We start from the raw sequence: 72,089 nt of genomic DNA on the forward strand, positions 1-72,089 counted from the left end.
TGGGAACATGGGGGGTTGGATATTGGGTCTGATAAAAGAAGGGTTACGCTTACTGCTAATAATTGTCCTAATTATAGTAGCGGCGCGAGTAGTATTTAGTTGCCTAATAAAAAGGCTCGAGCAGTTAACTAGTAGGGTTTTTCTAGCAACAGTAATAGCATGTGTAAGGTACAGTGCAGGCCACAGTTTGCTTTCACTTGGAGGGGAGTCCAATATACTTGGAATCGGCTGCCCCAGGGGTGGAAACACAGCCCTACCATTTGCCATGGACTGATCCAGTCTGCGCTGGAGCAGGGGGAAGCTCCTGAACACCTGCAGTACATCGATGACATCATTGTGTGGGGTGACAAAAAAAAAAAAAAAAAAAAAAAAAAAAAAAAAAAAAGGGGTCAATGCCACACGTGCTCCTTATTGCAATGCATCTCTTTGCTGTCATTATACAAACTATAATAGCATCCTTCCTTGCGCCAGGAGCCGCTCTGCTCGGCTGTGGGATCGACTGTGGAACGGACGCCCCTAGGTGCACCCCGAGCATTTTTTCCTCGGAGGGGTCTCCACTCTCAGCCGCTCACCACGGGAGCAGACAAGGACCTCCTGAAGCTGCACACAAATTATTTTAAGTGATATTGTCTTGTGGTATGAATGAGAAGTGCAAGAGGCCTCTCTGCATGATTGTGTGATTGTGTGATTGTGCTGTGCGAGTAAGAAGCAGTATCGCTGCGAAGCAACATTCCTAGCGCTTAGTGGCTTGTTGACTGATGTAGATTCTAGTAGGCACACTACTTTACAATCGTAGTTCTGCATGAGATTTTTTGACCCTGTTGCTTATTGTACCTTGCTTATTGCAGTGTGTGCGGTGATTGATAGAAAAATCTATAGAAAGCTTTTGGTTCAAAATAAAAACGGGGGAATTGTTGGGGACTGGCTCGCTGCGCGTAATCACATTGATATCATGCAGCTGCAAGATAAGGAAATGGCGGATTACCGCACCCAGCTGGTCTAGAGAAACAAGAGCAAAGACACGTACGCAAGGCTTGTCTGGGAACTCTTGTGAGAAATCCCAGGCAATTAGAAACAATGATAGTAGAGGGCATACTGCCCTGGGAGTTATAGTTAGATTAGAAATGGGAACTAGCTGATAGAAGAATGCGGAACTAACAGATAGGGCAGTAGATGACGCTTACCAATAAGGAGCTTGGCTTTTGCAATATGTATGAGCTAATTATTCTGTACACGATAAAAGACAATTGAGCTATCCATTAAAGCTGAAGCATACTTAACACTCATATTGAGCGTTTGTGTCTTCCCTCCGTCGACAACAGTTTTTTAGTCAGAGCTGCTTAATACTTTACGTCCTATTTTCTGAGTTATTTAAATATAACAAAAAGGCTATATATCCTCTCCTATAACTTTATCCAAATCACATTCAACCAACCCAGGTATGGTTTTGGACATTTCCAAAACCTTTATGAGACAAAGACTGGTCCATATATTGTTTTTGCTTGCTTCAAGAGAATCACAGTAGAACGATCTGAAGTATAACTAGCTCAGTTTCAAGTAATAATAAGAAGAAAGAAGTGAATACTGAGGATTTTCTTGGAAGTTTCTGACTGCTAGCGTTTACTTCAGCAACTCATAGAACTGATCATACAAGTTCTATTTTCATTCTTTATTTTTAATGCAAAAAGAGGAACAAAGATAAACACATGGAACCCCAAAGATTAGAACTTTAATAGGTTGTAAACATCACTGTGAACTTTGCCTAAAAACCTTTTGGTATCTAGTGTGACTTGCAGAACAGCTTGTATAATCCAGTATTTGATAACAATCTTACATGATTTGAAGTAGCTTTCGTCTTTGGAATATGCAACAAATGATAGAACCTTTAAGTGTCAAAGGGCTGCTTCAAAAGGATAAACCCATATTTTGATTAATTTACTCTGACATAGTCAAAAAAGAAGGAACAGGTATATATCTTTAGATCCATATTAATCTCCTTAATAGCAACCACGTGCTCAGTTTCACATGTTGTATAAGACAGTAAAAGTTAAAACAACCTGATTAAAAATCAAAAAGGCCAAGGGGAAGGGAGAAGTTTATGTTGATGCCATTTTACACAGCTGGGAAAAGCAACATTCTCCATGTTAAGGGAAGTTTCATTTTCTTATCCCCATATCTTTCCCTTTATTCCACAAATCCCACTGAAAGTGAATGTATTTAAAACTATTTTTACCACTTGCATTGGCTTGCTGGTATTAAACTTTCTCAGTAAATTTCCCCAGTAATTTTTCCCAGTTTTCATAGTACTTAATTTCATTAAGACCAGCCATAACCTTGCCTGGTCTTTATCTGCATGAAAGTTCTCTAAAAATGATAAACAATAAACCCAAAGGCCACCAAATGCAAAAATACGGGCAGCCAACGCTAAGCAATCCTTCTACTGCCATACAAAACTGTCCAGATTCAAAAGGAGATTATGGTTAATGTTACTAACAGCAGCTACAAATCTAAGAGAATTAATATAGAGACGTCTACATCCATCATGAGTATAAAGAAAGCGTGAAGAAATGTTTGAGCTAATTCCAGTTGAAATGGTTTTGGTTACTTATTTGGCCGTATTATCCTTTCAATATTCAAAGCTGAAGCAAAGGCACAGGAATTGTTGCTTCTAGAAACAGCCCAGCTCTCTGTGCTGTGCTTTGCACACTGCTGAGCTGAGCCAGGTAAACAAAACCAACACAGCTGCTGCTCATCCTGCTTGATTTCTACCTTTTTTGCTTTGCCCCGCCCCTTTCCCAGGTAATTGGTTGGGTGCCAGGTGGGCCTAATGGTATATAAGCTGCAGGTGTCCTGTGGGAGAGCTCCTTCTGTTAGAGCTGCTTTTTGGGGGGTGAGGGCTTTGTTTTTTCTTCAGCCACTTGCAGGGTTCTTTAGGTGGGTCAGAGTGTGGGGGCTGATGTGTTTCTAAGTTGAGAGAGGTAAGCATGTCTTTTTGAGGTAAAAACTAGTAGGATCTTTTAGAGTAAAGCAAGCTGTGTAGTAGTAGGTGCCTTGACTGCATGCAGCTCTTCTTCAGGTGAGTAATTTTTAGAGTATGCTTATGGATAGGGAGATGATGTTACTTAGCATGTTTGCTTTGTGGTTCTAGGTCTCTTATGATTTTTCTGGAATTATGGGGCTTACTGTGAATGTGACCTTATGCCTTCACCTGTGTGTCAAATGCTGTCAAAGTTACAACCTTGGTGTTAAAGTGATGGAGCAGGGTTTAGGGGAAATGTATCATCCGAGTTCCCTGTGCCAGTGAGTATTTGAAAACAGCAGAAGTAGGCATGTAGGTGTAGTCTTTCTCAGGACTAGGGACAATTTCTTATATTTCTGGAGCTTTTTTTTCTGCTGTTTTTCTGGCTGTAGAGTCTTTAGACCTTGTAGCCTTCTAGATTTTAAGTGCTTGGAATTCCCTTAATAGAGGGATATTTAGCAGAGGTTGCTTGTCAACTTGCTTTTGGGGTGTGGTGGGTTACATTTTAATCTCCAGATATATCAAGCCATTTGTGTAACTCTCCAGAGGAGTCATGAAGAGCTTCAGTATGTATTGCAAGGGGCTTGACCATATAGGTGCAGTATTACCAAGAGACTGAGCAGGGTCACCTTTTTCATCTGTAAAGGATAAGTCTGTGATTACCCCTGTTGGGGCTGCTGTGCACTCATGTCCTGTTGGTATTTGAGGGTTTTTTTCTGGCTCTGGTCTCTGTGCTTGAGTCCTCTGCAAGGAGCTGTACTGTTTGTGTGTCCCTCATGGATATGACCTTCTCTTTTTTGTTTCCTGTAGAAAGAAAATAAAACTATTTTTATCCCAAGCACTGCTACAGGCTGGGAGATGAGTGGTTAGAAAGCTGACTGGCAGAGAAGGACCTGGGAGTATTGGTGGATAGTCGGCTGAATATGAGCCAGCAGTGTGCTCAGGTGGCCAAGAAGGCCAACAGCATCCTGGGGTCATATAAATAGAAATAGTGGGGTCAACAGGACTAAGGAAGTGGTTGTCCCTCTATACTTAACTCTGGTGAAGCCTCACCTCAAATACAGTGTTAAATTTTGGGCTACTTACTACAAGAAGGACATCAAGGTGCTGTAGCATGTCCAGAGAAAGGCAACAAAGCTCGTGAGGGGTCTGGAGAACAAGTCTTATGAAGAGCGGCTGAGGGAGCTGGGGTTGTTTAGTGTGGAGAAAAGGAGGCTCGGGGGAAACCTTATCACACTCTACAATTACCATAATGGAGATTGTAGCAAGGTGGGGATCAGGCTCTTCTCCCAAGTGCTAAGACAAAGGAAAGTGGCCTCAAGCTGCACCAGGGGAGGTTTAGGTTGGAAATTAGGAGAAATTTATTTACTGAAAGGGTTGCGTGACATTGGAATAGGATGCCCAGGGAAGTGGTTGAGTTGCTGTCCCTTGAGGTCTTTAAGAGATGTTTAGATGTAGAACATAGTAGCATGGTATAGTGGTGGACTTGTCAGTACTATATTAAAAGTTGGACTAGATGATCTTAGAGGTCTTTTCCAACCTGAATGTTCTATGATTCTATGAGTTTATAAGAAATAGGCAGAAACAAGTGTTTATGCAAGAGTGTTATCCACTGTGGTGAAGAACTTCTGTGCTAAAGCAAGACAGTTCTGTGTACTACACATGATACAAAATGAAAGAATTTAAGTGGTTTATGGAAATAGGTTAGTTCTTTCAGCAAGCACATCTGGAAAATCAGAAGTTCATGTGATTGTTTATAAAGGATAAGGCCAATGATTGAAATTATATCCCTCAGCATGGACAGATAAGAGGAAAAGTGTTATGTAGGCAAGAGTTGCTGAAAAGATTATGCTTAATCTGTGTACATAAATGAGTGCATTTAGGGAGAAAAAAAATCTAATGATTGTCTTCTAATAAAATAAATGACCACTTAACAGAAGAAATTGAACTACCGAAACTGAGAATTCTAGTGCATGATAAAACAGCAGCCAAGAGTGAAACAGATATTCAGGTATTCACAAAAGACTCATAGATAATATTCATAAAGGAAAAGAAGCTGCATAACAAAGTAAACTTAATAATGGGAAAAACTAATGAGATAAGGAGTAATAACATATTTGTATTAAAATACTGTTTCAGAAAATTTTAATAAAGTTAGTGGTGGTTTGTTGCTAAGAATGTGTTGAAGACTCATGATTAGATTTAAACAGTCACAGATGCCTCTACAGAACTTTCAGAAAAATATCATACCAATACATAAATTGTAGTTCTGTGGATGCGTAGCTCTGATTTCTCATAAGACACAGTAAATACATACTGCTAACAGCAGAGTGTATATTCTTGGAACAGTGACAGATGTGTCAGTTTTCATTTGTCACATGTATCGTCAAAGAATCACCTCATCTACAAGAGATCATTTTTTAATCCTGTTTTTGGTGGTAAAGTGATAGAAATTAACATTGGATTGACAGATATCAAGCTTATTGTGTTCAAATTATGTTACACAAGTTTACAGACCGTAACAGAGATTACTGATTTTCAAGTTCTACTTTTAAAAACAGTGACATTTAATTGTTATGTGGAATGGAACTGAAAGATGCAAACTAAATATTGAATTTGTAAGACAATTAAGAATTATTTAGGTCAAAGCTGCAAAGTCTAACTTCAACGTATTTTGCAGGACAGATGAACTTTACAGCAAAACTTTTTGCAACTTTGTGTGAATAATAATCAGAAAACATAATGGAAATAAAATGATAGCTTCAAAAAAATGGAACAATGAACTGATCAACAAAGAAATTGAAATTTAAAAGATCCTTTACTGACACAGGTAAAAAGAACACCATAAATGGGGTAAGTTGGAAGTAATTTAGGTGCAATTCCCAAACATTAAATGAAAATTTGGTCTCATTACATTTTACATATATATAAACAATCAGTACAAGATACCTTGCTCTCTGTTCATCTTTACCAAAAATAATATGGTCACTCATTATATCCTTATAAAGTGTGGGTAAATCCACAGCTACTTTCTTCAAGCATAGGTTTCCTATACTGACATACTGGATCTAATAGTGCATTATACAGGAAATCAGGAAAGGAAACAACATTGGTAAAAGAGCTTTTTACAAAGCAGCAGAAGTCAGTGACAACAGGTATTTGAGGGCTCACAAGGGCAACTTAACAAATGGTGTGATATTATAAGATCATACAGCATTTTTGTTTTATTGCTTATCAGGGAAAGTAAAATGTACAAAATTATATTTTCTAGAGGAATTTTGAAGAGTAATAAAATTAATGATAATATCAGAATTAGTTATAAATCAATTAAGGCAAATGAAAGAAAAGGAGGTTTGTGCATAGTCCAAAAAGTATAGAACAGATGGAAAATGAAATAATAAAATTTAGACTGTTTGCTCACTTTTCTTTTAACTCTTTACTGGCCTTAATAGGACTTGGAAGAATCACATAGGAAAACTATATTGGAAAATAACGGGGGGAGGAACAAAAAAGTTCAACCTCAATTAAAGGGTATGATTCCTGAATAAATGTGAAGGACTTAGATAAGAGCAACTGGAGAGTCGTAAAAATTTATGAAAGGAGATGTGAATAATAAATGAGTGATTAACATAAGGAAATAAGAACACAATACTCAGGATTATATCAGTGCGTAGCATAAGTATTTGATAAAAGGTTTTAATAAAGTCTCTGCAGATGAATAAGAATAGAGGGAAGGTTTTGTCTCTCCGGTGCCTTCTTTACAATGCTGGGTGTAAGTGAGTACTTAGACAAGAGTAAAAAAACTGCAAACATACTTCAGCTTAATGTTCTATTTTTCAGTTCAGTGACTTGGTAATCTTGACAGGGTTTCCATATATTTAGCAACATAAATCCATCCATGCAACTTCTTACTTCCACTGTATCCCTTAACAAAGAATTCCATCTTTTGGAAGAACAATATTTTCTTTGTTTTGAGCTGGCTTCATTTATTGTTCTCTAGTTTCTTTCTAGCAAGAAATACTGAAACCTCAAGCCCCATCCACTCATGTCTATGACACTCATACAACTGTCATATCCACCCTCTCTTTCCCAGTTGTTTAAATTCAGTTGTTCTTTGAACTGGAGCTAGTTCATACTTTTTATCAACCCCTGTGCTCCTACAAACAGTTTCCAGTTCCACATTATACTTGCAGAGTTTGAGGAAACCACAACTGTAGACAGTATTTGAGGTACAGATTAATAGTCGTATAATAAAGTTTTCTTATTCCTTTTCTAATAATTTTTAATATTTCTGATTGCTTCTGCGAAATAAGTTGACAGTTTATGGAGTCATCTATAGGGAAAAAAAGATCTATTCCTCAATGATATCGGTGATCTCAGTCTGCAATTTTGTGTGTAAATTTTCCAGCTGCATATTTTCTCATTTATCTAAACAGAATTTTATCTGCCATTTAACTTCCCAGTTATTCAGTCTCATAACTCTTCACATCTTCAGTTGACTCTTCTTATTACTCTAAATAATCTGGTATCTTCAGCAAACTTCCATGCTTCTCTACTCTCTGCTTTACATCATTTATGAATATTTTGAACAACATGGATTGCAGCACATGTCCCTGATGAGTTCCACTGCTGACTCTGCTTTGCTGAAATAATTTACTTCTGTTGTGTTTCCTGTTTAACCAGTTACTGGATTTATGAGAACCTTCCTCTTGTGTCCTAGCAGCTTAAATTCTTTTGCTGAGAGAATTTGCCAACAGCTTTTTTGGAAACCCAAATAGATTAATAACATCCAAGTTAACAGTGACCCAGTCTTGCAGAATCTGTCACTTGTGCTGTTTAGGAAGGTTTGAGCAGAAACACACACATACACACTACTCTTTAAAATGATAAATAATACATAAAAAGTTACATTACATATGATGATTGCTAAGTTGCAGAAAGAAAACATGGAGAATGGCAATACTCCCTTCTTTATCAACTGTATTGCAGTCTTTTGTAGATTAAAGGCATGTGGTGGTTTTACCCTGATGGACAGTTAAACTCCACCACAACAACCCTCTCACTCTCTGAGAGTGAGAGAGGGGGAAGAAAGTATGATGGAAAGGAAAAGGCTTATGGGTTGAGATAAGGATTATTTAATTAAGGGGAAAAGAAAGAGGGAAGAAAAAATAAATAAAATAGAAAAAGCAAAGGCCAAATGGAAGCAAAGAAAAAGAATTATCTACTTCCCATCAATGAGTGATATTCAGCCACATCCTTGGAAGCAGGGCCTCAATAAGCATGGCAGTAGCTCAGGAGGACAGAGGCCTTCATAACAAACCCCACCACTACACAGACACTTCTCATTCCTCTTCCCCAGCTAATATTGCTGAGTGTGACATCATATGGTGTGAAATATCCCTTTGATTAGCTTACATCAGCTGCCCTGGTGATGTCCCATCCCCAGCCTAGTGGTTGGGTGGGTGGAGGGCTGGAGAAAGTCTTGGTTCTATGCCAGCACTGTACAGCAATAAAAAAAAGTGTGATACCAATGTTCTAGTTACATGAGCAGAGCACAGCACTGTATGGGCTGCTGAAAGGAAAGTTAACTCCATCCCAGCCAGACCCAATACAAGGAAATTTACAGGCATAGCATCCTTAACCAGAAAAAGCACTACTGGACTAATTTTCCTCTCTGCTCTTTATTTTTTCCTCTTTTCATAGGAGATTTGATATCATCTTGTGCTTGTACTCGCTGCTGAAGATTGTATCAAATGAGTTTTCCTTATCAAAATGATTACAGACCAACTTGGAAGGTTTGTGAGTCAGGACTTCCCCTTTACAGAGGCCATTCTATAAAGGATTAGCAAGGAGAATCTATGATTCAGTTGTGAGAAGCAACGCTCAGCACCAGTCTCACAAAGGTAAACTCATAATGGTAAGGCAATTTGGTGGTTAAAATCATACAAACTGGTGTTCCTTTTATCCTTGATAATCAGTCAGAAAGGCATGTCTAGGGAAACAATATACATAACAGGAAAGGTATCTGTAGTTTGCATCTGTTAATACCTAGTGACAGTCTTGTTCCAATTCATTGAACCAGTTCTGAAGAATCCAATTATTTCTAATTTCTGGCCCCCATTTAACTTGTATATATGTGTGTGTATATATATAAAACTTTGTGTGTATATATAAAGTATTTCCTTTTGCCTTGATAATTTTGTTTCCACTGCGTCTTGTGTTCATTCTTCCCTATTCATTTCTTCCCTGTCATTTAGAGTTTAATAGATCTGAGAACTAGTTGAAAACTCACTTGCACTGCCTTGAGCTTTCTATTCAGCTGTATTTCTGTAATTGAAATTACATGGGTGTGACAAGGATCCTGACTGCAATTCTCAAAATATGATATACTTACTATATTTGTAGCAACTATTTTCACTACTGAGCCTTTGTTTGGCTAAATATATCTCAATGTTGATATTGGTTCATTGGTTTTAATAAGCCTGTTGCTGATATAGATTTCTCTCATCAGAAACTGCAGACTCAACTAACAAATCAATATCTCATTCTTTTTAAGTTATCCATATTTGCTTATATTTTATATGCATTAATCAAATCTTTCTTTTTAACATTATATATTATGTGGAATAGTGATGACTTCAGCAGATTTTTTAGGCAAAAATTAATATGAATTTAGGAGAAGCTATATATTTCAGCATAGCTCATTGTACAGGAAAAAAAAATCTAGCCACACTACAGATATGATTCTCTTTTCTTGGATTGTTTACTCTTTTCAGACTTGACATGAATGTGAGTTAAGTATTAATAGTCTACTGGGAGGTGTTTGGGGGGGGGCGGGAAGGGAGGCTAAAATTGGTTCCTGTTAACTTAGGGCTTAGTTCTGGAACTGAGATTTAGCCCTAACTGACAGCAGTTAGACTCTGAAACAGCATGCATTTAAAGTTCTGAAAAAATTATACAGGATGCCCATGCTGCACAGCACTCTTCTTACTCATGACCATTCTGTTGTGGATATTCCTTCCATGAATGTCATGCCCTGGGTAGGCATATGGTTTTTGGACAGAACAGGTATGCTCCATAAACTTTGCTGCCTGCCCCCCACACACACTCTGCCACAACAGTGGCACAACAGGATCAGTCCTCTCAGCTCTAACATGAGACTCTTGAGTGCATTCTGCTCCTACTGCACTGTTCTCATTTCCCAGCAACCTGACAGAGCTTTCCTGCTTCACTGTAAAGTTCGTGTGAGGACTGTTCTAAGCTGACTGCATATTACTGCATATTCTCTACAAAAAATTCAGGAATTCCATTTTATATTAAATGGTCTGTTCGTAAAGACAGTCTAACTGAAGACTGTATGCAGTTCCACAACTCTTGGAGAGGGAGACAGAGTTGGAGTCAATTCCTAGATTTCAGCACAAAAGACCTTTTTTATGTCTGAGAATTTGACATATTTACAAATCATCAAAAGAGAGAAAGATGAAAACACCCTGGGGGAAAAAAAAAGGCAACTAGGAACATATGAATCAGTTTGATCTATTGTTTGCTTTTGTTTCACCAGTAATGCAAGTAGTAATAAAACAGGATTAAAAAGTAAAAAGGGTAATTTATTATGCTTTTGTTCTAGGAAAAAACATTGTCGATAATTGTCTGTGAATATGTATTTTAATGCTAGCAAAAGCATGTAGACCGCAGCCAGCAAAACATTAGTAATAAAGGCCTGATTGAGTTATCCTCTGGGTTTTTTACGAGGATTGAGTCAATGAGAAAGTACTACAATATTTTCTGAGTCATATCACACAGAATAACATAGATCCATGGTACAGCTGACCACGGACCAATCTAGAAGACCATTAGCTTATGCTCATAGATAAAGACTATATGAAAGAGAAATGAACTTTTATTCTAGAGATATCCATTAAGTCTGACATAAGTAGAAATTTTAAAGAAATGAAATTGAACTTCAGAATGAGCTTTGTGAATAAGGCTATTTTTATAACCTAGATCTTAAATAATTCACAGAATACTGTCTCTGGGAAAGTTGTTAAAATGTACAATGTACATCTTTTGGTGAATTTAAGATTATTGGAAGGACTTGTAAGGGGTACAAGGCTTTTTTGGAGGAAGGGGGTACGTTGCATATTGGCACTGCAAATGCTTGGCAAATACTGCTCTAAAGGATTAATTGTAGTGTGCACTAACCAAAACACTAAGCAAGGCATAAACAGGAAAGAGGAAGACAAGAATCTGTTTGGAGAGGTTTTGCACAAAGTTCCTGTTGCTAGGGAAACCACTTCCTTTATCTGTACTTCTTCCAAATGCATGTACCTCTGGGTCCCTCAGATAGTGCAGATCACAATTCAGTATCTAATGAAATGAGAAGGAAAAAAACTACGTGTATATATATGTTATAGAATGTTTTTTTAATAATCTATAGAAATTGTAGGAAATTCTGCAACATAGCTCACAAAGAAACACAAACACAGCAGCCATTGCATTTTCATTTTGTAGAACTTTTCAATTTTACTTTATCTAACTGCTGCAGATTTCTTGACTGTTTGTTTTGTACCTAGCATCCACTGTGTCATTGTAACACCCACACTCCCAAGTTTTAAATAATAAATGCATAACATATCCTACTTTCAGCAGTCACTCACTGAATTCTTCAGCTTGCTACATATTATTTTTCAAAGAAGGAATAAATCTTCCTATATATATAGCTGTCTGGCTTGACCTCAGAATTTGACCCAGAGATGCAATAGACTTAACCATAGTTGTGTCCACAGGCAAAACCAACAACACCAAGCCTCAACAAGCACCTCCTGTCATCGCTATGCCTCATTTAATCTCCTGGTTCAGTGGAGCAGAGAAGTGAAATTCACATAACTAAGAATCATTTCTGCTTGAGAAATGGTGTTTTCTAGTTTGTCATCCCCTACACCAGGCTGAAGTTTCTCCATGTGCTTTCTTCCTCCACCCCATTCTGCCCTACCTTTGACTTAAGAAAAACTATTGTATGCCAGTACTGGTAGGGTGGATCAAGGAAAGACTGCCAGAATGATTTAAAATGGATGGCAAAAAATACATTTTTTTTCTTTAAGGCTCAAACCCACCACCTCCACAATGTGAGTGTAGCTCTGTCCTTCAGAAGTGAGAACTAAAATGCATAAATGTATGAGGAGACAAGTAAGCTCACTCTATGCTTAAAATAATGTCTGGTGTCTCCTAAGAGAAAGGAAGAAGGGTTTTCCAAGTTGAGCTCTGGTTTCAGCTTGAAAACATAGGTTGGAAGTTGAGAAGCACTTATTTTAAGGTTTTGCTAGTTTGATAAAATCAATACAGGACATAAACGTAGGGTCTAATCTGGTTTTAATGTGCAATATAAATGTATGATTACTGTATTTTTTGTGATTCTCTAAAATGTGTCAAAATTTGGGGTTCTGCCATTGTTCCATTTTTGTAGCATATCTACTAGTCAAATAGGACACAATGACTTTTTTAGTACAATGCTTATGCGTATTCTTCAAACAAAACCTTAGTCTTCTCCTGTCCTTAAAGATAAGCATGAAATGTTTTGTCAAACAAAAATCAGAGAAACAGGAATTTTAAAAATAATGATCTAAGAAAATCTAAGGAAGAAACATTTTGTCAAAGATGAAAAACAGAATGATTCAGGACCTATTCCTGGTTCAAAATTAACTTTGAAATGTACGTTGTTTTTGATTGCCACTGATATGTTAATTGTACATGAATAAAGGAAGTCACAGTCACTGTTCAAGGATTTCGATGCTAGCATCAGGAAAACATGTTTCTTTTTATACAAAATGTTATAGTTAGAAAACAAACTTACTTGAAATTTGTTTTGGAAAACAAACAAAAATACATATTGGTTCTTGGTGGAGAGTCAGTAACATGAATGGTAGGTGTTTGGATAGTAAAAGGCACTAAGATGTTTGTAATGAAAAGGAGTTGAAAGAAAGCTTTTTTTTTTCCAACATCTGCTTACCTTCATAGCTTGTAGCCCTTGATCAGGTATATTCCCATTACTCACCCCACAATGTTGATTTCCCATTATTAAAGCAAACACATACAAAACGTTTAGGGATGCCCAGTGCCTGAGATTATGAAAGAAAGCATAACTTGCATATGGCTTTCATGGCAAAATTTCTTCTGGTATTTTATAAAAATGAGTTTACTAGACAGACTCATAGCAGGTGCTAAACTGACGACCACAAACAGAGCAGTCACAACTGCAACTAATTCTCATGGTTATCTAAAATAATCTATCTCCTGAAGTTCTCTATATAGCACTAATTATCACAGTACCTAGAAGCTTACTATGCAGTTTTAAACTTGCCTACCTTGGCCACAAATAGGAATTCAGGCAGCCAGGCAACAGGTGGAAGGGAGACAAAATTGTCAGCCTGACTGCAGGGGGAGGACTGCTCCACACAAACTTTTTTCCAATTAAGAAAACTTAGAGATAACTTTCTGCAGCTGGAGTTAGTGTACTGAATGCAGGCTGGGCAGGTATCTTTAATCAAACTCACTGTGTAGTCAACTCTGAATTTGAAATTCATGTTGCATATTTTTTTCAGCAAAATGATAGAAGCTGAGATGATGAACTAGCTATATTTTGTCACTATTGGTAGTTCAATCAACAATACAGTTACTGCAATTTCTAAATGACGCAAAATGTCATCTCAAGAAGATACCATGAAGAAAGTCTTCCTTAACTTGACCAATGGCTGTTTTGAGGTGGGTTCTGACACACAAATCAACATACGACATTACATTTTTTAAGCATCAACACTAGTAACACAATTGTGTGTTTTCATACATCTGAAGTAGAATTTTTGTCACACTGTTTAGTAGCTTACTTGTTTCAGCATTTAGTAGGGTTTGCTGCTGCTTCTTAATCTTTATTTTTATTTGTCAATTTCATATCTCTTTTGTAAAGTAATAACTTGATTTCTGTGCAGCAGGCAAAGCCATGCTCCAGAGAAATCTCAAAGCCCAAATAATCTCTTCTGAAAAGAAGAAAGGATGATGGCTCTGTTGTATGGCTCTGTGATTTATCTATAAAACTTAAATAATGGAATAAATTAATTTACAGGCTGCCAATTTCCAGATGTCCTTGAGTGGAAGAAAGAACCTTCATAACCATAAAATAAATAAAGGAGCAATCATTCAGTCCTTCAGTCCTAAAAACACCTGTGGAAACACTGGTGATACAATAACCCCACAACTCTGCCCTTCTCTGTTCCTTTGAAGCTCCAACATTATTACAAGGCTGTCTTATTGAGGTCCAGAACCAACCACATGACACGGATCATTCTCAAGAGAGATCAACCGAAGATCATTGCCAGCATGACAAACAGCATGTCTGCACAATGCCAAATGGCTATACTACAGTAATATACATATAGTGCACTTATATGGGGAGAAAAATGCTGGGGAGTAAAGTCCAATAAGTCAAAGATCTGGCTGGATCCCCAGAGCAGTTCTGCTGCACCACACTATACTGCTGAACCAGTAACTGTTCCTATCCTTGTACCCATAAATCAGTGATATCAATGTCTATCTGGAGAAAAATGTGATCTCAAAACTCAGAGGAGCTGATTTTAGCAAACTCCAGAAAGCTGTCAGAGGTAAGTCAGTATGGCATTTGTCACAGGGACAGCTGGCTCTGTGGAGACTGTTATGACACTGCTCTCTCATGGCAGCAAGTTCACATCTCTTTTTGGAGTCTTGGGTTTTCCTGAAGACACCTTAAGGGCATAAAGTAGTCTTTTGCATGAGTTCTCAAGAGTGAACTCGAAGTGGAGTCAGATCTCTATATTAGAGTGATATATATATCGGTTATAATACAAAATTATTATAGATAAATTAGGATAACAAAATTGCAGCGTTTTCCTCATTCAGTTAATTATCTCCATATTACCAACCCAAAACTTTCATAAGTCATGAACCTGGCTTTCCAATGATTGTCTTAAAGTTGATGAGATTTTTAAAAATTACTGAGGTTTGGTTTTTAGCTGGTCAGTACATATTAATATTATATTGTCAGGAAACATGTCTAGAAGGAAACTAACTTTAAAAAATAAAAAAGCACAAAATGGCACCACATCTTAGAAAAAATATTTGTTATTGCTTCACTATACACTTCCATAAAAACATAAGGTGTAATAAAAAGTATGTGAAAGTTGACATACATATTCCTATAATACCATCTGTATTTAATTAAATACAAAAATGATGTGCACTTTAAAAGCTATACTTCTTTTACCCCACGAATTGCCATGCAACATTTCATTTTGATTGCTGCAGATTTTGTCTGAGTTCAGGGTAAACATTTTTTTTTTTTAAGTAGTACCACCTTTCTGTCTACTTTTTGTGGACCTACACTTTCTAACGATCCTTTGTGATGACTGAAAAGGATAACTGATGTGTTGTTGTTGTGTTTTTTTTCCCAAGATACTTTTAATTGAATGTTTGACAGTTTTATATTCCTCTGAACACTTCACATTCACTATTTCTGTGCTTAGTCTCTTTCTTCATTTTATCTGTCTTGTCAGTCAAGGTTGCGGGGAAGAAATAGGTATTTTATAATTTCTTCTTTTAAAAGAGGGAAAGGTGCAAATACTGCTTTACTGTTGCTTTCTAAATAGATTCCATTGGGTAAAAAGCATAACAAAATTATTCATATATTAAATATTAGCTTTATGTAAGACTGATTTCTATTCATGTAAATAATAAATTTAAAATTCTGAGTTTGTCAGACATATACCTCACGTACAATCCTTATTCATAAGTCTTTGCAGTGTTAAGCAATGTTAAGACAAGCATGTCCTGGACCAAAAACTGTTGCAGTAAGATGTTGGTTTACATTTTTCTCCCCAAGCAAATCTGTATGTATATTCACAGCATTACAATTTAACTACTGCAAATAGCCAAACTGAAAGTACTGCTTCAGCATAAAACCATGAGTAGGTTACAACTTAGCTTCTGAATGATAAATTTCTTTAAAAATTCTTTCAGATGTTTTAAAACTAAGGAGTTTCTCATTGCTGCACAGAAATGTATATCAATTCTACTTTCTCTTGAGTTCTAAAGTTAAAGTGGAAAATGAAAAGCCCTAGACTTCTTATTTTGAAAGTATGTTTGAAATACTGTTCTTGGATCCTGAAATTTTACAGAAAATATTTGGGGCTAAGAGTATTGTTGTGTTTTTTGGATGGTGCATGAGAAAATATTTTAACAAGGGAAGGGAAAAGAAGGAAAGACAAGGCAAGGAAAAAGATTAAGGTCTTTTGTTATTGTTGTTTTTTTATTCTCTTTAGTAGTCATCAGAACTTTAAAAGAACATCAGTCCTGGATATAATGACTAGAGAAGAAATTCTTCTCTCAGTTAACTGATGCAAGCCCCATTGACTTCAAAGACATTGACTTCAGACAAAACTAAGGACAGAATTGACCTCGGGACTTAACTCAAGGTCTAGTTGCATACAGGTATAATTCAGGTCATGAAAATTCTGAGCTTCTGCCATGTTATCAGTCAGGTATTTTTCAATAGTTTTATAATCACCCCTTCTACATATACACTTAAAATAACAATGTACTACACACTGGTTACATGCTAGGACCAGCAACTCCCATGCAAACTTCTCCAGCTGTCTTTCCACCATAGCAGTTTCCCACAGATTACTCATGATGAGATGAGCAAATACATAATTTGACAAAGTTTTCCAGCATAGAACAATCATAACTATGCTACGTGATATGTGAACACCTACTGCATTGGGTAGTGTTAACTGGAGAGAGGAGGAGACAATAAATCTCAGCCTGTAAGTCCTCTTGTCATTGCCTGTGAAACACTCTGAAGATGCTCTATGCAGTAAGCAGTAAATTCTACAAATCTGTCAAATCACTGCCATCAGAAAGGAAGTTTAAAATTAGAAGTTCTCCTTTATCCAAAAGAACTGGAAAACATAGCACAAAAAAATTCTCTTCACAGGAATTAATTTGATAAACTTTGCAAAATCTATGTATTTATAAAATGTGAAGTATTATAGAGTAGGAAGACAGAAGTATTTTGTTTAGTTACTTATGTCTTCTTTCTCTGATTCATAATTTGTAGTACTTACTGAGTAAATGAGGACAAATTCTTTCTTCTTCGTGACATAATATCCATCAAAGATTCCTAAGATTTAAATCCAAAAAATACATAATGATCATATATCCTGACCTGAAAAATTATAAGCCAGGCAGCTTTCGTCAGAAATGCCTGCCTCACAACTTTTTTTTTTTTTTTTTTTTGCCTGCTTTACACAGTTAGATTCATCTCCTATACACCTGCATTATATTAAGTGCCTGCATTCATAGAATCATAGAATGAATTGGGTTGGAAGGGACCTCAAAGATAATCTAGTTCCAATCCCCCTTCCATAGACAGGGACACCACTCATTATAAACATTATAAGCATTATAAACACCTACATCTAAGCTAATTGTTAGTCTTATTTTGTAAATAGAAAGAAACAAGTACTTTTAGAGTGTGGCTTACTTGACCTATTTTGAGTGTCAACATTAGGATGAAATAAACTGTGTCCTAGAAATGCCAGGTGTATAAGCAATGCAGGCATACATCTTTCCTCAGAATTACATATACATATATATATATAAAAGACTATGTAAGTTGTTCAGAAAGAAATTTATTGTCTTTATATTGGGTACTTGAATTCTTCAGCATCAACTTAAGTCACTGATTATTGTTATAATCCTAGTTCAGAGAGATGCCAGCAACCTGCTAATCCTGTTTCAGAAGCTTTTCTCCAGAAGTCAATTTTCAGAAGGGTACAAGGCTTTGGGAGAGTTTTATTTTATTTGTCTGTATGTTTGTTGTTTTTTTTTTCCACATAATGCTTTTTTTTTTTTTTTATCCTACTTTTATATTTTATTTCAAAAGATCTAAACGTGGGACAGATTGTTTTCTTGTTCCCACTATTGTAAATATGGACTAACACTAGCAAAATAATGGAATCAAATCACATTAGAGTTAAAATGAAGTCAGAGACCCTTTACTGGTAACTAAAACGGTTTCAGCTTTCTACTTATTGAGTTACCTTGAGCATTTCCTCCAGCTCACACACTTAGACATCACTCTTAAGCAGAATCGATCCTGAAAAAATGACCAGATGACCACTAAATTTATTCTTTCTATTACTCTTTAAACATCACAAGTGATTTATGACGGACATCTCTGGTAGCCAAAGTTCTGTCAGAGCTTCCGTCTGCAGGGATTTATGTTGCTGTTAAAAACTGGTGGCAACTCTTCCAGTTCACAGCTACCATACCTCCGTTAACTCATACATGCTAATATGCATCTAAGTCAGAAGAGAAACATTTTAATTTAATTTCCTTTTATGTAAATTGGTGTGGATACTTTCGATTTAAGGATATTTACATCATATTACCAGGCATGTCAAACACTTTGACAGAAGTGGACAGTTTTAATCTCTACCTCACTGGGGCTCATAGATAATTTCCCGTAGGAGAATACAATGAATCCCTTGATCTCAGCTAGCTTAGCCAAACTTCTGAGGTGGAGAATACTGTAACTCACATCACTGAAATCCCTCCAGGTAGATTATATAGGCTTCCCCAGCAGCAGTATTAAATAGTATAAAATTAATCTAGCTAGAAACATACTGTTTCAGAAAGCAGCAATATATTAATTTATAATTGTATCCTTATTCTTTTATTTTCTGAAATATGTGCAGCAGAGATATGAAAGAAGATATACAAAAAGTATAGCACTGTAGATTATAGAAACACATAAATACATAAGAGCTATCAAAGACAGAAAAAGTCATGCAAGGATTTAAAGACACATCCAAAATGGTAATTGATTTTAATGAAAAAATAAACTGTGATAAAAGATGTATTTATGTAATGTGACAAATTTTTTTGTTTTCTCAAGGGGTCCTTGCCAGCCCCCAGTAACATTTTAATTAATCTGTTCTGCAATCATATGCAAGAATTCATCATATTTACTTTTAAAAAATATTTTTTCTCGTGTAAAAATATATAAATTTTAAAGACAAATAGAAACTGGATTACTTATTACTTTTATTACTAAAAATAAAATAAAATAAAAATGTGTATGTATTATTAAACTTAAGTCTGACACAAGCTAGTCAAGCAAGAAAATTTGAAATCCAGTATTAAAGCACTGAAGCCTGCTGATCAACAAATATTATGAAAGAGATGTGGTAAAGCTATATATCAACAGTTTGCATCTGTACAGAGATTTTTACCTAACAAAGTTTTTGACATTGTTATCTTAGCCATTATTTTAGCCCTTTGTTAAAGAGAAGCAAACAGTTATGACCAAGAAAAATCTATAGCAAATGGGGGAAAAGAGAAGTGGGAAAATATCAGTGTAAGTCAGATCATATTTACAGATCTGTACAGAGATACTGTACAGAGTACAGAATACTGTATACAGATCTTTACAGATCAGAATACAGATCTGCACATATACTGTATGGACTACAGAAAACTACTAAGAACAATAAAGTCGGCATAAGAAAAACTGTAGTCAGCAGAAAAAGCAGAATATGAAAAAAGAAAGAAAGAAATATGAAGAAAGAAAACTAGTTATTTAATAAGTAATTTATTTAAATAAATAAATGACTAAATGAACCTTGGAAATGGCATAAGCCCATTACTAAATGAAGAAGATGATACTATTAACAGTGTACAGAAGTGACAACTTTGTTCAAACATACAAATTATTTTTCTTTAATTTCCAAAGGATGATTTTGTATATATAGCACGAAGAACGCAAGTACCAGAAAAAAAAAAAAAAAGTCTTCTAAATGTTCATTAAGGAATAAGTGATGATGGTAGAAAAAGTGTAGTCAGAACGATTTTGAAAGTAGAAAGTTTTTTCTAACAGCGCATGGTACATGACTAGCATTCATTTGTCTTTGTTTAACTTGTTAAATTATGTGAAATTAAGGTCCTTAGGGCTTTTTTTTTTTTTTTTTTTCCAGTTCAGGTTTCTTCAGTAATTGATTAGTTAAGCTTTTTCACTGATTTCATCTAATTGAAGAAAATAATTATGTATTAGCTTCTGAAAAAAAAGCAGAACCACATGTATTAACCTCCCAAGTGCCCAAATAATCTTTTTGTCCTTGTCTTCATTCTGTTCTTTTACTATTCTCATGCTATTATATTCAGTGAGTAGAACAAAAGTGTGGAAAAGAGATTACATGGTCACTTAGGGCCCTACTGTCTTCAATGAACTTTATATCAGGTCCATATTTTGTGGGACTAACCCTTGAAAATGTACATGGTACCTTAGAAAAGGATCTAATAAATGCAAGGGAGATAGCTGAATGTACAATTTAGAGAAAGCACTGACAGAATATGCTTCATATCTTAGAAAATAAAGCAAATAAATAAATAAATAAAGTCCTTATATCAATCACAGAATTATGGATTTGTTGAGGCTGAAAGGAACCTCTGGAGGTCACCTGGTCCAATCCCACTGCTCAAGCAGAAAAAGCTAGAGCAGGCTGCCCAGGACAACATCCTGATGTTTTTCAAAGATCTCCAAGAATGGAGACCCCACAACCTCTCATTAATCTGTTCCATTTCTCAGCAGCCCTTACAGTAACAAAATGTTTCCTAATGTTCGGATTGAACCTACTATTCAGTTTGTGTGTGCCCATTGCTTCTTGTTCTTTCACTGACACCACTGAAAATAGCCTGACCCCATATTCTTTTCATCTTCCCATTAAGTACTTACGTGAATTGATAACATTCCCCCTGAGTGTTCACTTCTTTAGTCTGAACAGTCCCAGACCTCTCAGCCTTTCTTCATACATGGAATACTCCACCCCCTTAATCATCTTCTTGGCCCTTTATTGGACTCTGTCATTATATAATGAGACATCATTGTATCTTTTACTCTGGGGAGCCCAGAACTGGACACAGTACCCTAGGTGTGTCTTCACCAGTGCTGATTAGAAAGGAAGAGACACCTTTCTCAGCCTTCTGGCAATACTTTGCCTAATGTGGTGCAGGATATCCATCAGCCTACTTTGCCACAAGGGCCCATTGCTGGCTCATGTTCAATTTGGTGTCCACCAGAACCCCCGGGTTTTTCCTGCAACGATGTTTCCTAACTAGGTGGTCCCCAGCCTGTTCTCATGCCTGGGGTTATTCATGCCCAGGTGCAGGACTTTGCACTTCTCCTTGCTCAACTTCATAAGTTTCCTACTGGCCCATTTCTCCAGCCTGTTCAGGTCCCGCTGTGTGGCAACACAAACCTCTGGTGTATCAGCCACTTTTCCCAGTTTTGTATCATTAGCAATCTTGCTCAGGGTGCACCCTATCCCATCACACATATCATTATAAAGGTATTGAACAGGATTGCACCCAATATTGATTCCTAGCACACACTGCTGATCTTCAACTAGGCTTCATCCCACTTATCACCACCCTTTGGACCTGTTTATCCATTTTTCAGCCTATCATCAGTGATGTCTGCTTATCCAGTCCTTCATCAGCTTCATTATGAGGATCTTATAGCAGACAGTGTCAAAAGCTTTAATGTTTAAAAACAATTATAGATGCCCCATATTGATTATATCCAACAAACCACCTAATACTACATGAAATAATTAGCTATTGTAGACTGGAACACCTATGTACAATAGCTTTAAATTACAAAATGCAACCTTCCTGTTCCTGCCACATTGGGATTCCAGATAAAAATAATTCATTTTGTATTTACTAAATGAATGGCTAACTTCATCATTTATGATGATCTCATTTTTCTTTTCTCTTACTTCATTAATTTGAATACACAGACAGTTCATGATCTGAATCGTGCATCTGCTCTTACTAAAACTGGATGTTCAAAAATAACATGTTGGACTTCAATCTAAAGATTATTTTTAAATAAATTTTTACTCCTGATCTACAACTAGACTTTCAGGATGTTTTACCTTTCTATTTTTTTAGGTATCTATTACTGGAATTCTATTCTATTCCTACAGGTATTCCATTGTTCTAGGTATCACCTACAGGTACCTTCTTACAATACATATGTTGTATATTACATGGTTTGGGAAAGGTTAAGACTTGGATGAAGACCAGCAAGCTGAGACTTTACCTACCCTGATGTACAATGGGCTGCCTAGGAAAAACACTTTCAAAGGCAAGGGATACCTGGAACAGAAACAGAACGGATTGTCCATAGTTTATTTTAAGGAGTTTGAAATATACACATAGTCCAGATGACTTCAGCTGTTTCTAGGTGATCATATAAATGGTACAGACAGGATGAAAAAATAAATAAGTTATGGACTTCTTGAATTCTGGGCTAGTTTCTTTTAGATGGCAGCCCTGCAGTTTCATCCGTACAATTGGCATTTCAAGAGTAAAGTGATATTACTGCAGTGAAAGAGTGCTACACCTTTTGGTACTAGATATGATGCACTGTAGTGCGTAATTTGCTAAATAGTGTTTTTGTTTGTTTGTTTTCCCTTTATGAGCATATCACATTTGTAGACTATAATTTGTATTAGCTGTTGTCAGAGCTGCCAAGCTGATGTTACAATTTGGGTTTAGATATACAATGGCTGGAGATCCACACATATAAGAGACTTACCCTTCCTTCACCCTCTGCTGCACCTCTATGATTCTAAGATGAAACAAAGCTGACCTGAACTTTAGTATGTACAAGAGAAAGTGACTGGCCTCTTTTTATTGCCATTTCACTATCTCTGCCACTGTTTCCTGTCTTGGTTCATAACATCTGGAATCTGGTGGATTTTTCTTGTTTGATTGTTTTTCAGAGCATGCTATAAAATGAATCATATCTTTCTGTGCTCACAAAAACACATCATTTTATTAAGGTTTGACAGGGATACTCTACAATGTGGGAAGAATAATTTTTATTATTTTTAATTTGCTTTTAGGATCTTTGATGTGAATGAGGCTGAACTGTATTAATTTGCTTTTTACATGATTGTACCCAGAATGCTAGATGCATTCTTTTCATTGCAGGACTGAAAAAATCAGATAAACAAACAAACAGATACGGAAATCAGCATCCAGATATTTTCCATAGACTGTGAAAAATAGTAAAGTACTAATCTAACATTTATAGAGCAATCTGGTTCTTTATTTCTGGCTTCATAATGACTAATTGCTTTATTCAATCATTTTTATTGCTCCAGTAATTTCCCTGATTTTATTGTATACCCAACATTAACATACCATATCTATAATAAGTTTATAGATTTATTTAATGTCTTCTAAATTTGCCATATCCAATGTATTGGCTAGAATGAATGGATTGTCATTCGCATTACTTTTTTTTTTTTTGGTGAAGCACTTTACAAAATCAAAATATGCATTTTTTTACTACAAAGCCTAGTTTGACTATTTAAATCATCAACTGTGAAATTGGTGGTTTTTATTAATCTACTATCTTGATTAACTTTTCTTTGGAGAGGCAATAAAACCCCACTTAAAGGAACTCATTTAAATAATATATCAAAATATGTTTCTGTAATTAAAGTGAAGGAAAAAAAATCCTCGTACATACTTTCAGTTTACTTAAACTTGGGTCAAATGAAAATTTTTTGGTGAGAATAAGATGAAGCTTAATTACATAATAGATATCTTCTCAGTATTATGAAATGTTTCCATTATGGTAATATCCTGGATCTTTAGGCAGAATCACAGTGCTGTTAAATACTGTAAAAAATATTATTATTAACAAAAATGGTTCTGAAAGCTTTTGTATTTAGAAATTAAACAAATATATGAGATTAATAATTTCATAGTGTAACACTTTAGTTCTTGCCTTAGCTGTTGCAGTCTGTAAAAATACAAAACTACTATCATTTTCAAATAGGAACTTTGCTCAGTTAAAGCCATAATCATTTTAATCCTTCAGGCTGAATCAACTTGTCACTTTTTACATCTAAAGAATAGTCAGACTCAAAAAGAATTTTCTTGAAAAAAAATCATTAGACTTTAAGTACATTATGATTTTATGGTATACAGAAGAATATCAGGAAGAGTTGAGTACCTTGATTGATTTGTCTGTGGGTCATCAGAGGTCTACTAAATATGGGAAGTTTCATTCTATTTCTATGTCTCACAACACAGAGATACACTTTAAACTTACAATTGGTGATTGTCCAGTTGAGGAATTCGTAGTAAGAAGAGATGCTAAAGGAACTACAGGTTTTAATTAATACAGTGAATCAAGAAGCTTTGAATTTTTTCAAAGAATGACTTGAACAGAAATATTTTTCTTGAGAGTTAAGGTCACAGCAGATCTTCACCATTATGTTACACCAAACAATTGCAAGGAAGTAAAGTCTGGCAAAGAGTTTAACTAAGACAATGACTGATATTTTTCAGGGAGAAGTGTGAGGTAAAGAAAACCTATAAATTAAAATTTCAGGGATATATTTGAAAAGACACTAGTCAAATTCTGACCCAAGCACAGTCAATGTTGTTTTTTGTTTGGTTGTTTTTTGTTTTTTGGTTTTTTTTGGATGTTTTGGTGAGCTTTTTGTTTGCTCAGGGTTTTTGAGAATAATTTTAACACAGTGATGGCCCCTTTTAGAGGAATTTATGGAAAGATTAAACAATCAAGTTCATAATGAGAAGCTAAACTTTATCCTTAACAGTGGAGATACACCCTTCATAAAACGTGTCACCCGATGTCTCCTGCTTGAGTGTTGACTACATAAATTAAGTGATACCACAGAAGAAAGATCTACACATCCAACTCTCCCTCCATTGTTTGTACACTTTGCATTCTTTGGTCATAGCAAAAAGATCAATATGTATTTCTCATTTTAGTTTCTGCCAGAAGTTAACACACATGTTCTCCAGGGTCCTATATTCCAGCATTGTTTTGCTGAATTTATAACATTGTCCTTGTTTTCTATTACAACACAATAATAGAAATGCATAACATTGGGTATACATAAAGAGCACAACCACTGCATAGAAACACGTGTTGTGGTTGTGGTTTTTTGTTTGTTTGTTTGTTTGTTTTCCTCATAAAAAGAGATAGGTGATGGAATATGTGATCCATAAACACTTACAAAACAGTGAATAAATAGAAATTGCCTTTAAGGTTCAATGCTGGATATTGATAGTCAGACTGCTTCTTAGTGAGTGAAATCACCAAGTGAATGACTTTCAGTTCCTGATGTTTGCTGCTGCTATCAAATGGAAAGCATGAGCCCAGTAGAGATCTGATCGTGTCTGGGGACATAGAGTGGTCCCCAGTGATACTATAAGAATTCTATATACTACCATGGTTTAACGTGGCAGGCAGCTAAGCACCACACAGCCATTCTCTCACCCCTCTCCCACCCCCACCCTCCACTCCCACCCCCAGTGGGATGGGGAAGAGAATCAGGGAGAAAAAAAAGGTAAAACTCATAAGTTAAGATAAAGAACATTTTATAGGACAGAAGAGGAAGGGAAAATAATAATAAAAAATATTATGATAAAGAAATATGCAAAAGAAGTGATGCATAATGTAATCAATTACCAACTGCTGACCAATGCTCAGCAGTAGGACTGAGGAAACGTCAGTCCCTGGAAGCTCTGCTCAGTAAGACAGAGGTCACTGAAGATCCTGCCACAGAGGGCAAACCCCATCCAGGTGGACGTAGGAGAGTTTGAGGAACCCACAGAGGATATAGAGGAGATCATCACAGAAAACCCCTGCCAAAGCCACCATTGCAAGCACAGCATGGTGTGAAAGCTAGATGACAACAACTCAGCCATGTGCATGTACAAGGACCCCTTCAGCTTCTTGGCTACTGCTGGCATCTTCGAGAAGGTCTGTGGTACCAACAACAAGACCTATGATTCCTCCTGCAATTTCTTTGACACTAAGTATACATTGGAGGGAACCAAAAAGGCACACAAGCTGCACCTGGACTACATTGGGCCTTGCAAATTCATCCCTGCCTGCCCAGACACAGAGCTAACCAACTTCCCCCTTCACATGCAGGACTGGCTTAAGAATGTGCTGATTATTATATGAGTGCAATGAGGACAACAACCTGCTGAATGAGAAGCAGAAGTTCAAGGTGATCAATGAGAATGAGAAGCATCTGGAGGCCCTATCTTTTAAAAGTAAGGTAAAGCCACACAAATCTGGGGTCATTGCTGTGCAGAACACTCCTGATTTTGAAATTCAGTGGCTCCCTAGAAATAGCTGTGCATCACCTAAGAAGAGTTCCATATAAGGTAACTTAATAGGTTTACATCCTGGTTTAGAAAACATTGTGGACATTGTTTCCCCTCTCTGGAATGCTCAGATTTTTGTGTGCCTTATTGTTGTTACTTTTATGCCAGTTCTTGATAAAATTCAAAGCACTAGAATGACCTGTGCAAAAGCCCTACTTTGAAAACGGGGATGCTGAATTGTCCATTCTAGATGGAAATCTTCCAGAAATGGTAACAGAATGATTTTATGTTTATATGGAAAGGTGCAGAGGTAAAGTTGAATGCACTATACTAGCAGGCAAAAAAAAAGTATAGAAAATCGTTAGGAGATGAAAATGAACATGCACTGAAGACTCCTGAAACATAATCTTTCTCGGTTGACATTTCTGTGTCTGACAATGAGATGTTTTGCTAAAGAATATAACTCATGAAGAGTTTAAGATAAATGCTTGAAATACAGGATGAGGAAGAACTGAGGAGGGAAATGCAAAGACTAAACCTAAATTTGAGGATATCTAAGAAATGATCTGTTTTAATTTGTTATACTGCTTCCAATTTTTTTTTTTTTTTTTTTTTTGTATATATATTATTCTCTTCTTGTCTTTATAATTTAAAGCATACTTGATAGGATAGCCTTTTTTAGTCTATTTCATTTTACAAGTCCCACCAGCTTCAACACATTTTCTGCCAAACTAAATCTGTCTGACACATTACTTGTTGTAATTTTGCCTGTCAGAACTAAAAAAGATTTGTGGAGCCTTTAGCATTTACCCTGTATCTTTATGAAACTTATTTCCTAACAATGATGGGAATTAATCTTCCATGATTAAGAAAATACAAGTTTTTACATTGATATGAATAAAAGATCGATATTTCTGTTGACTACATTCTAATATTAAGTCTTTCAAAAATACCAACCACTTGTATTATGGTCCACTTGTATTGTGTAGTCCATTTGTGTTATGAACTTCTTACATACACAGGCTATCAAGGCATTTTTAGCCTCACAGGATCACAAAACTTTAGTCCAATGTCCTGCTTAAAGAAGGGTCATCCATGGGTCAGACCAGGATACTCAAGGCTTTAGCCAGTTTGGCCTTGACAATCTCAAATTATGGAGACTGTCTTTCTCAGCACCAAAGGAAATTGAAAGCCTGGACAGTAAGCCATCCAACAGCAGTCTAGGCTGTGTTTGGAGCTAAAGGAGAAAGAAGAATCCCTGGAGGACAATTTGTTTTATCTGTTTTTAGTATCTACTGGGAGATGTGCTGAATTATCTATTAGATGTCTTTCTCCACCACCTCTCCATGGAAATGGCTTAACCACCGCGTAAGACCATGTGTCCCACATTTAGATAGTACAGGCAGTGAAATCAATCTCAGTGACTGATCATTTTGCTCCAGTGTATAGACGTACAGCATTCACTAATACTATGAAGTAACAAGTCACTGACATAGCTTTTAATTTTCACATCAATAAGAACTTAGCTCCAAAGCAGAGTCATATAAAATATTAAATTAAAATGGCTTGTTGTGATTTGTATGCTTAATTAAAGACTTATAAGTATTCAGGAATGTTAGAGGAGTTATTTTCTCAAAAAAAAAAAAAAATCAGCCACATTTTGATCAATTCAAAAGACAAACCCAAAGTTGTAGCCTGTACACCAATTCACAATTTCTTGCAGTTTTTGAACACATGAAGAAGGTAGCTATCATTCCTTGGAAATAAATGCTTTTATTATTATTAATTAGTTTATTTATTATTAAATAAATCAAAATGTATAGTGCATAAGTCTTATGTTTCCAACCAAAGTAAATTTCAAAATTGGTCATGAAATATTCTTGACCTCAGTGGCTTTGTTACACAAATTATTTGAATTGTCTAAAGACTGTTATATCTGTTATTTATACATTATGTCCTATGAAATATTTATTATCAAATAAAGACAGTGACTTCTCTTAATGTACTTATCAGCAAATCCCTGTGTTTACAGAGCTTCTTCCCTGTGGTTGCTTAACAGAAGTAACAAAGGTATGTGTACCATTTCTTGAAATCTTTGGTAAAAAGGACAAGAAAAGCAGAAGTTTTCCACTGAAATGTAGGTTAATGCTAATTTTATCTGAATTACAATTTGTTGGTGGTTTAATTTCTCTTTTCTTTTCTTTTCTTTTCTTTTCTTTTCTTTTCTTTTCTTTTCTTTTCTTTTCTTTTCTTTTCTTTTCTTTTCTTTTCTTTTCTTTTCTTTTCTTTTCTTTTCTTTTCTTTTCTTTTCTTTTCTTTTCTTTTCTTTTCTTTTCTTTTCTTTTCTTTTCTTTTCTTTTCTTTTCTTTTCTTTCTTTTCTTTTCTTTTCTTTTCTTTTCTTTTCTTTTCTTTTCTTTTCTTTTCTTTTCTTTTCTTTTCTACTATTATCAGAGAACAGTGATATCAGTGATTGTCTCATGAGAGAGAGGTTCCACAGCCTGAAGAAAGTACATGATTTCTTGCCCACTTAGAGGTTTTTCTACTTAATGCCAACATAGGGGCACTGTCCCTCTCATTTCTTTCTTCCCCTACTGCTATTTTCATGGGCTTTGGATCATTTCCAGTGTTGTTAGTATTAATGATAGAAACATAAGGGTACAGGTCATAAACCTGGAAAAGTTTCAGAAATCTAAGTAATAGATCTTATTTGGATCATTAGAAATAGAATGCTTCAGGTTTTTGTTTGTTTGTTTCTGTCAGCAATATGCAAACATAACAATAAAATATATATATGGTTCTAAATATCCAGCTCTACAAAAATGGGAGACTAAACCCATTGAGAAGCATTATGAGTATTCAAAACAGGGCCAAAGAAGGGACAAGAAGAACCATACAGGCTTGGCTTGCCAAGCATCTTAAATGACTTCATACTAAGAGAAGTTGTTTAGAAGTAAACAGAGGACCCTGACATCTTTCTCTGTACTCAGAGTAAGGATCTACTACTTAAAAATCTGGTTATGGAAAGTGCTGAAACATTACTGGGAAATTACTAGAAAAACATACGACATGCTAAAAATGGACAAACAAATGGAATATTGTAAAATATATAAAATACATATATTACAATATATTAAAAATATAAAGCAATGTTTCCTTATATATTATAGATCACTCTGAGGATCAGAATACAAAAACAGGTACAACTCTGAAATATTCTTTGGTGGTGGTTACAAATACAATAGTTTAGCTTCTGTCTAGCAAGGAAGTCTGCTATAGGTTAAATTTATATTAAACCCAGAAAATCAGAGTGAGGCTTTTTGTAATAAATAGGCAGAGTTGACCTAGTATCCCATAATCCCATATAGCCTGACATCCTGTTGGTAAATAATAATAATAATAATAATAATAATAATAATAAAAAGGCAAGATGATACCCAACAAGTTGTTTGTTGGTGGAGATAATAATCAAAGGGGAAGATCTTCCAGGCTTCCTTTCCCTTTCATACTAAAGAGTGTTGAAATGGAAGGAATATCATGAGGCAGATTTTGTAGGATAGAAGTGGAATAGAAGTGCAAAATAAAAACAATGGATTTCAGGAAAGAAGACTTGAATAACATCAAAGAATTGGTGGACTGCATATCCTGAGAGGTTAGTCTGAGTAGAAATGATATTTTAAAACTCTGGCAGTTCTTTAAAGAAACACTTAAAAGGCTCAAGCACAAACTATTTCCCTGCAGAGGAAAGACACAAAATATCGTACGGGACCTACTTGTCTAAATGAACAACACTTCATGGATTTTAGAAAGAAATGAGCAAAAAGGAAGTGGAAACTAGGCCAGGCTAATAAGGATGAAGATGAAAGTATTGCATGAGCATATAGGGACAGAATGAGAACCACAGAGGCAGAAAATGAGAGTCATAATTAGCAAAGGACAAGGAGAATTTCAAGTGCATTTGTGAGAGGGAAAAAAAAAAAAAGAAAGGAAAGGGCCAGTCTGCTATTTAGCAGAGTGTTAAAGCTACCTTAGGAAATGACAAGAAGACTAATTAATATATTTACCACTGTTCTGCACAATTTTCAAAACATAGTTCTACTTCAGTTAGGAACTTTAACAACTATTAATAGCAAATATAAATAAAGACTTATTGACAGCAAATAAGGATCTATTACAAATAGACTGTGTTAATCAAAACATAATTTCTCTCTGGAAGAGAGTAGAAAACTTTGTCAAAAGAGAAGAAAAAACAGATTATATATAACCTAACCTTAGTAAGGCTTTGACAGACCTTCTTAAAAGCAGCCTTGTGAGACATAATCTAGATGAAAATAATATGAAGTAGAGACAATATTAATGTTTCTCTGTCAAAATGAAGGTTGTATCAAGTACGGATTTCCAGGGTTCTGCCCTAGGTCTAGTATTATTCAATATTTTCATATGTTTCTTAAATTTGTTGTCCAATGGGGACAAATAAAGGATACTAATATTAGTTAGGCAAGAATACATTGCTACAAAAATACGAGTCACAGTTATGACTCCAAAAGAATAAGTATTACTCAAGGCCACAAGCTGGACACAGAATTGTGTGCTATTGTGAAAGGAAAAAGCATTGTATTTTCATGAGCAAATGGGACTATAAGAAGAAAAAAAAAAAAAAAGGACATGAAAGCCTGATTCTCTGCTATATACTTATAACACCTCAGCTGAAGTGGTCCACTGCTTTGGGCAGTATATTTCTAGAGATATGTGTGACTTAACATAATAGTTGCCAGGTGCAGAACAGGATTCTGTAAAGAAGGGAGCTATCCTTTCTCAGTGACCCTAACAAGGAAAGGAAAGGAATACTGAGAACAATTATTTTGAAAAGATTTTCTAATGGCAAAAATTGAAGCTGAAGTTGGCAAAAGTTGGCTAAAGTTGTCTGTAAAGACTGAATTATCTTAATCACTAGAGCTCTTATAAGCATAGACTCAAATAAACATACAAGTATATATATCTTCCTGCCTAGAAGCAAGAAGGACCTCTGACATGATTCTGCAGTTATATTGGTGGAAGTTTTGTCACTCAGCTCAAGATTAGAATCATAGAGTCATAGAATATCCTGTCACTCAGCTCAAGATTAGAATCATAGAGTCATAGAATATCCTGAGTTGGAAGGGACCCAGAAGGATCATCTAGTCCAACTCCTGGCACCGCACAGGTCTGCCCAAAGCTTAGACCATGTGACTAAGTGCACAGTCCAATCGCTTCTTAAATTCAGACAGGCTTGGTGCAGTGACTACGTCCCTGGGGAACCTGTTCCAGTGTGCAACCACCCTCTCGGTGAAGAACCTCTTCCTGATGTCCAGCCTAAACTTCCCCCGCCTCAGCTTAACACTGTTCCCGCGGGTCCTATCACTGGTGTTTACAGTGAATAGGTCACCTGCCTCTCCACTCCCCTTTGCGAGGAAGTTGTAGACCGCGATGAGGTCCCCCCTCAGCCTCCTCTTCTCCAGGCTGAACAGGCCCTGTGACCTCAGCCACTCCTCATACGTCTTCCCCTCTAGGCCCTTCACCATCTTCATTGCCCTCCTCTGGACACTCTCCAACAGTTTAATGTCCTTCTTGTACTGTGGTGCCCAGAACTGCACACAGTACTCGAGGTGAGGCCGCACCAGCACAGAGTAGTGTGGGACAGTCACCTCCCTCGACTGACTAGCAATGCCGTGCTTGATGCATCCCAGGATACAGTTGGCCTTCCTGGCTGCCAGGGCACACTGCTGGCTCATATTCAATTTGCTGTCAACCACAGCCCCCAGATCCCTCTCTGCGGGGCTGCTCTCCAGCATCTCATCGCCCAGTCTGTACGTATAGCCAGGGTTGCCCTGTCCCAGGTGCAGGACCCGGCACTTGCCTTTGTTAAACTTCATGTGGTTGGTGATCGCCCAGCTCTCCAATCTGTCCAGATCTCTCTGCAAGGCCTTTCCACCCTCATCCAAGTCCACAACTCCTCCAAGTTTGGTGTCGTTGGCAAATTTGCTCAAAACACCTTCTAGTCCTACATCCAAATCATTTATAAAGACATTGAAAAGGATTGGCCCTAAAATGGAGCCTTGAGGGACCCCACTAGTGGCCATCCGCCAGCCAGATGTGGCCCCATTAACCACAACCCTTTGAGCCCTGCCCATCAGCCAATTGCTCACCCATCATATGATGGTTTTGTTAAGTTGTATGCTGGACATTTTGTCCAGTAGGATCCTATGGGAAACCGTGTCAAAAGCCTTGCTGAAGTCCAAAAAGATCACATCAGCTGGTTTCCCTTGATCGACTAGATGGGTGATCTTATCATAAAAGGAAATCAAATTTGTTAGGCAGGACCTACCCCTCATGAACCCATGTTGGCTGGGACCAATGACTGCATTGTCCCCCAGGTGCGCCTCAATAACTTCAAGAATCATCTTCTCCATAATTTTACCAGGCACTGACGTGAGACTGACAGGCCTGTAATTGCTAGGGTCCTCTTTCTTACCCTTCTTGAAAATTGGCACAACTTTTGCCAGCTTCCAGTCCAATGGGACCTCTCCAGATTCCCAAGATCATTGAAAAATAATTGAGAGAGGTCCCGTGACGACGTCAGCCAGCTCTTTAAGCACCCTGGGATGGATCCCATCCGGACCCATGGACTTGTATGGATCCAGGTGGAGCAGCAAATCCCGCACACATTCAGGGTCGGTAGGGAGTTTGTCATTCCCACCATCATGGTCCTCCAGCTCAGGGCACCCTGGGTCCCGAAGCCCATCATCAGCACTGAAGACAGAGGTGAAGAAGGCATTAAACGTCTCTGCTTTGCCTATGTCATTGTCTGTGAGGAGACCTTCCCTGTCAAGTAGCGGACCTATGTTTACTTTGGTTCTCCTTTTTCTGTTAAAATATCAAAAAAAACTTTTTTATTGTCTCTCACAGACATGGCCAGCTTCAACTCTAGTTAGGCTTTGGCCCCGCGAATTTTCTCCCTACAAACACGAACAGCATCCCTGTATTCCTTCCTCATCACCTGACCCTCCTTCCAGCAGCCGTACACTTTCTTTTTCCGCCTAAGCTCCAGCAGAAGATCCCTAGTCAGCCAGGCCGGCCTTCTGCCCCACCTGCCTGCCTTCCGATATTTTGGAATAGCCTGATCTTGTGCTTTTAGGAGGCAGTGCTTAAAGATTGACCAGCACTGATGGACGCCTATGCCTTCAAAAGCAGTTTCCCAGTGGACCTTGCTGACTAGTTCCCTGAGCAGCCTGAAGTCTGCTTTCCCCATATCCAGGGCTGAAGTTTTGGTGGCAGTTTTCCTTCTGTCACCATAAATTCTAAACTCAACCACTTCATGGTCACTATGACCGAGACGGCCGCCAATTGCCATGTCCCCCACAAGACCCTCTCTGTTCTCCAGCAACAGATCAAGGAGGGCACCTTTCCTAGTTGGCTCCCTTAGCACCTGCACCAAGAAGTTATCATCTAGGTGCTTTATGAACCACCTGGACTTGCTCGTGTCAGCCGTGTGTTGATCCCAGTTGACGTCTAGCAAGTTGAAATCCCCCATAAGGACAAGGGGAGTTGATCTCAAGGCATCTCTTAGTTCTGCAAAGAATAATTCATCGGCGTTGTCGTTCTGGCCAGGTGGTCTGTAAGAGACTCCCACAATGACATCCCCTTTATTTGTTCATCCCTTAATCCTTACCCAGAGGCTCTCAACTTTGCCATCACCAACTTGAAGTTCCACGCCATCCAGCCCATGCTTCACATACATCGCCACCCCTGCCTGTCCCTCCTGAAGAGCCTGTAACCATCTATTGCAGCTCACCAGCCACAGGACTCATCCCACCAGGTTTCGCTTATGCCAATGATGTCATAGCTGTGGGACTGTGCCAAGACTTCTAGCTCGTCCATTTTATTCCTCATACTGCATGCGTTTGTGTAGAAGCACTTCAAATGCGCTTCCCTACACGCAGCACCTTGTGGAGCTGACCGAAGGACCTCACTGGCACACAGTCCCTCTGATTCTAGCACACCATCCCTTAGCTCGTCACCGGCGTGCCTGGTTTTATCCCCTTCCCGCTTCAGCTCTAGTTTAAAGCCCTATCTATCAGCTCTGCCAATTCCTGAGCCAAAATCCTTACCCCTCTCTGAGAGAGGCGCATCCCATCTGGTGACAGCAGGCCTGGCGTCACGTAGACCTTCCCATGATCAAAAAACCCGAAGTTCTGTCGGCTGCACTGACATAAACATAAACATAAACATAAACTCACATAAACATACGAGTGTGTATATCTTCCTGCCTAGAAGCAAGAAGGACCTCTGACGTGATTCTGCAGTTATATTGGTGGAAGTTTTGTCACTCAGCTCAAAATTAAGACCCCCTAGGATAATTCATTGCTGGTTAGAAATAGATTGAAAACCTAGTAAGCAGCCTGAAGTCATGGTGAAAAAAAAGATATATATATTATTATTATTCATTTGATTATTGCCAAGAATCTCTTAAGACCTTTTTTCTCTTGCTTGGATAGCTACCATGCTCATTTTAAAATAAAATCTTTTAGACTATATGATGTGAAAGTTTGTAAAAATCATGAATAATTGGGTTTTATAGAACTGGAGATTTCTGCAAGTATTTTCAACCAAATTAGTAATTAAGTATCCATAGCTAGCTACATTTCTGCTTTTTCATGAAACACATCCTCCTTTTTCGAACCCTTCATGTATACATGTGATTATTCAAATTATAAATTAAAGTATTGAGTTTATAAAAAAAAAAATATGAGTGAACCATATTATGAATGTCATATATTAAAAGAACATTGTTTGACAAATAAATATAGAAAGCTAAGTGAGTAAAAAGGATAAAGTAATCAAGATAGTCTAAAACACTCCAAACTAATTTGTAAAATAATATCTATTTTCTTAATTTGAATCTGTAGTAGAAGACATAAAAATATGCAAAAATACAAATAGAAATGTAGGTAGATAGACCAAAGCCAAGCCACAAATGAAATAGCTGTTGAGGACAAACTTCGAAAAATAACATCAAATACTTCAGTCAAAATCCTGAAATCCTATAATTATAGTCAAATGTTGTTGAAAAGTATTGTTAACTTATATAGATAGAAAATTCTGCAAAGTTTGTTTGATGGCATTTTAACCTCCTTGATTCTCTTTACAAAACATTTTTATCAGGCAATATTTGTTCTAAAAATGTCATAGAAAGAGAAGGTAATATGAATATTCATGGCAGTGCAGTTTGTATTAGTGCAAATGTCTAAAATAGATTTTTTTTCTTTTTAAATGTTCTATTAGCTTGAAAAACGTCCAGCCATACAATAAAAACAGTCTTGTGTCTCAACATTAGCAGCAAATTTGGAATGCAAAATATGTAAAATGGTTACTGAAAATTGTTCCCAAGTACTCTATAGGCTGAAAGAGATTTGTATTTCAGTAATTATTCAAGTTGTCACTGAGTAATTTCAATTGCTGAAATTGTTCATGAAAACAACTGGACTTGAATACACAGCCATTTTGCAAATACGGTGGTTTAAGAATTCAGATTTACTTTTTTGCTTGTTGCTATCCATATAGGTTACTGCTCACCACAGCTGAAGACAGTGAATGAGAATGTGAGTGCATATCCTGGCATCACAGATGAAGATAATTTGATTCAATATGGTTGATCTAAATTCTGTCAAAGTCTAACTCTGCCAATGTAAATAAAGAAAAAAGAAAGAAAAAGAAAGGTACAATAAATTCTAAAACAATTAGTAGATATGTATGTGTTTATTTATTTATTTATTAGATCCTTCATAGTGCATAAAGTGCTTTTCATTAAAAGCCAATAATATATTCTTTTAAAAATAATATTTGGAAGAGAGATCTTAAATCAATCTTAAGTCTGACTTTTCTGGAAGGACAGAGAAAACAAGCAAATAATTCAGAAGGAAGGATTTTCAGTGAGTGGTATTTACATACCTAAGTTACATGACATGCTACAAAAGTATCTTTTCCTATTGTTGATATACCTTTAAGAGCAATATATCTGTCCTGAAGAACTTGCAGTGCTAACAGGGAGGAATTTCATAAACTAAAGTGTTGTTAGTGGGGATACTGACTTCTAAAAACTAGTCAGGAATGATGTCATAAGTCAATGAAACAAATAAAAAGTATCACACGCCAAAATGTCAACTTCATCAAAAAGCAGGAAAGTCAATAACGGACATCTTTCTACGAAAACATAACCAAATATTGCTGTAAAATCAATATGTAATATAAAAATAATGACAATCATTACAAATCAGATAAATGACAACTTCATTAGTCATATTTAACAGATTTTTTTAAAATCCTTTTAATCTGATTTACATCAGAAATATTTAAAAGCCTAAATGTTTTCTACCACTTTAATGGGCCAAAATAAAGATATGTTTGACTTCTTGCTTGATGTACAAATTACCACTAAAGCAAGTATTAATCTCACATCATATCAGCTTTCTAAAAATGAGTCATGCAGATTTAAATTAAACTCTTAAAGTACCTGTCATTGCTAAAAAGAGGGAGGATCATCCTGAAAGATATTGAACCTGCCTTTCTTAGATATCTGTCTCCAGGTAAGATGAGTATCACATAAAACTTCCTATGCTGTTCACCATGACTTTATAACTCTGTGTATTTCAGGTTTTCTGTTAGTTTGTAAGAACTTCAAGTTCTTGCCATTCCTGGTCAATATTCAGAAGTGTGCTTCAACTTAGGAATGTTAAATGAGTTTTTACTTAGTACTACTGGACTACAACTACTGGAAAATATGAATTGAGTAAATCCAGAAAAATAGCATAAATATATAGAGGTTGTTTATTTAAAAATGTGCCCTAACTCTCTGAAGATTTGTATTATTCATATTCTATTGTAAATTGTTTATTATTCACAAATCCCTTTATGTATTCATGAAACTTGACTGTATCATAAAGCATATCTACAAAATGGGTGGCACACTCAGATACCAATACAATGCTAATATTTTGTAGTTTGCATATGACACAGACTGACAGAAAGTGCACATGTACATGTGGATATGCCAATATTTATCCACACAAACATGCACCTTGATTTTTGCTGATCTGAGTAGAGCAACCAGGACTGAAGAGGCATACAAAAAGTTCAGGACCTTGTAGGCTAAGAACCACAAGTGAACTGCAGCAATAAAGGTAAGGTGTGTAGTGTTGCTTTATGATTCAACTTAAAAGTCTAGGCACAAAATATTATTTGACTTTTTTTGCAAGTCAAGAAGCGAACCCTTAAGTCTTTCAACAGATCCATGATCTTTAGAATGATCTTCTTAAGTAGTTATTTTAAATAAAAGACTTTTAACTGCCTGACAGTTGAAGATAGGAAACTGATTTATAAATATACCCTCTAAAGAGCATCTTCATGCTATCCTGTAATACCTACTCATCTCTGAAAGTTGCCGAGTTTCACCTTTATCAATCAAAAATACTTTGAGATGAATATTTTTAAGTATTTAAACACAGAATCTTTATTCCACTTTAGGTGTCCACATGCCAACAGAAAGAATGCCTTTCAGATTTCTGCAAAATATGGAGAACTGTGGCAGCTGAAATCCAGATGGTACAACAAGTAATTTAACTAAAAATTTGTAAGTTCTTACTATATTTGCCTTTGGGCTTACTTTAACACTGTATATTGTAATAGGGGGACACTCATCCACTGTTTTGACAGGTGCAAACTTTTGTCCAGGCAGATTTTCATGGCAGGTGTTGCAGTTTTGCTTGATTCAGATGAGCACACAGCAAGATAACCACTAACTGGAGACTTCATTTGAAACATACTTTTCACTGTCATTTTCAGCAGATGTGGTATAATGTTTCTGCAGTTGAGACACTATTTCTAAACTGAAGTTTTCATAGACTTTCTGTAGTGTATTTATAGCAGCACTGAGATGATACAAACTAAATTTTCTGCATTTAAATAACATGGATGTAGAGAAATAATAAAGAAAATACTAAATTTATTACTTTGTATTAGTTAGGATAGCTACTGGAACAATATTCCTTCCACATCAGTGTAATTCATGTGTTCCATAACCTACAAAAATCTGTTGGCTATTATCATTGCTGCTAAAGGACACAGATAAAAGAACAATATACCAGCTGTACAAAATTCAGACAAATGCAAGAGCAGTAATGTTTCATTAACATTTCCTGTCACAAATATTAGGAATTAATAAGAAATAACTGTAATAGCCTATAAAGCATATTTTGTTGTGCTTTATTGTAGGACACTATTATGCAACATGTATTAAGCAACATAATATGACATGACAGCTAGAATATGAAGCATTGATTTTGTCTTTTAGGCTGGAGACATCAGCCAAAAGCTACATAATCAAGCAGAGATAATATTCAGATGTCTAACTTGTACATTATTGTGGTCATCTCAGATCAGTGACTTTCTGCATTGCATTTATATATTCTGATACTTCACTGAATAAAACCCAGCAGTCTGAGATTAAACAATGGAAATACCACATAGTTCTAATACCCTTGATACCTCTACTTTCCATGACAAAAACAGAAAATGGAGAGAAAAAGAATTCAAATAAATTAAGGAGAAGAGCTTTAGAGTAAAGTAAGCACAGTTGCATATTATGCAGTGGAGACCAAGGTCTAAATATTGGCCCTTATTTACACACAATAAGTGTCTCATCCATGCTATTTTAGTGATGCTAACTATTAATACCTGTCTTAAATCTACAACAATGAGTAGCAAGCAAGCTGTGAACTGGTGTAAGCAGTTTAATAATCCCCTGCTTGACACCCCTACACAGTATTCACCAGTTAACGAGTACCTTTCTTTTTCAGTTAATGTTCTGAAGGCTGTGTTAGCCAGCAGCTTCTGAGGTGACCTCATCACTGCCTTTCAGCACTTAAAGGGGACTTATAAAAAGATGGAGAGCGACTCTTTGCTCAATCAAGTAATGACAAAACAAGAAGGAATGGTTTTAAACTAAAAGAGTGGAGATTTAGATTAGAGGTTAGGAGGAAATTCTTCACTCAGTGGGTGCTGAGGCACTGGAACAGGTTGCCCAAAGATGTGGATGCCCTGTCCCTGGGGGTGCTCAAGGCCAGGTTGGATGAGGCCCTGAGCAACCTGATCTGGTGGGTGGCATCACTGCCTATAGCAGGGGGGTTGGAACTAGGTGATCTTTAAGGTCCCTTCCAACCAGAGCCATTCTATGATTCTATGAATATGCACGCCACACTAAAAACCATTTGATAGGATTTCTCAGAGTGTGCTTTTGTTTTCTTAATAAACTAGGTTAACACTTCCTTCAACACTAGAAAGGTGTTGAAGGCAGCCATGCACAAAGCATGAGAATACATCTAGCTTGTTAGAATAGCTTGCTCAGGCTAGGAAAGCACTGGATGGAAGCACCACTGTAAGCAAAAGAAGCATGCTTCTCGATATCGGTGGTAATATCCCAATGTAGCTGTTAAGCAGTTGTAATGACAGGTTCTCCGTAGCATGGAAAGGAAAGCAATAAGATTAGGCCTTTCCTGCAGGAGTTAAAAGTAGGTGCTTTCCTGGCAAGATTGTCAGCCCAGTTAAAAAAATAAATAACATATAAAGAGTATCATCATGGAGAAGGGGGAAGAGAAGGCAGGCAGGAAGGGAGGGAGGAAGAAAAAAGGAAGCAAACAATTAAAACTACACCATAAGCAAAATAAATGGAGAAATCCCACTTCAGAATCTTCCATGCTATTTTCCTCATCTCCATGAATTGTTTAAAACCTCATTGCAATAGTTTCCTACCCTCTTCCCCCATGCCACTCATTTCCTCCATGACTTTCCACTTCACATAAGACAGCAGGATTCTTTTGTAATTTTTTACTATCCTACAGCAATAGCTTGTGACCTCTGTTCTTCTTCCCCATATGCTCAGTGGGTGAGTTTAACCCAATTTCCTCATTGAGACTGAGGCACCTTCTGAAAAATCCTGCTGTTTTAGTGTGTGTGAGAGCATGCATTGGAAAGGCAGCAAGTTGAAGTCTGGGAATTCAGACAGTTCCTGCCAAGAAAGGGAGGTTGAGAATTTGCAGGGTGCTAGTATATTGCAGTTGCCAGCTTTATACCCATTTTCATGTCAACTGCAAAGAAGTTTTCCCTTTTTCATGCTGAGAGTCAAACTTCATATGCCATGACTCAGCTTATTTTAGACATGCACTTTAACATGAGATAAACTGCCTTCCTAAGTTGTCTATTACTCTTTATTGACAGTAATGGGAGCCTCAGGAAGAATCATTGTGGATAAGATATAATCACTGTAGTTCAGTTAAATGAATCCTACTTGACATAAGCCCAAACCCTTTTCATCGTGAAGATACCTCAGTTTCATATCCATACCCAAGGACAAAAATAGCCAATTTCATTCCTATGTTGTGTTCAGTACATCATTCATTCAACAGTACTATTGTTTGTTGTTGTTTGTTTGTTTTTCTTTCTCTTTTTCCCTTCCCCCTCACTGCCCCCCCCCCCCCCCCCCCCGTAGATTACTGAAATTACATGTACTTAATTAAATTATGTCATACCCAGGGAAACTTGGTCCTTTGATCCAAGGCAGTTCAAAATACTTTATGTTTCAGACTCCTGGAGGGAAAGACAAAGCATACAGCAATCTGTCTATAACAATACAGTAACATGTCCATTTGTTTATTCGAGGTAAAAGCTTAGCTGTGAAAGATCTCTCAAAGCACATAATTTCAGAGCAGACCCTTTTCCACCTAACTGCTACTCACTGTTGCTCCTCCTACATCCCGCAAGATAGACAGAGCCTGAGTTATTGTTGTTAGCTCAGCAGAATTTACAGTCCATATTGGGTCATCCATTTTTGCTGCTTCTTGACAGGTGACAGGGGTGTGCGCACCTAGTAGAGGGAATTTAAACTATATTTTCCATATGTTTCTTATTTGCACTTCACTGATGGAGTTATAAGTCAAGTAGATGTCTGTCATTATAATTTGTAGTATTCTTAATTAAAAGTGTAAAGCAGAATTTACATTTAATTCATATTATATTTGCCTTGTTGAAGATAATATTATTTTCAGCTGATTACTGCATTGGAAAACAAACATTTATGCATAACATTTAAGAATTAAACATATCAACGTACAGCAGGGTTTGTTGCCTTTCATTCTTAAAATGTAAAAGTGCTCACATGCAAGGCAGGCCTGCTGTTTAGGATATTGGACTGTTATTTGGGATATTCTGTTCACCATGCCCTATGAACTTCAGCAAGCCCTACAGATGGAAATGTAGGAAAAGCATCCTCACTTCTGAGATGGTCAGAGGAAAGCCTGGGTCTTTTCTGAAACCATGTCTGTAGCCCAAGAAATAGGATATTTTCTCATTGCTAGTAAAAGGCCACAGTCTGTATTGACCTGGCAGAGTATGGTCTCAGGATTTGTTTAGGCTTGTCTTGACATATGTAAATTTGACCTTGTTTTACCTGTGATAACAATTACCTAAGCAGACATGTTTGGTCTAAGTTACATACAGCATATGGTATGGATAGTTTTTGTTTTATGTAGACTGTGTGATTTAGTAGAAGTGTAAAGACAGAATTGTACAAGAGATTCCAGACTGTAATCACAAATCTCAGTGGCCGATCAGTGATCACTGTAGGAATAATATCCTGTTAAAGCAGTTTAGGTAGAACAGCAAGAACAGAAAAGTGAGTAATTGCGAACCAAGGGAGAGGAAGATCACATATAGAGACTGTGTTTAAAAAAAAAAAAAAAAAAGGTATGAAAGTGAACTGTTCAATATTTTAATCAACTGTTCAACATTTTTATCAATGATCTGGATGCAGGACTGGAATTCATCCTCAGCAAGTTTGCTGATGATACTAAATAAGGAGGTGCTGTTGACTCCCCAGAGGGACAAATGGTCTTGCAGAGGGATCTAGACAGATGGGAGCACTGGGCAATTAGCAACAACATGAAGATCAACAAAAGAAGATGCTAAGATCTGTACCTGGTATGGAGTATTACTCGACACAGGTACAGACTGGGAGATAAGTGGCTGGAGAGCAGGTCAGCAGAAAGGGTTCTGGGAGTGCTGTTTGACAGCAGGCTCAACAAGAATCAGCAGTGTGCCCTGGCAGCCAAGAGGGCAAACTGCATTTTGAGGTGCATTAAACACAGCATAGCCAGTCAGTCAAAAGAGGCGATTCTCCTGATACATAAATATAGCATTGGTGCAGCCTCACCTTGAGTACTGCATGCAGTTCTGGGCTCCACAATGTGAAAAGGATATTAAGGTCCTTGAAAGCATCCAGAGGAGGGCAACAAAGCTGTTAAAAGGTCTGGAAGGCATGTCCTATGAGGAAAGGCTGAGGACACTTGGTTTGTCCGGTCTGGAGAAGAGAAGGCTGAGAGGTGACCTCACTTCTCTCTAGAACTTCCTTAGGGAAGAAGCAGAGAGGGAGGTGCCAGTCTGTTCTCTCTGGTAACCGATGTCAGAATGAGAGAGAATGGCATAAAACTGTGTCTGGGAAGGCTCAGATTGGACATTAGGAAAAATTTATTTACTGTGAGGGTGATCAAACACTCAAGGGCCTGTCCCCTTGGGAGGAGTATAGGAGTGTTGTCAGGGCCTGCAGCGATGTGATGAGGAAGGCTAAAGCCCACCTGGAGATGAAGCTGGCAAACGAGATAAAGGATAATAAGAAGGTTTATTTTAAGTATGTAAACAGTAAAAGGAAGACATACTGTGGGTCCCCTCCTGAACGAGGCGGGTGTCCTGTTAATGGGGGATGCTGAGAAGGTGGAGATACTAAATGTCTTCTTTGCTTTGGTCTTTGCTTCAAAGACTACCCCCCAAGACTCCTGGACCCTGGAGGGAGGATAAAGAGTCTGGGAAATGGAGAGCTCCCCCCTGGTTGACGAGGGAGTGGTTTGGGAGCATCTGAGTGGGATCAACGCACACAAATCCATGGGCCCTGATGGGATGCATCCATGTGTGCTGAGGGAGCTGGCAGAGGTGATTGCCAAACCGCTCTCTATAATCTTTGACAGGTCTTGGAGAACAGGAGAGGTGCCTGAAGACTGGAGGATAGCCAGTGTCACTCTGGTCTTCAAGAAGGGCAAGGAGAATCTGGGAAACTACAGGCCATTCTCACATCTGTCCCTGGAAAGGTGTTGGAACAACTTGTTCTGGATGCCATCTCCAAGCAATTGGAAGAGAAGAAGGTTATGAGGAGTAGTCAGCATGGATTCAGCAAGGGGAAATCATGCTCGACCAACCTTGTAGCCTTCTATGATGGCATCACCAGCTGGATAGATGGGGGGAGAGCAGCGGATGTAATCTACCTTGACTTTAGTCAGGCTTTTGATACTGTCTCCCACGATACCCTGCTAACAAAGCTGAGAAAGTGTGGGATGGATGAGTGGACAGTAAGGTGGGTTGAGAACTGGCTGACTGGCCGAGCTCAGAGGGTGGTAATCAGCAGCGCAGAATCCGGCTGGAGACCTGTGACTAGCGGTGTTCCCCAGGGGTCAGTGCTGGGTCCGGTCTTGTTCAACATCTTCATTGACAACCTTTGAGGGAATAGTTTCCACTCTCAGCAAGTACGCTGATGATACAAAGCTGGGAGGAGTGGCTGATGTGCCAGAAGGCTGTGCTGCCATTTAGTGAGACCTGGACAGGCTGGAGAGCTGGGCAGGAAGAAACCAAATGAGGTTTAACAAGAACAAGTGTAGAGTCTTGCACCTGGGAAGGAACAACCACATGTATCAGTGCAGGCTGGGGGATGACCTGCTGGAGAGGAGCTCTGCAGAGAAGGATCTGGGGGTCCTGGTGAATGACAGGTTGGCCATGAGCCAGCAGTGTGCCCTGGTGGCCAGGAAGGCCAATGGGATCCTGGCATGCATTAAAAGGAACGTGGCCAGCAGGTCAAGGGAGGTGATCCTCCCCCTCTACTCTGCCCTGGTCAGGCCTCTTTATAGATTGAGGCTTTAGAGTCTGATAACGAAATAAAGAAAAATAACTTTAAACATCATTTTGTTCTAGATACTGTGGCAATTTTAATTGTAGGAAAACCTATGATTGATCATAGATAGCTGGGTCTGTAATATAATTTTCTTTCTGCTTTTTTCTATTTCTTAAAACTTTCCAGAATGGACTCCTCTGCCATTTCTATTAGAAATATTCACCATTCTGCTACAGGATACAGTTTTCATTAGTGATAGGTAAACACAACTGTTTCCTAAATGTGTCACTGGAAAAACATTTTTTCCTGTTAGAAAATTGACCAGATAGTCTTTTTTTATTCACCTTCTAATTTCTGTTGTGATGTTATATGCAAATGGAAGTTTGGCCAAAATAGCAAGTGCCTTAGGTAATCATAATACTTCCATCATAATTTGGAAAGTTTAATAAAGAGCATATTTATGTCATATGCATCATCCACCTGAGGTGTCCACTAGCACCTGGAAACTCAAGAAGATGATTCATCTCACCTGTTTCAAATACTTGTTAAAGAATAACATGAATGATCCCCTCCTAGCTCCTTTCTCTTATGTCTATATAGATGAAAGAATTTAATTAGATATGTAAGATCAGAGGAACTCCACCTTCAAGATCAAAGGGTAAATGTTATTTGATTGGCCAATAGACATGTTGAAACTTCCAAGTGCAATTTGATAAGAACTTTTGGGTTTTCATATGTAGATACTATGTAAATACATGGCTAAGGCATTACTCTAGGCCCAATAGGACACATCAGGATCTGATTTATAGATGAAGAAAGGATTTCACCTCTTTGTTATACACAAAAGAGTACAATGTATCGCTGTCAAAATTGCACCTTTCTGCTTCTGGACTTCCATGCAGTTCATAAGAAATTGCAGTTTTCTCAATTGTTCCATTTAAAATTAATTAGAAATATTGGAAGGGTCAAATATTTCCATGCAAATAGTATAGTCCTTACAATGTGTTCTTTCTTATTAATTATTTCAATAATAAGGTACATTCAAATTAGTTCACCCATATAATTATCTTATTCACAGGTTTTATGTGAGAAAAAAATGTAAGTAAATACAGTGGTTATTACTGATTAAATTTAATGCTTAGATATGGTAAAGAAAAGCTCATCTCAGCACTTCAGTAACTCTTATGTAAGTAAGCAAAGAAACCTAAATAAGCCAATCACAAACATTTTTCTATATTTGAAAACAACTGTATAATTCTGAAGCTTTTGTGATGCCTTGGTGCAGAGGACAACTATAATTTTAAATTAATAAAGTACAATTCAAAAGTATGGCTATTATATGAGGTCATTACAAGTAGAGTTTACACTGTTTGGTCATCTTAAATCTGCATTATCATATCTTATTATATTTTGATGTCTTTGTGAAACAGTAAAATCACTTTTCCTGACTTTGTGTCTCATTATAATGCTGCCATGATCAAATGAGGATGTGTTTACTCAATTCTGTTTTAGCAGAGGTTTCTAAGTCTGTTTTCTCTGGAGATACACAATCTCTATTTGTATTCTTGTCAGCAGCTGTGGAGAGAGAATATAATAGGGACATAAGCAAAGTCAAAGCAAATCATTTTATGAAAAAAATCTGACAATATTTTCAGTGTTACTCCAGTTCCACTTTTGAGTTTGATTAGCAGTGATGACAATAGCTTTATTCTGAGCTGACCCTTTACTAATATAAGATGACATTTCTAATATCATGCTTTGTATGGCCACACTGTTGTCAGACAAAAGCCTGTCTGAACTGAGTCCTCAGACGTAAAACATTCCCAGGTATCATTTTCTAAATTACAGTATGAGAGATGCATCAAGCAGGGTAGAAAGGAACCAATGTCTGCATTGAAGGGCACATCCAGCAGCAGAGCTTGCTGGCTGACTGATTTAATTTGATGTGATACAAAAGTTTGTGGTAGCAAGCTGATATGTTTTTAAATGAATCTCTTCGTAATTCTCATTAAGTAAGTAGCACATGTTCTGCCTCACATCCTGCCATTACACAGTGATGGAAGCAGGATGCATTAGTCATTGTGTAATGTAAATTATTTTAGATATAGCTTTGATAATGAAGAATATTTTAATAGATGCAGCAGTTTCAGTCACATTTTGTTTTCCTTCCACTTCTGTGTTAGACATCTAACATATATACATATATCAACTGATATACAGAAGGGAATTGAGTATATGTAGGTTCATGTAACAGAAAGTTCTGATGCTACATTAACTTTTCATGTCTAACAAAGCAGTAGTCCTAAGACTGTGAAGGTGGACCAATCAATCCGACCATTCCTTGAGGTAACTAGTCCTACTGAAAATAGGAATAGCCAGGACAAAAAAAAAAAAAAAAAAAAAAAGTGCTGATACAGCTATCTTTTTTTCTATCTATGACCTCTGAGCTTCAATGGTCTGAGTACCAGCTTTGTCAGAGCTAGCTTAGGCAACTCCCCCATGGATTTGCTTGTGTCCCAAATCAGCTGTTTCCACACTGGGTATTGTGAACCCAGGTGCCATCATAGCATCTAAGGGAGTGTGACCAGGCCAGGGAGAGTTGGTCCTCACAACAAAACAGAGGGTCATAGATGATGAAAATTTATGAACAACCTCTAAATCTTTCTGTGTATATTTATCCAGACAATTTAATTAAGATCATAAAGTATGTTTACAATAGAGCAGTCAATTAAGTGGAGGTGTTTTATTTTCATGGCTAGTACTCTCATTATTATAACATAATTTTTAATTTATTTTTTTCAGATAAACCAATAGATGTATAGATAGGCAGGTGAAAATTACGGAGTATATTCACTAGATTAAATTGCCTACAAGGATGTCCTTTTCTTTATATCAAGCTCAACTTTTTTTCTGAATATTCTTCTTGGATATATCAATATAGGGTTTGAAAATGATTGGGAGTGGGAGCAGGGGTAGATCTGTCATGTTACATAGGTTTAATGCACTATATTTTTTTTTGATTTCTGTTTCAGTAGAAATTGTCTTGCACTGCTTGGAAGTTCCATCATACAGTTATTTTCTGTTCTACTTTGCACATACAAAGACCTGTATTAACACAAGAAAATGTCCTCACGGAATCACAAGCTACGAAGACTATAAATAGGCTGATAAGCAAAAAGAGTTAATCATTCCTACTTGTAGTGATTAGCTCAGAAGTACAAGGAGCTGGTGATAGACATAATGATCAAACTAGTGTATGACTTTATATCATTAGTACCCCGTGACCACAAGGTGTATCTAATCAATAACAAAATTAACTGCTCTATACATAATCAATGTATAATTAATCAATGGTCATGTAATGGATTGGTTTATCCACCTTCTGGGCTTGATTGTTATCAGGGTCTGACAGACTGGTAGTGTAAGCAAGCAACTGAGAGAATACAGGTGCCCTTAGAGCTACTGAACTTCATCATGGACAGGAATTGCACAGCATGCCATGCCTATACCAGAGGTTCATCAGTAATACCTCAGGACTCCTGGTATCAGAGGGGATGTGAGATTTTATAACTTGCTGTCACCTTTTCTATGACTATATCAAAAAAAAAGGCTACCTGTCTTGAAAGAGTTTGTGCCTTTCTTGTTGGGATATGAAAAGAACTAGCACCTCCTGGTTCTGCCATCTAATGAGATAGATCCCTCTTGCTTACTTCCCTTTTATGCACTATCTGCCTCTTTTTCTGAAGTGCTCATGAAAAATGTGATTTAGAAGCAAAACCATTACCTTACCAAACTAAGAAATTTGAAATTAACAATAAGAAAAATAGGAGTTTGAATGCATGGCATATATCTCTAGTATAGGATCTCAAATACAAATGTTTACCAAAACATTTCTGAAATTGTATGGCTGGCAATGTCACTGTAACAAGTTAATTTCATCAATTATTGGTATTTAAAAACTATTTCTATGCTATTCATGTGTTTACTATTCTAATTCTGATGAAGGACTGTGAAACAAATGGTTGTGTGAATTAAGTTGCTTTTTTATGTCAGAATAATTGGATTCAAATTTGAAGATGCAGTTTAGATTGATTCTAGTCTGTCTTTTTCTGCCTGTGACTCACATTAAGAGGTGATTTTTGAGCAAAGATATGACATTTAAAACATCAGCAATTTTTTTCTTTCAAACAGTCAAAAAAAGTCTTGATGGTCACCAAGTGAGAATGGAAAGTATGGTTAGATGTGTGTGTTATATTAACTCCTCTTGTAAAACACCCTTTCTTAAATGTGATCAGAATCAACAGCAGCAGAAGTTCCCATCACTGCAAGAATCTTATCACAATATGTTTTACAGTGTTTTTTTTTTTTTTTTTTTTTTTACAAAACACACTATTTCTACAATGCACTACACATACTTTTGAGTAGGAAACATTGCTAACAAAATTGCTGAACTCTATACAGAAACATTGATTACATGAAGTGTCCGTTGTCTGCAGGCTGCCTCAGCTCAGTAACACTTCAGAAAGACCAAAGTCTCTTTTTAATATAAATATAGCTTTAAAGTGAGGAACAAAGCTAACCTAAAAAGTGTTAAAGTCACCTTTATACACTGAGGGCCTCAAGAGGCTGTTTGTTCATCTTATCTGGCCTACCTGTACCCATCACTGTGTCATCAGAATTCCTGCCTGTTAGTGAGAGGATATTTAGTTGATAAACAATGTTTAAACTTTACTTTTAAAGGACATTTTCCTTCTCTATAAAGTGTAGATATAAAGAACATAGCCACACTTTCAAATGGAAGATAGTAAGATAGCAGTTAACACCAAAAAGTTTCTCAAACAGACTTTTCTTTTCCGGATAAACTATTTTCCCCACTGTACACCTTTTTTGTAACCATATGTCAAGTCTCCTCTTCTCAGACTCAAAAGTAACCCCTGACAGCTGCCACCCAAGAGAGGCATGTACACAAACAGAGAGATATAACTACTGCAGAATACTTTATATACCCTAAACTTTTCTAATGAGTTTTTTTCTCACAGTTGATGTCTAACAAATGAGCCTCTGTCCTGTAAAATGTGCTACCTAGGGAGCTGAGAGCTGGCAGTTATTGAGTATGTCACGGCAGGAACCAATGTGAGACGTGTTCTGGCTCTGACATGACATGTTTTGTATCATGTTGGACTACCCTGAGAAATTCCATGGTTCTCTGAGGTCCTGATCTTGTTTTCCGTATTTAGGCAAAATTCCACTGAAACCAAGGCAGGGCTTGCCTAATTAGGTATGCAAAAATCAACAACCCACAGACTCCTTCATCTCAACTTTAAAAAAATTCAAAGCTCAATACCTATTTTAAAGGTGAAAAGGATTATTATCTATTGAAAAAAAATGAATAAGGTCCCAAAATACCTGTAGGGGTTAGACACCTGACAATTACTTCAGGAATCAGTGATGAAAATTTGATTTTCTTAATGTTCTTCAGTGTTGCTGTCAACCCTTGAAGACAAGACTTAGAAACTTAATTTTCATCAGTAAAGTACCTTACTCCACATTTGGAAAATGCTCAAATATCTCAGACCTAACAACTGCCAAAAGCCCAGAGCCTGAGCTTTAACCAGTGTTTTAAATGCTGTCATGTCTACATAAACCACAAAGATGTAAAGAAAAAGGTAATGTTTAGTAGGTAATTCTCTCCTATCCAGGAATCCATTATTTATTCCATCCTTTCATCCTTTTTTTTTTTTTTTAATCAGGTGCTTTTGAAGACAAATGATTTATAAATAGATAAAATTAAGCTTCAAAAATGTTCACAAGCTAAATTTATATTGCTGCCACAAAGGAGGTTGTCATTGGTTCTTTCTCATTCTTCAGTGAAGTTTGCTTAGTCTGTTCTTGAAGGTCTGTACTTACAGGCCTCACAATTTCTGGCAACCTGTTTCAGCACTTCATTATCAGTGTTATTTGAATGTGGTTTCTTTCCGAATATATAACATGAATTTTCATTATTGGAATAAAAACTTCTTTTTTTTTTTTTTTTTCAATTGGATAATAAATTTTCTTTTTTTTTTAGCAACCTTCTATGTACTTACAAATTGCTATCACTTTTCGAACATCATTCCCTTCTTTCAACTAATAAACTCCAGATATTTTAATATTTGCTTACTTGTCAGGTTTTGCAGCATTCCAGTTCTTCCCATTGATCTTCTGTGGATGCTTTTGCAGTAGCTCAGATTAGTCACAGCATTCCAGCTGATGTTTTCCCTATGCAGTTTTAAGTGGATATTAATAGCAGCTGAAAGTCTCATAAGGCATTTGGAAACACTAAACAAACAGCCCTCTGGATAATGTCATGTTCCATATTTAACAAGATAGGCCACCTTTTATTTCCCCAACAAGAGCAGAATTTCAAATCAGTGTGAGGAAAATGCATTCATTTAAATGTGATTGTCTCAGCAGTTTTTAAAGTTGGGTTTTTGTTTTTAGAACACGAATTTCCAAAAGGAAATAAAAACAGAATTTCAGACAAAAGTTTGTCTCTCAGGATACAACAGTAATTAATTCAAATGTACCAGAACTGCTAAAACAGAGAAAATCAATAGCACCTCTCTACAGTTACAGTCTATGCACTCAGTTCCTATGATCCATAAACAATATCAAATTAAAATACTTATATATAAATCCACAATAGGAAGACTTCTGGTTTTCATAATATATCATGAACATTTTTAAACGCACAATTTTTGAGACTAGTCCTTTGCTTGCAGTGTACAGACATTCTGTGCAACGGACACTGTGACAGCGATTTCTTGGTTCTAAAGAAAATACAGAAGTTCTCCCAGGCAAACTCAGAGCCTTCTTCTGTCTGCAGCAGAGGGAATAAAAAAATAGTTTGCAAATGGTGGTACTCTCTTGTGACTTCATCTTTAGTTGACACACTGTCTGGGTGTGTGAGAGAGAATGACTGTGTCCGCAGTTGCCTAGGAAGTTGAATCTAAATTGCCCATTTTGTACTAGTTATCTGATATCCATAAAAATGTGTTCATTTCAGTACTGATTTAATAATAAGACTTAAGGATTTAAATTTAGCTTTGAACCTGTTGGGATCAGCTAATCTTCTCAGTAATTGCAATCTGAACATCAGCCTTTGGGCTTCAATCATCTGTCATCAAGAGTTTTCTAGATCCAGGATTTTTGCCTGAATAGTCAATATTTGTTTATCTTCATGCCCCGAAGTAGAAGGGAGCAGGCAGACAAAAGAACAGTGCTTGATTCCCAATCAGGCAAATGACAGATGTCATGGCAGCATCACAACCTTGCTTTGACAAAGATCTGAGGATTGAACATCATCAGACACAGCAGACAGGACAACGCATGAATTTCGGTAGATTCCCTGGACTAAGTGCTTGGAAAACATCACATGAAAAGTTTGTTGTGGTATCACCATGGACTGACTTGACTGATGTCCTGTGCCAACATCTGGCCACAATCCCCTACTCCCCATGGATAGATGCTGTGGGAAATGTTGCTACAAGGACCTTAGATACTGCATATGAGCAGAGAACACATCAGGGCCAAGCCACTGCCAGAGCCCAACACCGAGTCCAACTGGGGCAATCACCCCATTTCCTCAGGCTGAGCTGTACTGACCCACCAGACTGGTGCTAGGGTGGTGGGTCTTGGCTAACTCCAACACTGCACTCACTTGAGTGTATGCACCTGTATGCACACAAAGCTTTTCCTGACACAGCCTATCCCTCTCTTGTTCCATTTCATAGATTGAGTTTAGCAGTGTTCATGGACAGGTGTTCCATTTTGCCTCATTATACCAGAAGTATATATACCAATCCAGGATGCCATTGGCCTTCTTGGTGACCTGGGCACACTGCCTGTTCATGTTCAGGCGAGCATCAAACAGCACCCTCAGATCCTTTTCCACTGCACAGCTTTCGAGCCACTCTCCCCCAATCCTGTAGCACTGCATGGGGTTGTAGTGACCAAAGTGCAGGACCCAGCACTTAGCCATGTTGAACCTCATCCCATTGGACTCTGCCCATTCACAGAATCACAGAACATCCCAAGTTGGAAAGGACCCACAAGGATCATCGAGCCCAACTCCTGGATCCACATAAGACCACCCCAAAAACAAACCCTATGTCTGAGAGAGGTGTCAAAATGCTTCTTGATCTCCGACAGGCTCAGTGCCATGACCAGAATCATTGACCCATCCTGTTCCTCTGCAGGGCCTTCCTACCGTCCAGCAGATTGACACTACCCCACAACTTGCTGTTGTCTGCAAACCTACTGAGGGTGAATCAATTCCCTCCAAATCATTAATAAAGATATTAAAGAGGATGGGCCCCAACAACAACCCCTGGGGAACAACCACTGGTGACCAGTTGCCAGCTGGATTTCACTCTGTTCACCACCACTCTCTGGGCCCAGTCGGCCAGCCAGTTTTTAACCCAGCAAGGAGTGTACCTGTCCAAGCCATGGGTTCCCAGCTTCTCCAGGAGAATACTGTAGGAGACCATGTCAAAGGCCTTGCTGAAATCTAAGTAGACTACATCAACAGCCTTTCCCTCATCCACCAGTCTGGTCACTCAGTCATAGAAGGAGATGAAGTTGGTCAGGCAGGACTTGCCCTTCATGAACCCATGCTGACTGGGCCTGATCCCCCAGTTGTCCCGCATATATTGTGTGATTGCATTCAAGATGACCTGTTCCACCACCTTTCCTGTCACCGACGTCATGCTGACAGGCCTGTAGTTCCCTGGGTCCTCCTTACGACCCTTCTTATAGATGGGTGTCACATTAGCAAGTCTCCAATCATCCGGGGCCATGACTTTGTCACAGTTCCCTCACTTACTAAGAAAGCATCTATCACCATTTACTGAACAATCTTACAATTTATAATTTAGAGGTTTCATGGACTGTACATATGTAATAGCAATGCCCAGTTTTGCTATAAATGCTGTTTTTTCTTTGGCTTCCCTTTGTGTTTTATGTATCTTTTCCTATGTCATGTAATTATAATTTCTTATCTAAATTTTACACTAAAGTTTTAAAAAGGCTTCCAGTAAGGCATTAAGCAATACTACTAACAGGTGTCATATATTTCTTTTCTCCTCTTTTGTTTTTTTCTATTCTATGCCATTTCCCTGTTATTTAACAGGATCTTGAGAGGTAAGGGGATGGAATTACACAGGTTTTGGAAAGAAAAAACAAAACAAAACAAAACAAAAAAAAAAGAGTAACAGAATTTAGAAAGAGCTTGAAGAAAACCTATTTTCATTTATATTTTAACTGGCAGGTCTTCAGTACAGTATTTACATAGCTAAACTACCTAGATAAACTACATTTAGCTGTTCAGCTGGTAGACTATCTATACCTACTCCTAATAATGTTAATACTATTTTCAAAGTATTATTTATATTATTCTTGTATGGTTTTAGATCCATTTGCTTAATGCATATAAACATCTTTTTTTGCTCTAATAAAGTTTGCTACACAGTGAGGTCTCATGAGTAAGGTCAAAACTGTCATTTTCTTCATGGCATTAGTCAGTTTGATTAATGTTGTTTTCTGAAAGATGTCTGTTCTTATAATGGTATGCCTTCAGTATGAGATCCATAGCATGATAAAAAAACTGATAACCCACTTTTGGCTTCCACGACCCATATTTTTTCCAGGTTATGTTGTAATTGTCCCTACCTGTAAAATCTTCTTTTTCTTACTTGCCTCACGTTGCTATCAATTCTGTTAACAATAATTATCATCATTCCACATTCCTCCTTTCCTTTCTGTTGTATACAACTGCTGCAAATGCCATGTAGGGTTAACATTTTGACATAAGCATAGGTTATTTTGACAGACTGAATTCTTGTAATTTACAGTACAGAACAAGATGATAATGAACAATTCTCTGAACTAGACCTTTGGGTTGTTATTTGACTCACTGTTTGAATAAGAATGTGCTTGAAGTTATGATCTAAGAGGACACTTCTGCCACCTTCAAAATGAAAAATAATGTTAGGAGAGAAAAAAATATATAATGATATTATACCAGTCAAAATCTCCCAGATACTACAAAGCCCTTTATCTGTGTGTGATAGACAATATTAAAAGAAAAAAAAAAAAAAAAAAGAACTTTAATAAAAATATATAAAAAAAGGGTCACCAAACAGCTGACATTTATTTACTAACCCAAGGAAATATTTCCTAGAGTATACAATTACTCTTTCTGTTGAGTGCCATGACATCTATTATGAGATTTAATATTACTTGGAGAAGACCTGTGTTGTCCACTTGAAGAATGATTAAGTTTTCCACTGCTCAATAGATTACATCTTAAAGTACAACATAGATAGAGATAGCAAGACAGAAAAGCAAGCTTATATCAAACTGAAATCACAAAAGGAAAAAAAAAAGGGTAGAACTGCACAGTATTTTTACTTTGAAATATGAAGGGCTTTTTTCCTGCTCAAGTGTCTTGGCATTTTTATTTTATTTTTTAAATTTGTCTTTGAGCAGCAGAAATCAATTACAAATTATTCATTTGTAGAAAACCAGTTTTTGTTTGAGTACATAAACCAACTTTAGTCATACAGTATGTTATCCTGGACCAATAAATAAATAAATAAATAAATTCTAGCTTAGAGAAAACTAGCCACAGACTGGTGAAAAACGATTGGATACATCATTAGTTTATCATCATGTTTACAATAAATCTTTTTACAGAACTTTCCTGAGGCCTGAATCTACACCACAAGTTAGAGGTCTATTCAACCTTTTCTTACCACACTTACAACTACTGTTACTATGAATTCCCATAACAGTCCATTATATAAATAAAGTTATTGAACAACCTTCCTTCTGGGATCTAGATGTCTATGCTATTTAACAGTTAAGTGTTTAAATCCAATAAAATAATCTATCAAATACTTGCCTCACCTGAGAATTTATGTTTTTTTCTCTATAAATACTCCAAATTCTGCTGTTATACAAAATCAAGAACCGAGAAGTCTGAGCACCCTACACTGTTACTGAGTCACAGAATAGGCGCAGAGAGAAATTACAGAGGTTACTTACTCTGTTCCCTGATTCAAGATCAGATCAGCTATATTTATGTTGTTCATTACAGATTATAACAATTTGTTTTTAAAGAGCTTTTAATTAACTAGAAAGAGTCTAGACTGGCTGCTCTGGATGTAGACATCTAAAACTAGGAGAGATGAATCCCAGTGTCAGGCGCCAGAACAGAGAAATATAATAGGAGGAAGGGTAAAATGAGTACAAGAAAGAGAGAGCTGTGATGACTGTGGGACTGCAAAAAAAGCGAAGATTGTTTTGAGGTGTTAGCCTAACAAGTTGTAGATAGATGCTCACTATCATATAATGTTAAGTGACCATTGAATGATTTCTTCCCAAATAATTGTGGCACTTTAATTATTGGCTGGAAGAACCTAACTGATAACTTTTGTGATTTTAGAGGTCATACCTAGACACAAGATAAAAGACTGCTATAAAATCATGGGCATTAAAAGATATAGTATGAAGTATTATAAGAAACTGCTTAGGACTGGGTGTCCACGCATGGTAGATAGGAGTTGTTGGACTAAATCATTCTTTCTAGTCTAGATTACAAATACACATGTAATAGGGTTTATAGTATTCTTCTAAAGGGCAGCATTCTTTTAGGTCAGCTAAGGAAATTACTTATGTTCCTAAGGAATGAATTCTCACAGTTGGATATTGACATGAATCTTTAAGAATTCTACTTGAGACAAAGTGCCTCTTAAACTCCAAATGAAATTTTCTCTTGAAGCAAATGAGATGGAAACATAAAAAATATCAAGACTTTATGATCACAAGACTTTGCATGAGATATTTGGTGAACATGTAAAAATACCAAACAGATTAAGAATTTCAGTGCTTTTGTCTTTCTGTAAAGAGTAAAGGTAAAAAAAAAAAAAAAAAAAAAAAGTAGATGACAAGAGGTTTAAAAGTTTCAATTTCTAGCAAGTGGGGTGGACATTCAGATGTGTGTCACAGACTTCAGAGTCAATATGCTTGCCTAGAAGAGGTTGCTTTCCTTCCATGCAGAAATTTATTCTGCTACTTTGGTGGCATTGTCTAATATTGTAAATCCTTAAAGCCAACTATCTGTTTATTGCATGGGCACCCATCACTAAGAAAAAATGTTCAAAACTCTCTGCTGTGAGAAATATAGATATATTTCTTGTCCAGAGCATGTCTTGCTCTAAGGACACAGCAAAAAAAAAAAAAAAAGAAGGTTGTGGTGGTTTTACTCAGGTTGGCGGCCGAGCTCCACCACAACTGCTCTCTCACTCCCCCTCCTCAAAGAGGAACGGGGAGAAAATACAATGAAAAGGGCTCAAGGGTTGAGATAAGGACGAGGAGATCGCACAGTAATTATCGTGACACGCAAAGCAGACTCAGTGTAGGGAGATAGTAAGATTTATTACCTATTACTAACAAGCTAGAGAAGTGAGAAACAAAGGAAAGAAACCAAAAGCACCTTCCCCCCCATACACCCTCTTCCACCTCCTCCCCCCGAGCGGCGCAGGGGAACGGGGGAATGGGGGTTTATGGTCAGTCTATAGCGCTTCTTCTCCGCCGCTCCTTCTCGGTCACTCTCATCCCCTGTGCTGTGGGGTCCCTCCCACGGGATGCAGTCCTTGCTGAACTGATCCGGCATGGGCTGCCCACAGGCAGCAGCTCTTCAAGAACTGCTCCAGATATGGGTCCGTACCACAGGGTCCATCCCTCAGGAGCAAACTGCTCCAGCCTGGATCCCCCACGGGCAGCAGCTCCTGCCAGGTCTCCTGCTCCTGCGTGGTCTCCTCTCCACGGGCTACAGGTCCAGCCCGGAATCTGCTCCAGCAGGGGTCTTCCACAGGCCGCAGCCTCCGTCGGTGCAGGTCCACCTGCTCCACCATGGTCTCCTCCACAGGCTGCAGTGTGGAACCCTGCTCCACCGTGGTACTCCGTGGGCTGCAGGGGGACAGCCTGCTTCACCATGGTCCTCACCACAGGCCGGAGGGGACTTCTGCGCCGGTGCCTGGAGCACCTCTCCCCCTCCTTCTTCACTGACCTTGGCGCCTGCAAGGCTGTTCCTCACTCCTCCCACTCTCCCAGCTGCTGTGTGGCGCAGTGGTTTTTTTCCCCTGACTTAAATATGCTCTCACAGAGGCACAAAACAACATCACTTATTGGCTCAGCTCTGGCCAGCAGTGGGGCCCTTACCAAACATGGGGCAGCTTCTAGATTCTTCTCACAGAAGCCACCCCTGTGGCCTCCTGCTACCAAAACATTGCCATGTAAACGTACTACAATGGTGAACCTCCAAGCATACTTATCCCATCCTGACACATCGTACAAGCCTAAACTACCATACTTGGAAGTATTCTGAGTGAAAGCACTTTTGAGCTTCCCAGCTGAAAGAGAACACAGGAAGCATAGTAACAGGAGAGCATGTACATAAACAAACTTTATCCTCTCGTCAAGATCAGAGCACTTGATCAAAGGCTTAGGATCAACTCCTCCCTTCAGTAACTAGTGTGAAATGCAACAGCAGCATTTTTTTTCAGTCTTGCCTTCTCTTTGGGCACATAACCCTAGTGCTGCTAGCTGCAGAAGGGCTCTGCTTGAAAAGGAAAAATAAAAGGTATCTTTAGCCTGCATGCTGTGGATTCAACCAGCTAAGGCTGAGGAGGACCTGGCTCCTACTCTCTCACCTGCGGGGAACTTTTACAGACAATAAGCCAATACTCAAACACTAAGAGCATTCTTGCCTCATCCCTTATTTTCTAACAGAACAGCATTGAAAGCTATGTTCATAATAGGGTGAATCCTTTCTGGGTGGAGCTTCCTGGTAATTAGTTTCTACTGTTTTCTTATATAATCAATGGCAAGTGTTAGAGTCTGACTCTTGATAGGCAGATGTGCTGTCATTGCTTTATGAGCCATCCTTGGGTGTTACCTATTAACAGAATCACATTGTTCTCACCACATCATGGGAAACTCACTTTTGGGCTTCTCACTTTTGCATTGTGCTTACATTTAAAACCCTCTTCAGCTCAGATGAACAGATTAAAGTGCTAGTGAAGCCAGAATAACCTAATAACAACAACACCTTCCCAAATTACTCAAAAATCCTTACAGATATTAGTTACATTTAATTTAAGGTCAGAAAATTCTATATCACAGCTGAATAAAATCCCTAGGCTATTGTTTACTGGGTTAACACAATATATGATAGCTAGCCTATCTTCCAATAAAACTGTTCTTCTGTCGTGTGTTTTATCACAAGATTTTTATGATTATGTATTTTTTATATTATGAGAGTCATAATAAAAACATACCCTTTTGATCATTAGATTTTTGTACTGTATTTCTCAAGCTAATAATAAGGGCTTAACTTGAAACTATATCCTGTTGGTTGTGACTTAATAATGTGAGGCATAGGGACACTTGTTTATGAACTGATGACTGTGCTTATTCAGGGAAAATCAACCAGCACAAATAACTTGCAGAAAGTTTATAGCCTACTTAAATGTCGGGAAAGCATTATTTTAATGACTTAGCTGCTAACACACTGAAGAGCTTATGAATACTCTGAACTTAAAACACATAGACAAATAAGTACACATAGACCTGTGTACTTTGTTATATTTTATGTGTAACTTCACTATAGTATTATTCACAGGCCTATAATGATGATGATAGGCAATCAAAGTAACCCCCTTTTTGAAATTAATTCATTGGCCTAATCAAATTTTCGGTGTTATTCAACAAAGACTTTTAATGTGTCAAAAAAATAAAATAATAAATCAGGTTTGTTCAAATACTGCTCACTTGGGAAAAATAGCCTGGAAATAATTCAGATACAATCAGGAAGAAATCATCACTCATCAATAGAAATAGTCTTGCTGAAGATTACATTGATTACTCTTTGAGTAATATAGAATAATCCAGCAGATTATGGCATGCATGCTAGTGTTAGGTGTCAGCATAGCAGCATAACAAAATAGAGTGGCCATATACAATTTTAATATACAATTAAATATACAATTTTAATGAAGCTGAAAAACAGGACTCAGATAAAATAACATTGTAAGATCGATACATACAACAAAAACATACAAAGAGTGATACATACAGCAAAGAAAATAGGAGGTAACTAAACACAAGTTTATTTTTACATCATTTATAGAACTTTCTTTTTTTTAAAGTAAGAGTACTTACTTTTCTAGACAAAGTTAAAGTGCTAAGAAATACAAATTAAAGTACAGTAAAGTAATAATAATTGGTGATAACAGGGATCAGATGATCCAATTATCTGGATATTATTAGCAATGTGCAAAGGGCAAATTCAGAAAACTTCATTTTATCACACTCGGAAAATAAATATATAAATAAATGAAGCATAAGAAAAATGGGGGTACTTTGTAGCAGAATGGACCCATTCACAGAGCAGGTGAATAGTGTTGCTTATCAATAACATGATTAAAATAAGGAGCAGGGAAAAAGCAGAGATGTGAATACTCCTGAACTAATGAGATATATTATTATATCAAATTATAATATCAAGCTTGTAGCTTGTACTAACTGAACAAAAAGAAATACACAGGTAAAGTCAGAAAGGCTGTTACCATGTTACTTTTCTGAGTCTATACTTGAATGTTAAAAATTAAGAATGAAAATAAGCATACTGTTTTCAGTATATTAATGGGAAGAATCTGAGAGATTGATTTTAAAATGTGGAATCTTATTGGAAAATTATCACAGGAATTGGGCAGAACTACATATTATGTAAGTTGGTATGTGATTAAATACAGAATAAAGAGCAGCTCCATATATATCATAGAATCATGGAATGTCTTGGGCTGGAAAGGACCATAAATATCACCTAGTTCCAAGTCCCCTGCCATGGGCAGGGATGCCACCCACTGGACCAGCTTGCCAGGGCCCCATCCAACCTGGCCTTGAGCAGGGGCGGGGCATCCACAGCTTCTCTGGGTAACCTCTTCCAGTTTCTCACCACCCTCTGGGTGAAGAATATATATATATATATATATATATGTATATATATATAGTGACATCGACTGCGTTTTAATCAGCAGGAAGTGATCATATATATATATATTATATATATATATAATTATATATAATTATATATTATATATGGCCAAGAAGGCCAACAGCATCCTGGCCTGCATAAGAAGCAGTGTGGCCAGGAGGTCTAGGGAGGTGATTGTGCCCCTGTACTCAGCTCTGGTGAGGCCACACCTCGAGTACTGTGTTCAGTTTTGGGCCCCTCGCTACAAGAAGGACATGGAGGTGATCGAGAGAGTCCAGAGAAGGGCAACGAAGCTGGTGAGGGGTCTGGAGAACAAGTCTTATGAGGAGCGGCTGAGGGAGCTGGGCTTGTTTAGCCTGGAGAAGAGGAGGCTCAGGGGTGACCTTATTGTTCTCTATAGGTACCTTAAAGGAGACTGTAGAGAGGTGGGGGTTGGTCTGTTCTCCCATGTGCCTGGTGACAGGACGAGGGGGAATGGGCTAAAGTTGCGACAGGGGAGTTTTAGGTTGGATGTTAGGAAGAACTTCTTTACTGAAAGGGTTGTTAGGCATTGGAATGGGCTGCCCAGGGACGTGGTTGAGTCACCATCCCTGGAGGTCTTTAAAAGACGTTTAGATGTAGCCCTTAGTGATATGGTTTAGTGGAGGTCTTGTTAGTGTCAGGACAGAGGTTGGACTAGATGATCTTGAAGGTCTCTTCCAACCTAGACGATTCTGTGATTCTGTGATATATCATTTTGGCTAGGATAGAGTTAATTTTCCTCTTAGTACATGTTATGGTGCTGTGTTTTGGATTTAGGATGAGAATAATGTTGATACCTCGCTGATGTTTTAATTGCTGCAGAGCAGTGCTTACACTAAGGCAAGGACTTTTCAGCTTCTCACTCTGTCCTGCCAGCGAGCAGGCTGGGGGTGCAGCAGAAGCTGGGAGGACAGGACAGCTGACCCAAACTGGCCAAAAGGGTATTCCATACCATCTGACGTCATGCTAAACAATATATAGGGGTGGCTGGCCGGGGGTGGGGGGGGGCGGCTGCTTGGGGATTGGCGGGGCATTGGTCAGCGGGTGGTGAGTAATTGCGTTGTGCATCACTTGTTTTGCACACATTATTATTTGTATTATTATTATTATTATTATTTATTTCATTTCTTTCCTGTCCTAATAAACTGTCTTTATCTCAACCCACAAGCTTTCATTTTTTTCCTGATTCTCTCCACAATTCCACTGACATGGTGGAGAGTGAATGAACACCTGTGTGGTGCTGAGTCGGGTTAAATCACAACAGCAGTCCAGTTATTTCTTTATAAATAGACTTAAACTTTATAGAAACATATGTAAGGGCATAGACAAGGATATTCTAGTGAAAATAAAACCGACTGTATAACTCTTGATTGTCCAGATCTAATATACAGTCAAAAACGTGTGAATAATAATATGTTAAGGCACAGGTGGTTTATAGAGGAAATGTAATGGAAAACTTCATGGTAAATATTGTTCAAAATATGCCTGCATCTGTAGTTAGATAAACCATTCCAAATTCTTCTAATAAGTTCTGTCAAATGGTATCTATTTGTAATAGTCCTTATGAATCATATGCAACACTGGAGTGTTAGGTCTGCACAGTTAATAAATCTACTCTAAGGAAAAATTCAAGTCTGTATACAGAAATAGGGCCTATGCAATAGATAGATATCACCCTCTCAAATTCTTGCTGCAATGTAATTGTACAGGTGTCATGGGAAGATATTTCCTGCATATGTCAATGAATTCCTCAGATCTACATTTGGGATATACATTTTATAAAATTACATTACATGATTTAAAATGTGTATCAAAGCTTATGGTTTTCTGATAATGTCTACAGAAAGTTTTCTTTCATATAAATAGTTACAAGTAAATGGAAATTCATTCTTCCCTGAATTCTGAATTCTGCATATATTGTATGTGCTATTAATGCAATAGCTTATTAAATAGACTAAATTGACAAGAAGTTTAATTTAGCACAACAGTTACAAATAGCATTATGTAAAGCAGCAGCAAAGCAAAACTTGAAATATTTGCATGTAGAAATTAATAACATTGTTTCCTATTTACTTGCTTTACTGTACCACATCTGCAGTACATGGTAAAAGCATATTTCATTTTGTACTGTTCATACACAACACCCAGAAGTGTACTAGGTCATTTACAGACATAAAAGACTTGTGTCTCTAGGAGATGGCTCTTTTATTCTTCCTTGTTTGGTAGCTACCTTTAATCTAAAATTAAAGCCATTTAGACTGGTAATATATGCTTGCTTCTTGTATATCGAAAGCAAAACATCGACTCTGGTATCAAGCAGGCTGCAGGATCAAAAGCCCCATCACTGCCTGACAAGCTGTGAAGTAGATGCCCCTGGAGAAAGGCTGAACTTCTGCTCCTACCACACAGTTCCTGGCCGCAGAGCTTGGCAGACCTCCTCCCTTGCACAGTGGGGTGTATCGCTGCCAGCTTCCACTGCTAAAGAAAACAGAAGCAGCAGCAGCAAATTGGCTCCAGGCTGTAAGATGCATCATTTCAGACAAATAATCCCCATTAAGAGGGCTGTAGTAAAAGGCCCATTCTTGCAGAGATGTGAAAAATGTGAATACACTTTTAATTAAAGACTAGTTAGTATACAGTGACAGCAGAATTGAGGCTGTGTGATGATATTAACAACATTTTGAACTGTTGTAGATAGAGTTTATTCATGCCACTTCCAGCTGAAGCTTGCCTCACAAAAATGAGGCCCCAGGGGCCTGATCTTGCAAGGTGTAGAGCCCTCCCACAAAGTGCTGTGTGCTCTTAACTGCCACAGAAACAGAGGGACTTGATCACACACAACCCCCCACAGGAATGCTCAGCATTTGTAAGATCAAGTCTATCTTGAACTGTGAACAAAAGGTGGATGGAAAACAGCCTTCAGAGAATGTCCAGCTTTGTCTCTTCCAAAGCACCCGTTTGATTGATTAAAAATGCACCAACATTACGCAATGCTAACTGCTGTGAGCAATGCTGATTTTTCTTTTTGAACATCTTGTCCTGTACCCAACAGCACCTCAGTCTGAATTCAGCCTCCAGCTATATTGTTATTCCTGTGATTTATTGCAGGAGATCTGAAACAGATTTCTACAGCAGTATATTGCTCTGCCTACTTCCTTCCAGAATGAGATTTCGTTCTCTTACTTACACTTAGGTGTATCTGTCATTTTTCATTTCATTCCCTTAGATGCTAGATATAGTTTTGCTACAAGTGGTGATACTCTGCTATCAATTGGCAGTGAGTCTGGCTTGTCCTTTAAACTGCCATCTGTCTTTGCCTTCCCTTGGTCCTGTTGATGCCAGCTGTGCTAGTTACTGGACACCATTTTACCTGAATGATTGTCTCCCACAAATTCTCAGTATTTACACAGGAATCCAACAACCACGGAAAAAAAAAAAAAAAAAATGCTTGTTAAACCAAATGTCTCTCACTGCGTCCAACATTGATGCCAGTGAGGCTGACACTGGCACTTAAAGACAGTAGTAGCAGTACTGAGATATAGAAATCCAACATATGAACTCAGTAACTCTGAGTAAAATCAGAATAAGAGGCTTACCGGATGCTTACAATGGTTACATTAGGTCTGTTTCAAGGTATTTCTGTGTGTAAAACTTTTTGATTTTTAAATAATTACTATGTTTCTTATGTGCAGTTATTAGTATGCATACCCAGAAGTGAAAATGATATGTAAAAATAATGTTTGGAAGCTCAAAGATCACTGTGTAGAGCCTCTGCAAGACTGAAAAGACTCAAGATGCATGTCTGAAGAGGATACACATTGCCCACTGCCTTACTCTGTCCATTGTATATACACGTGCATATATTACCTAATAACTGTTGCAAAAGATGACATCCCTAAATAGCTCCTGCATTGTTAAAGATTAATAAACTTTTGTTTTTCTCTTTCTGTTCTGCAGATTGCTTCCATATGTGCAGCTATTTATGTACACTTAATGCTAATATGGTGTTGATCCAAGTCTGCGTCAGGCTTGCTTTTCAGGTGTGAGTCATGAATGCATCCATTTATCCACATTAGTGGATTTGTTTCTGTTTTAAAACGTGAAGCAAGGGTGAATCCAGGTGATGATTTTATGTTGAATTCTGCATGAATTAGAGATTATCATTACATGTATTGATGGAAAATCTATCCTGGCTATCTCAGATGACAATCGATATAAACTGTATGGGAAACAATATCTGTGTGCTTATCCATTCTGTAGTGTTACAGAAATAGGAATTGGGATTTTTAATTTATTTATTTATTTTTTATCAGTGGTGATAGCAGTGATAGCAGCACTGTCCTTAATAGCTGTTTGTCTGTAAAGCCAGGTGCAATATTTACCAGGAATTCAACTAGCTAAGACAAAGACCGTTCCATAAAAGCCTTTAAAACAGCCTCTATTAAAATGTCTCCACTATGAGACAAGATAGAAGTACTCTTTTCTGAGACTAAAAGTGGAAATGTCATTTGTCATTTGGAAACTAGAAATCTGTCCTATCCTTGGTTTTAGATTATAGTTTTAAAGCTCTGACATTTTTCACTACAGCTTAAACTACCATGTGCATAAATACATACAAAGTTCTGCAGACGAGCCATTTTTCCAAATCAAAGCAAATCAATGACTGCTTAAAACATAATGTTGCAGATACTTGTGGGCAGGAATGGTCTGATTTGCCCATTGCATGAGTATTGATTTTTGATTGCAGAGGTTATTCTGCAGATGAAAAGATCATAATCATACTAAGAGATGCTTCACTAAAAACTTGCACTCCACAAAACCAAGTGGAAGAAACAATCCTGCTAACTGAATAAAAAAGCAAGAATTATTGTTATCTTTGCCCAGTCTCCAGGTTACTGTTGCAAATGACCTTAAATGTGTGTTCATATCTGTCCTACCTAAACAGCCAAAAGTAGAAAATGGGAAGCTGGGGGAAAGGTGGGGGGGGGGGCGGGGGGCGGGGGGGAGAGAGAATGGGCGGGTGGGAAGAGAGAGAGATGAACTGTTTAGTCTAGTTTCTTTATGCGTGGCAAGGACTTGCCAAATTTCTATCCATCCTTCATTACAGAAGCTTGGAGAAAGGATCTGTAAACAGTAAGGGGCAAGAACTCAACAGGTCATTAAAATGGCTTTTTGGATTGTACAGAAAAATAACTAAAAAGTCAAAACAAGAAAGTGCTCAGCTGCTGAACAGTGTCCTGGAAGCATGTCAGTGCCACAGACAGGTCCCATTCTGACTTAAAAGATCCTGAAAGCACCATGACTTCCGCATCAGTGTACGCGTACAACACCCCCAGACCACTAGGCTCAGCTAATCAGGTCAGGATATGGGAGGCAGGCTGCCAATATCCTATAAAGGCCCTAATCCTACTATACATACACAGTGCTTTTGTAGCACACACAGGCTGTACAAAAACTGGAGGTGCACCTTCCACGTTCCTCAAAATGAAGAAACTGTGGTTCTCCTGCTGACCTCTGGTATTGTAGTCCCTTGTTCAGAGCATTTGCTCAGAAAACTAAAGACCCAAGGTCATTTTTCTGCTCAGCATGATCAGATTTAACCTCACATCTTCTGTCTCCTATGTGAGTGTACTAAATATTAGACTGCAGACACTTCTCCGCATGTGACAGGGAAAGTATCATCCCCTCCTACTGAAATAGTGACTCTGCAGCATAAACTAAGATTCACCAAAGTGAGAGTGAAATATAGAAACCCAAATAAATTTGCTTACCGAAGTTAGCGAAGAGTTGACATTAATTAGGGTAAAGCTGAAATGAGAAAAGTATGGGCATCAGAGCACTCCCACCTCCATTCTGAAAGCATTAGTGGCTCTTTTATATTTTAGGAAGAGGCTGATTCTGCAGATGTTGTACATGCACTGAGTATATCTCTTGGACCAAGCTCCACCAATGACTTACAGAAAGGAACATGGAGCCCAAGGAGGAAACTCAATCCGCTCAACCCTTGAAGTAAGGAAAGCACCTAGCTATTAGATTAAAGGGAGTGGCAACCTGATGTGGATCTAGTTCAAGGAAGACCTGGAAGAAATACTGTAGGTGTTCCTGTTTTGCTTGTAATATGGAAGTACTTAAGAAAATAATTCTGTGATAGGAATTTTGGGGGAACAGGTGGGTAGGCAGAATATGGTCCTAGATCTAGGGATTGCATACATACTTTGTATTAAAAGTATTACTATAGAAAATACAGAAAAATCATTGGAAAGAAAGAGTAGTATATGAAAGGATCTCATCTCCAAATTACAAAGACGTATTTGTCTGGTTTTCTCCTCCCTTTATTATCATCCTCACTGCTGAGATGAGAAGTTACTAAAAGAGACCTGCAGGTGGAACAGCCACTTCCACTATAGCTTGCTGCCTGAGACAAGGGCAACTGCAACTTCACTCCAGGCCCCTGACATTCTGGTTGAATATTTTGGTCCCCAGATTTTTATGTGAAAGATGGCCACCACAGCAACTGTCATCACTGAAAAAGTATGAATCTAATTGCTGTGCTCTGTGTAAAATACAAGGCTGTTAGTTTATCTCAGCCTTTAACTGAGCATAAAATCACAGTCATTGGACACCCTCACAAGATTTGAACACCCAAATATTTTGTGAGTCCCAAGCAGCTGAAGGAATAAAGGTGGAAGCTGAGTTACTCCACTGAGCTATGATGAACCCTATAGCAGAACTTTAACTTCAGAATTTTTTATTGAGTGGACATTCAAACATAGGTTCGTTGCATTCTTGAATTCAAGAATATAATTATCTTTTGGATCTTATCTTGTTCTTGTCTCTAATTTACACATGCATGTATTTTTTTGTTTGTTTGTTTACCAAAAATTGCTTACTTGTTTTACACAGTGAAGTTTGTGTAATATCATTCATTACAGCTAGAAAGCAGGAATGGATAAGCAATAGCATTGAGTACTGTAGTGTAACAACGAACAATACAAAACAATAACATCACAATAGCATTTTTTTAAGATTCAAACTTCCTCCAAAATTGTTTCATTGCAGTGAAAAGACCATGTTCAAACTTGGAAAAATAGGTCCTTGCCTTAGTAATGCTGCCATTTTTTTTGCTCTGCTACAGTCCCCTCCCCTTTCATGTTCTAAGAAGTTGTTTTGTCTTTGTTCTTTAGTTGTCGTTTTGGTCAGTTCCTCTCCTTTGGAAGAAGCCTGTACCATCATCTTCTCAAATTGCTGCAGATTTTCTGTGGATAAAAAGCTTTGAACATAGACGTAGTGGTTTTATATTGTAGCTGAGTCCAGCCAAGCTAAAACGTGGATGCCCCAGTCCTTTCCTGTGAACATAGAAAGCTGCTTTCTTCACATTTATTTGAGTAATATAAAAGGAGGCACTGACTTTGAGAAAATCTTCAGTTGAATCTGTATTTTCTTATGTTTCCACTTTCAGGAATTTCAGTAATACACTTTTTTTTTTCTCCACCATTAGCTTTAATATATGACAGTTCTAGATGAAAAGGATAAAAGTCAAAAATAGTTTATAAATCATGAGTAGGATGCAGGTTCTAAGTGCAGATGGCTGGAGATGTGATAAAGCTACATTTTTTCATCTCCCCATGGTTAGCTTCATAATACTGCTAGGTATTCTACTCTGGGTATATGTTTGAAGAACTGCTTCTCTCTCTGGTGGGGAGGAAAATGGGCAGGATTTCATTTTCACTTTCCTACGGTGTGACTGTTTTTCTTGAACTGGTCATTAATACTAGATTATGGTATCCTTCTTCCATTTCTATTTTGAGGAACAATGGGCCAGAGAGATGAGACTTTACTAAAGAATAATGCAGAGCTCACAGGAAAAAAAAAAAAAAAAAAAAAAAAAAAAAAAAAGGAGTGTTAAATATGGAATTATAAGGCTATTAAGGGAATGGCTATGGCTGATGAGGCAGTTTCAGCTTTCTAACTAAAACAGCAGAGGCAGCATGTTGTGAAGTGAAAACATATGCAGCATGCATCAAAAGAAAATGTCAAAACAGTATTTTGCCCTTTCACCACTGTTACTGAGCTAGCTGCACCTTTGCCTTTTCAGTATCTCTGAATAAATTCCTGAAATTTTTGGTCTTTGTTTGTCTTTGGGTAGAATTTAAACATTCTTCACTCAAACTGAATATAAAATCACATGTGACACATCTAGTCGTAGCAACATATGTATTCTAGTATCCTGTGCCCAGGATAGGGAAAGACTATAAGAAATTGGGCACGTAGCAAGTGACATAGTCCCTTCCTGGTTTTAGCAATCTCCTACCTTTTACAGTCCTGGCTTTAACTGTCTCTGTGAATGACAGACTGCATCCTGAATACTGCGCCCATTCCTCAAAACAGATACAGGGCTTTTTTGCCCACTTTTTTTTTATTTTTTCTGTTTATGTAAATTCTTACCCCAGTGATTGTCTCTCATAGCTACTTTCTGAAATCCCAGCGTCACATTGCTGATCAGCAGCTATTAAAACAAAGTTGTTTGAGGGTTTGTTAGCTTGTTTGTTCAGCAATTGGAACAAAACAGCAGGCAAAGGGCTTTTAAAACAATCAGCCCACAGACATATCCAGTCTCTCCTTATGCTTTCCTTCAAGCATCGTTAGATAAGCTTTCCTCCTGAGTTATGGAAATGTAACCAAGTCAAATGAGGTCCATGACTGCCTGTCCTAGTGGCCTCTGCCTTTCCTAGTTTGCATATGTCTGTTTCTATGAATCTCTGTATTTGCTGAGAGTTTCTGAGCATAATTACCATAAAGATCAAGAGTTTATATGTTTAAAGCCCCAAATTTGAAGTCTAAGGGGCTTGATTTTTATTTTTTTCCCCTTGGACTGATGAAAAATCCATCCAGAAGAAGCTTTTGAGAACATCATCTAATACTTGGTTGGTGACTTGAAAAGCTACACCTATAAGATCTTTCTCACTTCTGAGGGTTTGGTGTCCACTGTTAATAAGAAGGTTAAAATAATTGTAGCTTGCTGGTGCTATGCAAAGTCCTTTACTGATACAGCTTCTCTAGGGAAAAACATCTGATCTTAAATATGATCTTAAAACATGTGGTCTTATTTATAAGAATAGTGAAAATATAATTTCTAAGAGAATGGATTTTGTCAATTTATCAAACATAAAACTAACTGAGCTGGCAATTATGGGAGATATGAATTTTTTCATCAGGTTAACAACTTTTTAAAATTTCATTGTCTTTCCTGAAGCTTTTCCGCTTTGGTAGTTTTCAAGGGATAACCAGCATGAGTTAAGAATAAACCCATTCTTCTGCGTTCATAGAACGTTCAATTCTGTCAAAAGACACATGAAATATTTCAGGTTTAACTAGATCTTTTTATACAGAAAGTCACAACTTTACTGACCTGTACAAGTTGTCTTACTATAGGAAATTAAGCTGCTGAGATATTGAGAAGTAAAGGGAAAAGAAAAAAGAAAAAAAAAACAAATGCTGTTATACAGAAAACAACACAAATATTACGAGGAAATGAGAGAAAAAATACATAAAGAAACTGCACAAGAAAGAGACAATGCTTCTGTTTGTGTACTAGCACTGAAAAGTCAGACACAGAAAAGGATCTTGCATAAAAAGTTTCATTGTAAGTGGACTCTAACAGAGAGGTTTGCAGCCAGCATGCTAAGACTATGTGACTTAAGTCCTGTTAATGTACTGGAACCATCCCTGGTATAAGACTGACTCTACAGTTCAGAAATGTTAGGCTGTCATAGATGTATTTACTTTATTTACTTTTCTTTATCAGGAAGAAAATGCTCTCCAATAAAAAATAATATAATAAAAATAAAAATCCCACCAAAGCTTGTTTCTGGTCCTATATAATACAGATTGTAGTTCTACATCATTGACCTAATTATTTTCAGAATTGTTGGTTCCTGATTGTGAGGAACACAACTTTATTTGCCATGGAAATATTCCTGCATGGTGCAGCCGTGAAGTGAAAAAAGATTCTATATGTAAACCCAGCTAACTCAAGCTTTGGGAAACTATCAAAAATGAGCATGTTTTCTTCTTTCTTTTTCATCAAGTAATAAGAAATAGTGAGCTTCAGTTTTATATAAGGGAATCTTTAAGATTTTGCATTATTTTCTCACCTTTTTTTCATTTTCATTAATCATTTTTTATTATTTTCTCACTAACAGAATATTAACAGCTAGAAGCTGCTCCAGTTACATGCAGACAGTTGTATCAAGCAAAAAGTTAAAAAAAAACAGCCAAAGAGTTTTTCAGACTGCTTTGGAAACTCTGCTTTGGAAATATTTCTTCTCATAACTTGAAAAACATTTTTATCATTTATAAGTTAGGACTTCTTCTGTCTGCTGGAGTTCAACAGGAAGCTGGAGCACGTACCTAGCTTTAAGCTTTATAGCACCTCCATTCACTTCACTGGGATGTGTCATAGCCCAAATTTGTAACATGGATCAAAACTTAGCTTGGGGAAAGAAAGTAGAAGTGGGATTAAATAGTCAATTTTCAGTCTTATCAAAAGGTTAATAGTAGGGGCCTCAAGGCTCAAGAGTAGGTGTCATGATGCTTAATGATCTGGAAAGAGGATGAGTAGTGAGAAGCAACATTTGCGGATGGCAGAAAGATGCATAGGATGGTCAAGTCCATGCTGTACTGTCAGCCTCATCAGAGGGACCTAGAGAAGCTAGGTGGATGGGCAAATCGACAAAAATAAACAAACAACAGAAACACACACACAAGAAAAAACAACAATGCTTTTTGTATTGAATATTGATACATAGAAACTATCTTTGAAGGAAGGAAAAGACCTGCATAAATATTTAGCAAGATTCAAAATTCATTATTGGATCATCGAGACAATCAAGCAAATTATCTAACCACTGCTGTAAAATTTTAATGTGAGAAGAGACCTGATGTATAACTGCACTTAGAAAAACAAAAATGTTAAGAGTGAATGAGGAAAAGGTGATTGCTGTGGATACTAAGCTAGATAAACCCTGTATCTGATTCAATACTGTGAAGTCATGTTTCAAGTAGACAAGAATCCTCAATAAGTTAGTCTAAAAATTATCTAGTAATGAAATATTATGGATTTCTTTTTTAGTATGAATAAGACTTAATTTAACTTTCATAATTCTTTAGTTCAGTTGTGAATATCTTTCTTGCTCTGGTAGCTCTGCAGAGCAGGGGGGTTGGATCACGTGGCACCCAGAGATCCCCTCTGACCACAACCATTCTGTGATCCTGTGATTCTGTGATCTGTGATCTCTAAATATAAGGGGAACTAAATTCATTCCAGAAGTGGAAATAACCAGTCTAAAATTGTTGATACCTTTTGAGAAAAGGTACACTTCCGCGTTTCAGGTGATTGAAATGGAGGGAGTTGAAATATTTTACATTATTTACAGTCAAAAAAAAAAACGTCTTGAAGGTGCAATGGAAAAAAACACTGTTATTATATTAGTCATTTGATGGAAAACACTGCATATACTAGTGATCCAAAACAGATCAGGCAAATGTTAGCTAGAAAGATGCAAAATCCATAAAGAGAGGAAAAATCAGCAAAGCAGATAGAATTAAAGAGCCTCTGGCTCACACTGAAGTTTGCCAGTACACTACTGTTCAGTGATTACAGAATGATGGTGCTGGAAGG

The 72,089-nt window shown here is 37.4% G+C and overlaps 1 long non-coding RNA gene and 1 pseudogene across 3 annotated transcripts; both read left to right on the forward strand.

The window, feature by feature from the left end:
* The first annotated feature begins 1,513 nt into the window (after positions 1-1,513).
* Positions 1,514-17,140, forward strand: LOC308192730. Of its 2 annotated transcripts, none has more exons than XR_013949052.1 (5): positions 1,514-3,076; positions 5,700-5,872; positions 8,723-8,936; positions 13,618-13,777; positions 14,136-17,140. It is a non-coding gene; the product is annotated as an uncharacterized lncRNA (long non-coding RNA). The 2 variants fall into 2 exon arrangements; XR_013949053.1 differs by having other exon boundaries at positions 1,520-3,076; positions 8,723-8,922; positions 14,136-17,139.
* Positions 17,141-19,721: 2,581 nt separating this feature from the next.
* LOC308193668 (SPARC-like) lies at positions 19,722-37,874 on the forward strand (annotated as a pseudogene). Its single transcript, XR_013956130.1, has 6 exons — positions 19,722-19,781; positions 25,680-26,218; positions 28,305-28,342; positions 29,441-29,470; positions 35,871-36,025; positions 37,830-37,874. The product of XR_013956130.1 is annotated as an SPARC-like (transcript).
* Positions 37,875-72,089: the final 34,215 nt, after the last annotated feature.

Source organism: Anser brachyrhynchus (assembly GCF_964034855.1).
Source record: "Anser brachyrhynchus genome assembly, chromosome: 3".
Lineage (NCBI taxonomy): Eukaryota > Metazoa > Chordata > Aves > Anseriformes > Anatidae > Anser > Anser brachyrhynchus.